This window comes from Tetrao urogallus (genome assembly GCF_951394365.1).
Source record: "Tetrao urogallus genome assembly, chromosome: 2".
In the NCBI taxonomy this organism is placed as follows: domain Eukaryota; kingdom Metazoa; phylum Chordata; class Aves; order Galliformes; family Phasianidae; genus Tetrao; species Tetrao urogallus.
The window spans coordinates 62,795,440-62,867,326 of record NC_136814.1 but is presented as its reverse complement, the minus strand read 5'-3'; the positions used below and the strand labels follow the sequence as shown (position 1 = coordinate 62,867,326).

General features: G+C 39.7%; 6 protein-coding genes across 6 annotated transcripts; 4 read left to right on the top strand and 2 right to left on the bottom strand.

Moving 5' to 3' along the window:
* Nucleotides 1-13,320: 13,320 nt before the first annotated feature.
* Nucleotides 13,321-15,477, top strand: CALHM6 (calcium homeostasis modulator family member 6; the record flags this gene model as incomplete). Its single annotated transcript, XM_079550061.1, has 2 exons — nt 13,321-13,887; nt 15,061-15,477. The coding sequence occupies 2 exons, from the start codon at nt 13,321-13,323 to the stop codon at nt 15,475-15,477; spliced, it is 984 nt and encodes a 327-aa protein (XP_079406187.1).
* A 2,371-nt stretch (nt 15,478-17,848) lies between these two features.
* On the bottom strand, nt 17,849-37,458 carry TRAPPC3L (trafficking protein particle complex subunit 3L; the record flags this gene model as incomplete). The annotated part of the gene is made up of 5 exons (XM_079532487.1): nt 17,849-17,965; nt 18,972-19,157; nt 30,270-30,369; nt 33,040-33,137; nt 37,417-37,458. 5 exons carry the CDS (start codon nt 37,456-37,458, stop codon nt 17,849-17,851), a joined length of 543 nt encoding a protein of 180 aa, XP_079388613.1.
* Nucleotides 19,927-21,766, top strand: CALHM5 (calcium homeostasis modulator family member 5; the record flags this gene model as incomplete). Its single annotated transcript, XM_079532486.1, has 2 exons — nt 19,927-20,466; nt 21,377-21,766. 2 exons carry the CDS (start codon nt 19,927-19,929, stop codon nt 21,764-21,766), a joined length of 930 nt encoding a protein of 309 aa, XP_079388612.1.
* Nucleotides 37,459-42,763: 5,305 nt separating the features above from the next.
* CALHM4 (calcium homeostasis modulator family member 4) lies at nt 42,764-44,509 on the top strand (the record flags this gene model as incomplete). The annotated part of the gene is made up of 2 exons (XM_079532485.1): nt 42,764-43,321; nt 44,123-44,509. 2 exons carry the CDS (start codon nt 42,764-42,766, stop codon nt 44,507-44,509), a joined length of 945 nt encoding a protein of 314 aa, XP_079388611.1.
* Nucleotides 44,510-47,206: 2,697 nt separating this feature from the next.
* Nucleotides 47,207-55,527, top strand: RWDD1 (RWD domain containing 1; the record flags this gene model as incomplete). Its single annotated transcript, XM_079532732.1, has 7 exons — nt 47,207-47,279; nt 48,616-48,681; nt 49,518-49,648; nt 50,640-50,783; nt 51,783-51,915; nt 53,774-53,836; nt 55,191-55,527. The coding sequence occupies 7 exons, from the start codon at nt 47,207-47,209 to the stop codon at nt 55,301-55,303; spliced, it is 723 nt and encodes a 240-aa protein (XP_079388858.1). The 3' UTR covers nt 55,304-55,527.
* A 6,205-nt stretch (nt 55,528-61,732) lies between these two features.
* On the bottom strand, nt 61,733-66,140 carry LOC306958763 (amine sulfotransferase-like; the record flags this gene model as incomplete). Its single annotated transcript, XM_079550352.1, has 6 exons — nt 61,733-61,857; nt 62,741-62,921; nt 63,293-63,387; nt 63,851-63,977; nt 64,776-64,984; nt 66,002-66,140. The coding sequence occupies 6 exons, from the start codon at nt 66,138-66,140 to the stop codon at nt 61,733-61,735; spliced, it is 876 nt and encodes a 291-aa protein (XP_079406478.1).
* Nucleotides 66,141-71,887: the final 5,747 nt, after the last annotated feature.

Here is a 71,887-nt window from a genome sequence, read left to right as displayed (position 1 = left end):
GCAAACATATCCTTGATGTCTGAAATTAGCACCTTAGGCCATGGGCCAGAAGTGTCTGTGTTAAAAGCCAGGAATAAATAATTCAAGCCTTCAGATGGCAACACACCCTGAAGAATCTGCCTAGGTTTTCCTAGGAGGTGCAGTGAGGAAGAGCAAGAACATGACATCAGCCCAGCTAGCTCTAGTGGCTGATTGGAGTCCTTAATGCCTGTTGGCATAAGAGAGGATACTGTTCTTGGCTTTGGGTCATTAGTTCAAAATAAAGAGCAGCAATCACAGTACCATGTGTGTCTATGGCAGAGGCACACCAGTTTTATCTCATCTGGGTATACTGAACCACAAAATGTCATTATATGATATCCATTAACAAAGTTATCTTTAGTCTTCTATTTAAAATGGAGTCACCCTACAAAGTGTTTCTGGCAAATGCCTCTGATCCTATTCTTAGTCTGCCTCTTTCTGATTTCTGAAAATGTTCATGTTCTGCATCTCTAGCCACAGGAAAATATTCTACAATTGGCTTCTCTCAACTTCTGTTCAGAACTTGATTTTTTTTCATGCAAATTTCTTTCAGGGCTGCAGTCTAAATTAAGCTGAACTTAGTTCAGTGCATTCTGAGCAGAGTCATTGGGAATTCAACTCATTGGTAGCTGTGTGAATGTTTGAAGGTGGAATCTGGTTCTTAGATTTGTAAGTGATTTTTGAGATTATCTAAAAACTCAGTGTGTATGTTATATACATCATTATGACTGAGGGAAGCCAAGGGAATGGAGTGGATTACCTCATTTCTTAAATCTTCAAAGATTAAAGTTGATTCTGAAATATTGTATGTCTGAAATGTATCAAATTCTTCTGTTACCTACATATTTTCCAGTGATTAATTTTTTTTCTTAGTTTTTGAAAGTATATATTGTCTGGAAAATAGATTTTTGTACCAGGTCATTATGAGCATATTTATTGGGTCTCTGAAAATCTTACTTCTGATCATATACACTTTTGTCTAACTTTAATCCTTTTTGTCTGGCTACTCTGTTATAATTCAGAAGGATAACTTTAAGCTATTAAGTCAGACTCAGCTAATAGAGGCCAGATTTTATTTTCTGTTCTTTCTTTGACGACTCCAGGAGAACTCTGTGGCAGGAGGCCTGTGTGATCCAGTGCTGGATGTATCCATATAGTCCTCAGCGCTCGACCTGTTTTCTAAACAAGTTCAACCTTGAAACAAAACGCTTCAAAGAATATAAAAACTAACATCAGTTTTTCTCCTGATAATAACTAATGAAGATGAGTGATTACTTTAACTTCATTCTTGCCTGGTTTGCTACTCTAATAAACAGCAAAACAATTAATTTCATGAGAATTCAGATTTCATCTTCAATGAAACTGAACATAACTGCAGTAGCCATGAGATAAGGAGTGTGTGAATCCATACAGACAAGACCATATCCTCCCTGCTTTAATTCACATTAACAAAAGTATGAAGGAAACAATGTAAATCAACCAGGTGTAGTAATGGAATTATGCAGCTAATTTCCATAGATGTGATCATTCACATCTCCAAAAGGCAGAAAAAAAGCAGGGGGAGATGCTGTTGTCAGGCATATATCCATGCTCTCTACAAGAATGCCTGCACCAAATACTAGAATTATTGTGGGAACCCTCTGTATACTGACAGACAAATATTTCTTTGGCCTTGGTGCTGAGAAAGTTGTATGTTTCTCAACTGTTCTCAGGTGAGTTCTGACTTATTTTGCTGTAAGGTGACTTCAAATCTCTTCAGCTCATTGTCAAAAGCTCATTGGCTAACTCAGGGTTTTCTGATATGTGGTCTTATCTATCTGGACTATAGATATCCCCCAGTCACAGAAAGAAAAGCACTGTGGGGTCTCTAAGGAGTATAGCCATGAGGAATGGTCTGTCACCACCACCTGGCTGGCTGGTAGCCTGCTGTGTCTGCTTGTGAGAGACCCTAAGGAAAGACATTGGTCCAGCAGGGTTTCTGTGACTCATCACAGTGGTGACAGTCTACATCCACCTTCCCTCTCTAGAAACCTCTTTAACAAGTGTGCAGGCAGCAGTGTATTTATATCTGTGTGCATAGCATATGGGCAGTAAGGTTGGCACCTGTGGCATGTGTCTATCCTACTATGTATGGATTGTGTCACATTCAGTTATTTGACAGGAAAGAACCCAGTACAGATATACTCTAAGACGGATAGTATGCCCCACCCCAAAAGTTGGGCATTGCCACCTTAGCAGAAGCCACTTACTTTTTCTTCATGTATCTATTGTAGGCAATGAACTGTGGCATGACCACATGACTCAGTGAAGACAGAAGCTCCCAAACCACAATGGTTTCACTGGTTTCATTCCTGCCTGACCGTGGAACAATAGAGAGGAAGAATGCCCCTGCTCTGACCCTACAGCTGAATCCTTTTGAATTCTGTTGTCAAGTTGGCTGTAGGGGAATAACCTTGAAGGTGCACACCTCACTTAAATGCCTGTCTCCTGTGACAGTGTAAAAGTTCTCCCAGCAGATGGCATTGCCAACTGAAAAAGCCGCAATTAAGAGCATTACTTCATTTCAAGTGCTTAATGAAAAATCCTATGTTAAAGTCTGAACAAGTTTTTTTGCTGAAGAGGTCTAAAAGGACCTGCAGCTGCTCTTTCCCTCTACACTCCACTCCAAGCTCTCTGTCCCACCAACAGAGATGTGTTTACTAAACAAGCTGTGATTCATCCCTCCTACATTGCATCAGCCTCTTCATTTTTGCTGTCCCTCTGGGAATCAGATCTGAAGTACTGAAACCAGATTATGTGGTAACAAGCCATGCTTGTTGCTGTGAGGACCAGAAAAACAATTACAAAAATTATGACTTAGTTATTCTGAGGTCTTTGTACTTCAGACAATCAAAATGGAGGAAGAAATATATGCAAGAATGGGGTACACTGCAGTCAAACAGAAGTCCATGTCAAGTAAGGAAGTCTTGAACCATGCCTCCTGATGAAAGTCATTCATCTCTGTGTTTCAGAGCCTACTCTCTGATTCTTCCCTAGAAAGGAAAACACAAGTCTTCTACAGAATTACAGTTTCTCAGATGTGAATTCTCCCATGATTGTCACCTTCATGATGTCCTATATGCATATGCCTCTGGTAAGCTCTCCTTGGAAGAAATGTGAATGAAACTTCCATTCCAAGGAAAGCAAGGAATGGATTTATTATTGATGACAGGGATTTTATCCATATTCCAAGATTTATCTCCTATTTCTTTCTTATATCAAGTTCTAATTGGTTCTAACACAAATGTTAAGGAAGCTGATGTTCAGTTGCTAGCTCAAATTTGCCAGAGCTTTCTAGCAGTTTCTTCCATATGAATAGCTGGTTTTCTAGTAGTCTGAACTTATTAAGAAATGACTTGCTTCCCTGAAAAAGAAGATCAAATGCTCTCTTTATGGGAACAGAAGGGGTTGTTCCTCTGTGTATTCTAAAGACCAGATGAGTCTGTTAAACACTTGTTTTCTGCCTTATGAAAGATATGTAGCAATTTCTCAACCCAAAATGCAAAATGCATCTTGCTTTTCAGCTGAGTGGAAAACTACCTCTTCGTCCAAAAAAGCAGCTGTTTACACTAAGCTAATAATAATTTTCTCATGGATAATTCACAGCCCTGCATTCCACATGTCATTCAAAAGTGACATTCTTTCAGATTTGCTCGGTATTCGCTCTAGAAAATACTTAAATTTCCCAGAACTCCCCTTTTACTGGGATGTAGATTTATGTAGATGCTTCTAGATGATGAGGTTTAATTGTGCTTAGAATGGAGATGCTTTAGGGGTGAAGCAATCCAGAAAAATAAACAAACAAGCAACAACAACAACAACAAAATGGTCTAACTCATCTAACTCCTTGCTTTTTTTTTTTTTTTTTTTTTTTTTTTTAAATCCCCTTTAGCCGGGGATTGCTGCATATGTTCAGGAGTGGACACTTTTTTTTCCAGAGTTCAAAAAAAGTTGAAATGTCACCTGATGTACCAGAAAACAGGTAGTTCCCTTAGGAGCAAAGCCAAGCATCTGTCTACAAAGTTGTCAAACTTCGGCCAAAGATCCATTAATACCCAAATCCACTTTAAGTGGAGCACAGTCACTTCTTTCCAAAAGTAAAAGATTCAAAGATTTGATTCCAATTGTCTCTGATGTATGCACATAGCAATCTTGAACAAATGTATGGCAAAAGGCCACATCAGTTGTGCCATTTCTTTTATACTTGCAACTTCTCATAGCTGCAAGCCATTTTGGAAATTTACAGATAGCACAGACCCAAGACTTTCCCTTGTAGATTGTGCCTGAAGTTCAGATCTGTGCAGAGAGACAGAATTGGTGCAAATTTAAACTTTTTAGTTCTGTGTTGAATCCACAGATTTGAAATAGTCAAACAGTAAGTTGCCCAAGTTAGGAATTCAGTTTCCTTTTTTTCATTCATAACCTTCTCACTTGATTTCATGCATTGATTTCTGAACCTACCGGCATAACTAAGACAGACAGGTACATGTGGGAAGCTTTGAAAGGGATAAGGTCTCAGCTCTTACACTGCTTTCCTGTTAGAAAAATGACTCCTTAGGTATCAAAATTCAAACAGCTAAAGAATCTAAGTTGGCAAACTGTAAAGAGTGGAAAAGTGGCATATCCCCACTATCCCAATTAGATAGAATGGTTAATTTGTTCAAGCTTTAAAAAGTGGGAAAGAATTAATGGAGTGAAAAGGTACAGAAGATATTTTAGCATATTAATAGAAGTAGCATATAAAAAGAAAGCATTAGGACACAGACATGGGAGAATAGCATGAAATCTAAGCTATTTGACAATCAAAACAGCAAGATATGGTGTCATAATGTGAAGATAGCCACATTCTTCTGCATTCCCATATATTAAAAAAAAAAAAAAAAAAAAAAAAAAAAAAAAAAAAAAAAGAGAGAGAATATAGAAGCCATTGCACCAGTTTTCTCTTGCTGTTTTTCCCTGCTGCTTTTCACACCAGCAGTAGTGGGCTTCGTGTAACCAAATGGCCTACAGCTGTCAGAGGGCTTTACTGCTCAACCTACATTCAACTATAGTCTATATGTGCTGTAAGGAAGTCTGCATGGTTCTTTAAGCACTGGCTGTGATCTGTGGCATATTTGCAGAGTTTATAAGAAAATATGTGCTATTTTCGTAGGATTAGAGAGGTACAAGTTGTCAGGTTTTATGAAGAAATCAAGAAGTGCTGGTGAGGCAGATAATAGAATTAATTCATCTGTAGTCAAGTAATTCGCCCTGAGCAGCCAATTAGTAACTTCCAAGAAAACAAAGCTCTGTCTTTTTCCTCTAGTATGTGAAATGGTATGGCATTAAAACTTCTTCTGCAGTTATGAGCACATTAAATCCAAAACATCTCTGTAGTGTCATACTGAGGACCAGATCCCACCAGCAGAGCCTCCTTCAGAGCTGTGCTTTGTTTTGATGTTCCGGTTCCTTTCTACCTACTAAAACTGATTTTCATTCTAAACCTAATAAATGTAATGTCTTAAAATGCCATAATAATGTACCCCAATACTTGTAAGCTTGTACAACGCACAGCCACAGTGCTACTTCTCCACCTGCTGCTCTGCTAAGTATTAGTGCTACTAATGATTTACATGGTGCTACCGGGATGTGTGACACTTCACAAACATGTGGGGCTGGTTCAGTCATAAAGCCAGAATAACTTCCTTCGTTTCACAGACTGAGGTAATAGGACTCTGGGGGAGGTCTGTCCACCTGGAGGGAACGTGTGGGTCTGTGTGCAGACAAAGTTCCCACTAGTAAAGCTTTACAGAGACAAAAACTGTTACAAGAATTTTCCTAGGGCAGGAAGACTATTCTTTCTGTCTTTCTTAATTGGGCACTGAAAATACAGCTTACAACTCTTTCACTTGAAGAAACAAGTCCAGTTGTTATAAAAATAAAACCCATTGGCAGCACTGAAGAGCTCAAGATCCATTCTGCCCATGGCTTTTGGGTTAATAAAGTGAAGATGAATTTGAGCTTGATAAAACTAATGACAGAAATTTAAGACACAATGAACTTTCATAGAAACAGCTAGAAAAAGAATGGTTTGCAAAAAATGATGTAACATAAAACAAGATCCTCTCAATATTTACTGACAAATCCTGCAGTGAACATGCACACACACATGCTGCATTCAAGAACAGTATCACACATTTGGTATAACAGTATAACTAGTTGGACTACAGCTATTTCTTCCCAAAAAGTATGCAAGATTCACTCAGCTGCAAAAGAAGGGATAGAATTTAAAACATTAAAGAGAAACTTCTTGAAACTTTGAATAAGTTGATTTGTTTTGAGCTGATTTTTTCACTTCAGTAAAGCATACTTCAAAATAAAAGGATATTTCAAATTAACAAAATCACCTTTTTTTTCTTTTTTTTCTTTTTTTTTTTTTTTTAACTTCTCTCTGTTTTCACCATGGCATTATTTTTATCCCACTTGGAGGGCACAAAAATTTAATGTGAATAAATGCAAAAACACCCATTAAATTGGAATTCTGGTTTCTTTAATAGAGAACCGTTTTTCTGAACACTTCCAGTTAATGCTTTGCAGCTACTGTGGAGACAGAAGTGTTAATTCAATGAGCAGGAGATAACTGCCCTGAGAGAACAATGTACAGAGGTGAATAGGAAGCTCACAGCAGCATGGTCTTGCAGCTCTGCAATTCCTATGCCTTTCCATCTCCAGACCCCTAGTTCTTCAAGGCTGCCCCTCAGCCTAACCCATGGCACAAGCATTCCCCTCCTTCCAGCCAGTGGCCTCTTCTCCTTAACCCACATCTCTAGTATTTACTGAAAATATATTTGCTCAGAGGGGAGGATTAATCCTTTTTCACAGAGAGCTTCCTTCCCTTTTTAGATGTAGCTTTTTCCTGACATCATATATCTTATTAAAGAGAAGTAAAAGAATGCTAAAAGTAGTCTCAGATGAATCACAGAATCATAGAATTATAGGGGTTGGAGAATAGTAGGGGACCTCGAGATCATCAAATTCAACCTGCTAAAGCAGGTTCTGCAGAGTAAGTTGCAGAGAAAAGCATCCAGGTGGGTCTTGAATATCTTCAGGGAAGGAGTCTCTACAACCTCTCTGGGCATCCTGTACCAGTGCTCTGTCACCCTCACAGTGAAGTTTTTCCTCATACTTGTGTGGAATTTCCTGTGTTCCAATTTGTGCCCATTGGTCCTTCTTCTGGCACTGGGCTCCATTGAAAAGAGCCTGGCTCCATCCACCTGACTAATGCTCTTTAGGTGTTTATAAGCATTGATAAAATCTCCCCTCAGTCATCTCTTCTCCAGGCTGAACAGCTCCAGGTCTCTCAGCTATTCCTTACAAGAGAGACTACAGGCCCTTTATCATCTTTGTGGCCCTCCCCTGGACTCTCTCCAGAAGTCCCCTGACTTTTTTAAATTGAGGAGTCCAGAACTGGACACAGTGCTCCAGATGTGGCCTGACCAGGGCAGAGGAGAGAGGGAGGATCACGTCCCTTGACATGCTGGCCGTGCTCTTTTTAATGCACCTCAGTGAAGTTGTGGGGTCCTTGCCTGCTGTCTTTCCACTGTGTGGATATTATCTGCTCCTAGTTATCAGGATCCCTTGTACTGCTGGTGGTTCTCAGACACAGCTTCTGCTTTTTACTTTAAGAAATTCTGTATAAGAAGTGATGAGAGGTACATTTTTGCTGGTAATGTTGTTCAGCTGGCCATCTGTCTGATTACATGTGACTGCGATTTTGTTTTGCTGTGATTAGTGATTAAAGTGATTGCAGATGTGACTTGAGCAGTATAAGCATATCACTTTCAGTGCATGGAGAAGCAAATCCAGAGCTTTCACTATTCTCTTTCATCCCAGCACCGGTCCAGACATGAAGAATTCTAGTTTCAATGTCCAATAATCATTGCCTCCAACTATAAGCATCTACTAAATCGCACATTATCTATGTAGGGACAGACATTATTTCTCATAGTTTGTGTAGAGGATTTTTATCTTGAGTTTGAAAAATAGGGCAGTTCTTCAAATTGGAGAAAAAAGAAAGAACTTATTCTGTGTCATGCTTTCTAAAACTTTGAAACTTCCCCATCCTACTCCTCTTGTCTGATAAGAGGTTGTGAAAAAAAAGCCTGTTTTCTTTTTTTTTTTTGTTGTTGTTTCTTTTCCTAGAAGTTTGAATATTGATATTAATATAAATTGTAAAATGAAAGTATCTAATTCTGGTGTTTGCACTGGGCAAATAGGTAGATATTATATTAAAGAATAAAAACAGTATACACATATATAAATCTGAAGGCAAATTAATCTGACTTGGTTCTAGTTGGGTTTCAAAAAGCATATTTGACAGTTTGTCTTGCAGAATTTAAGAAAGTTAGGAGAGAAAGTCCTTAGGGAGTTTTAAGTTTGCTGAAAATTGGAAAAAGTAGTTAATCTGTACAATGAACAACTGCTTATATCTTTTAAGTGACCTGGAGGGGGCGAAAATCAAAACTGTGATATTTGCTAATTGTATGAATTTATTCTGCATGGTTAAAAACAAACTGCTGATAAAAGAACTATATGTATTTCACTCAACCAGAAAGCAAAATGACAGGTGCAGGCCAAATGATGTTCAGGGTGAAATTCAGTCCTCTCTTCGTACATGAACAGATGTATTGCTCCAATTTATAGGAGGGAGAGGAGGTTCTTTTATTATCTATATACTCAGCATGAGATTAAGAAGCAACGGTTCAAATGTTGGTCCAACCAGTTTATTACAAATCTTAATCAGGGAAATGGGGAAGGGGAGGACGGACACTATTATGATTAGGGTAATGGGGAAGGGAAGGAGGGTGAAAAGATAGAAGAGAAGGAGCAAGGGGTCTTTATAGGCAGCAAGAGGGACATAGTCACCACCATGGATCCAGCGTGGTTCGTAGTTCAGTCTTTGATCTTCAGTAGTGGTGGGTCATCGGGTATTGTTGTTGTATTGACGACGACGACGACCATGGCGATGATGGCCCTTTTTCAATGCTTCAAAGTGGTTGAGTCAGCTGTCTTTGGAGTGACAGCTCAAATCCAAAGTGGTCGAGTCAGCTCTCCTTTGAGTGACAGCTCAAACCCAAGGTGGTTGAGTCAGTTCTTGCTGCGGTGGCAGCTTCTGGCTCTGGGATCTCAGCAGGAAACCTCCTTTGTTCTTATCTTTCTGGCCTTGCCAGCAGATAAGAGGAAGCAGGGAGGCACCAACTTGTATCTTGCCTTCACAGGATACAATGGTATCATCCCCCAGCCTTCCATACTAAGCTGGAGTAGTTTAGTCACAGTCCAGATCTTCCGCTAGTAAACACTCCTGAGCGCTCTCATCTGCTCTTCTACAGAGCAAGCAGCTCTGGAGGAAGGGGCTTTCAAATGTTACCAAAGCGATATCCATTGTCACACAGTTAGCACCCATCACTTGCCTCCTTGGCAAGTCACTCAGAGTCTTATCACAAGAAAACCCTCAGGAAGCAAGCTTTGAGCCAAAAAAAAAAAAAAAAAAAAACAAAGAAGGGTTCTCACAACAGATAAACTCTGAGCTGAAAACGTTGCTTAGAACTTGCGCTAAATTAAACCTTGCTAAAATATCAGCTCTGTGTTTCAAGCATGATAAAAATAGAAAAAAAGCCATTCAAATTCTAGAAAGTGTTACAACAAAATAGAAAATAAAGCATTATGGCACTGTAGAAAACTGACCTGGCTGCACCTCCAGTGTAAGTCTGGTAAACCCCAGCTTCATCCCCTCATGTCAAAACTGGTACTTGAATCCTGGAGAATGGCAGAGGTAGCAATATGGGTTAAAAAGGTATACAGCCCAGCAGACAAGGAACTCCCTAAACTTCCTGGTATAAGGGGTCAATATACCATTGTTTTCTACTTGGCACAAAGGCACAGATTCTTCCTGTTTCCTAGACCATCTGAAGGGCTATGTGCCAGTGAGGGTTAGCAGGCTTAACAACATCGCTACATTTTGTTTCAATCCCTCCTTTTCATTTGAAGATTGTAGCTATCACGCTGTGACCTTTACTGTATCCATTTATTATAACTCCAACAACAATCAGAGCAATTGCAGCCCTGTATCATTACAATTGCAATTATACATACAGCAATTAAAACAAACAAACAAACAAAAAAAAACAAAACAAAAAAAAACAAAACAAAACAAAAAACCACAGTTATCAATAAACTTTTTCTTCAACCAAGACCAATCAGGTAACCATGGGGTCAGCTTATCTCAGATTTCCTCAAAACCCCATGCAGTGTCATCAAGGGATATTTCATGGTCTAGCTTTTGTTAGCTCTTTACATGTTGTGCAAGTAAATGGTACATAAATGGATAAAAGGAAAGAAACCAAACAATCTTTTCAGCAATCCAAGTCCGTACTTATAAAAACTAGTTATTCCTTAGTTTTATGTTCTCTTTCAGGAGCCAACCACGATGGGAGCTTTAGTGGCTAGATGAAAAGAAACACCACCATGGATCAAGAGAATCCAACCAGGAAAACAAACAAACAAACAAACAAAAAAACCATACAATTTTCAGAGAAAGAAGTTTCTTTTTGAAGAAGGATATGTTTTTTGTATGTTAAGGGAAAGTAATATATGTGATAGCTTACTTAGATGGCCAAGTATGTCACTAATCTGTGAAAAGCAAATGCCATACTAGCATCTTTAGCTAAGTCTTAAAGAAGTTACCTGTTCATCATGGAGCTCACCAGAATCTGTCATCATTTTATATACTCCATTTTATACTATTACTGTTTTCCTTCTTTTAAACATAACATGAGAATGGATATTGTCTATTTGCAGTCACAGAAATATTGTAGCAAGAGTAACAACCCAAAATGCCCTGTGCTACTTTATCACTTAGCTTTTGAGGACCATCTCTCAAACCATAAAACAGAAGACTTTGGAAGGTTACAGCCACCGCCACATCACACCTGGTGAATTTTCTTGAAATAGTCTTTATGAAAATCTAGTTGGGCTGTGAGTGCACACCCTGGGGTTTGTGGTTAACCTACGTGCTGTGATAATGCCCACTAAGAAACAGTGCAGTGTAGATAACAGCATTCAGATTCTATTCAGAATGAATTCATCACACTGGCACAAAAATAGCTTAGAAGGTTCCCGGTTCATGTGAGAGCAGAAAAATTTGAACCAAAAATCCTGGGTAAATGGTTGTGGCAGAAAGATGACAGTGAACACAACTGAAAGTGGTTTTCTCACATTTGGTTAATACTGATGCCTCATACAAAAGCTTCCCTGAGAAGAATATGAAACTTAAGCCACTGCTAGTTATAAAGGACAAATATAAGCTATTATCTTGGAGAAAAGGACATTTCCCCTCTCTCTGACCTGGTAATCTCGGCCGGGGAGCACACTAACCCCCCTGCGATTCTGAAAGAAACAGTCAGAGACCTACTGCTCCAGCTGGACTGTCACAAGTCGATGGGGCCAGATGAGATCCACCCGAGAGTGCTGAGGGAACTGGCGGAGGTGATAGCCGAGCCGCTTTCCATCATCTGTCAGCGCTCCTTGTTGACTGGTGAGGTCCCAGATGACTGGAGGCTTGCCAATGTGACTCGCATTTATAAGAAAGGTCGTAAGGAGGATCCGGGGAACTACAGGCCTGTCAGCCTGACCTCGGTGCCAGGGAAGGTTATGGAGCAGATCGTCTTGAGGGAGATCATGCGGCATGTGCAGGGTGACCGGGGGATCAGGCCTAGCCAGCATGGGTTCATGAAGGGCAGGTCCTGTTTGACCAACCTGATCTCCTTCTATGATCTAGTGACCCATCTGGTGGATGAAGGAAAGGCTGTTGATGTGGTCTACCTAGACTTCAGCAAAGCCTTTGACACTGTCTCCCACAGCATTCTCCTGCAGAAGCTGGCAGTCAGAGGCTTGGATGGGTACACTCTTGGCTGGGTAAGGAGCTGGCTGGAGGGCCGGGCGCAGAGAGTGGTGGTGAATGGAGTCAAATCCAGCTGGCGACCGGTCGTGAGTGGTGTTCCGCAGGGGTCGGTGCTGGGGCCTGTCCTCTTCAATATCTTTATAGATGACCTCGATGAGGGCATCGAGTGCACCCTCAGTAAATTCGCAGATGACACCAAATTGGCTGGAAGCGTGGATCTGCCTGGGGGTAGCGACGCCCTACAGAGGGATCTGGACAGGCTGGAGAGCTGGGCTGGAGCCAATGGGATGAGTTTCAACAAGGCCAAATGCCGGGTCCTGCACTTCGGCCACAACAACCCCAGGCGACGCTACAGGCTTGGGGCGGTGTGGCTGGAGGACTGCGTAGAGGAAATGGACCTGGGGGTATTGATTGATGCTCGGCTGAACATGAGCCGACAGTGTGCCCAGGTGGCCACGAAGGCCAATGGCATCCTGGCTTGCATCAGAAACAGTGTTGCAAGCAGGAGCAGAGAGGTGATTGTTCCCCTATATTCAGCACTCGTCAGGCCGCACCTCGAGTACTGTGTCCAGTTTTGGGCCCCTCACTGCAAGAAAGATATTGAAGCCCTGGAGCGTGTTCAAAGAAGGGCAACGAAGCTGGTGAGGGGTCTGGAGCACAGGCCATATGAGGAGAGGCTGAAGGAGCTGGGAATGTTCAGCCTGGAGAAGAGGAGGCTCAGGGGAGACCTTATTGCTCTCTATAACTTCCTGAAGGGAGGTTGTAGTGAGCTGGGGGTCGGCCTCTTCTCTCGTGTCATTAGTGATAGGACCAGGGGGAATGGTTTCAAGCTACGCCAGGGGAAATTCAGGCTGGACATGAGGAAGTATTACTTTTCAGAAAGGGTGGTCAGGCACTGGAATGGACTGCCCAGGGAGGTGGTGGAATCACCGACCCTGGGGGTGTTCAAGGAAAGACTGGATGTTGCGTTGAGGGACATGGTTTAGTAGGAGCTATTGGGAATAGGTGAACGGTTGGACTGGGTGATCTTTTAGGTCTTTTCCAACCTTAGTGATTCTATGATTCTATGATTCTATGATTTCAGTGCTGTTCTGGTGCTGATCTCCACTGTGGTGAGTTTGCACTTGACTGTTACACAGTGCAGTGAGTTCATGCACTTCTATGCTTCCTGTAAGGAACTGCTTCAAAATTGCTAACGGAAAGTGAAAGCTCTATGAAAGTCTTTAAAAGCTGTGGGCTTTAGGGAACTACTTTTCTTCTTTTCTTTTACTGACTGCGCTGCCCTCAAAACACAGTGAGGCCACTGGAGCCTTCAGCAGAAAATGGAAAAACTGCGCACAGCAATGAATTTTTGTATCCGCTACCAAAAGACTCTGGGTTACAGCATCGTGTCCCTGCTGACAATTGCCAGCGAGCAAGTCTTTTCCTTGGTGGCCTTCAGGTGTCCCTGCAACTCTTGGAATACTCTGTATGGCTGTGTCTTCCTTCTAGTGCCAGCCATCCTTCTCTTTCTGCTTGGCTACCTGGTGAATGCCAGGACTTGGCTCCTGCTTACAGGCAGCTGCCCTCGGGAGAAGAAACACTGCTGTGGCTCTTGGGGAAAAGGTTGCTTCTACCTGAAAGTGCTGGCACCAGTGACAGCCAGCATCTTGGTGGCCCCCCTCACCTGGATTTCAGTGGCCCTGCTCAGTGCAAGCTTCTACGAGTGTGCAGCCAGCGGGAGCAGCTTCATCAGGAACCAGATGTGCAGGGATATGGACAAGCCTGAAGCATGCTGGGAGCTGCTGGAGAAAATACCCTGTGATGAGAACGTTGTCAAACAACTGAATGAACTGAATAAGAATTTAACTTCTAAAGGTGGACTTGTCAGCTTTCGAGCACAGTCTCAGGTAAGACCTCTATGCTCTGCTCTTCCCCCAAGGATTCCTGCCTTGCCTGCTTCACACACACTCGTACCTGCTAGCAAAAGCACATGGTTAGCAAAAAATTATTTGGTCAAAAAACTAACATAGAAAGGCAACAAGTGGCTAATTTGTGCTAGCTTCTCTTTTTGGTGTTTGCATAGTAATCTCTTGGCACTGGCAATGGCAAAGTGTTTGTCAGTGCTGGGCAGTAGACCAGCCTATATATCACCACTTTCCACTGCAGCTTTTCTTCTTGTTCAGATTATGCCTGGCGCAAGCTTTTGTCTGTTACCCTTCCAAAGATCTGAGACTTATGTAAGTATGCATTAGCTGAGAGGAAGCTGAAGTCATTAGCATAGGGGAAGCCAACACCTCACTGCAAAAGGGTGAGCTAACAAGTGAAACAAAGAAGGACAACTTGTTTGACCATGAACCTAAAAGCTTGACTCTATTATTAATTTCACACTTATAGTGTAGGTGAACAGTTAGAATATATGTGCATCTTGTTACAGTTTCCTTCTTGTGATGAAGGCAAACTGCGTAATAAAAAAATAGCTCTTTTGAGTAGGTTTTTTCCATTTGGAGTGAAACGAAACCAAAGTGATTTGGCAGCACTCCAGTTTTGTTTCTGTGCTTGTTCCCCTTGACTCCAGAAGAAAGTTAATTTATTATCAGTTCTTCAGGAAAACATTAATACTGATTAATGTAGTTAAGTTTGCAGGAGATAATAATTACGCACACAAAGTGTTTAAATTTGTTAGATATTTAGCATGTGGCTTCTTCAAGAAAAAGCTGAAAAAGTGCAGATTCTATAACATTGAATTCTGACAGAGTAAGAAAGGAGCAAAATTGAGGAAGGTTGACTGTTATTGATTTTTCAGTGAAATCGGAAAGAAACAGACTGATCAAACACAAATGGAAGACATATGAGATCATATACTTCATTTCTTGTATCTGACCTACTTTCAGCAAAATTAGGAGCCAAAAAGTGGTGTGGATGACAACATTCTATACAAAATAGGAAAGATTTCTTATTTGATAGCCAAATCCTTGTTCTGCCTACAAAGCATTGCTTCCATGTCTGATTCAGTGTTTTGTTCTATACTCTCGCACAGGGCCATGTGAAAACACTAGTAACACATTTATTTATTTTTCAAGATTCTAGGATGGTTGCTGATAGTCGCTGTCATTACTGTGGCACTCATTTCAACATGTATCAGCCACTGTTGCTCCCCAGTTAGCTATTTTCAGCTAAAGTTCTGGAAAATTTATTTGGAAAAGGAACGAGAGCACTTCGAAACCAAGGCCAAAGAACATGCAGCTCAGCTGGCTGAAAGAAACATAAATTGCTTTTTTGAAGCCACCAACCCACCGCCATTTCAGACTCCCAGCAATGAAGACTGGCAGAAGATTTCACTCCCATATGCATTCAGTAAGAATGATCAGTATTACAGCATGATACACAAATACATTAATGCAGACAGAGGCAAAATCAGTACACGCAGTGAAGGAGATCAAATTTCCTGTGTTTTAGGGTTTGTAGATGAAGCACATATAAATGAGCAAGGGTTTTAGTAAAAAAAAAAAAAAAAAAAAAAAAAAAAAAAAACCAAACAGTTTGTAACAGTGGTAATCATTTAACCTTACTGATCTAAAGGAAGCTTTATTCTGTGCTCTTACTGAAATCAATGAGAATTGTATGTTAAAGGCTGATACTGTAAACCCCGGGAGACTTTTTAAAAATAAACTTCATAATTTTGCTTAAGTACATTTAAATAAGCGTGTGGTTCATAATGGGATTATTTCTTTTTTATGTCAGTGATCATTAAGAAAAAGTCATATGTGAAACAGTAAGCATCCACAACAAAGATGTCAGCCAGTACTATGTGATTACATATAATAAGTAATAACATTTAACTGACTGATATCATTTTAACTGAATAAACATTTATCTGCTTGGTATCATTTCACTTTCATGTACTCAAAAGGTATCCCAAACCTTGCAACAACTGTGTTTCCCAGGGTAGTTTGGAGTTGGGTCGTGACAGTAACAAGTGTTCAATTTGTTATTTGTACCTCCAGGAAGCACAATTATGCTTAAAATGTTTCAGTTCACCTCTCCTATTAAAGAACTCAATTGTTCACTGACATCTAGGAGGCAATAAATCTGCTCTGGAGTATTGTAAATTGGAAGGTAACAATGGCCCTGAAATTAGCAGCAAGATGTTTCTTGACTCGGTGGAGCCAGGCTTTGCCATAGAGACACAGTAAAATTGTTCAGGGTAAACTGAAAGCATCTGGAGAAAGGTTATGCCTTTTTTCTACCCCTGATGAGAAAGTCCAGTGAAAATGCTGTCTGGAATTGTGTTCATCCTCTCAGTTTTACCAGTTGGGCTTTTGCCATTTTCTACTCCCAAACACATCTGTAGGATGATGCCACTGCCCTCTTTTGTGCACAAAATTGCATCATCACTTTGTTGATCACTTCCCTCCTCTTCAGCAGCAACCTCAGAACTTCCCCACATCTAAAAGAGAGATGTCTAAAAGCTGTTGCCGTGAGATTGTACCTGTCTGTCAATCAAAGGAAAATCTGACACTGACATCTCTGAGCTCACTTGAGCACTTGACACTCACACAAGGCACTCCAGCTCAGCTGGAACACTTCTAAACAACCTTCACTACCAATGCAGCCTGGGGGATTAAAGGATTGAGCACAGTCCTGCCAAAAAGACCTGAGAGTACATGTGGATGGCAAGCTGGACATGAACCAGGAATGTGCCCTCACAGCCCAGAAAGCCAATTGTATCCCAGGCTGCATCCGTGGCCAGCAGGTCCTGCTCCTCTACTCTGTGCTGGTGAGGCCCCACCTGGAGTACTGCATCCAGATATGGGGTTCTCAGTATGGGAGAGTCGTAGACCTGTTGGAGCACATCCAGAGGAGGGCCACAAAAATGGTCCAAGGGATGGAACACCTTTCCTATGAGGACAGACTGAGAGAGTTGGGGGTGTTTAGCCAGGAGAAGAGAAGGCTGTGAGGTGACCTGATAGTGGCCTTTCAGTATCTAAAGAGGAGATACAGGAAAGAAGGGGACAGACTCTTTAGCAGAGTCTGTGGTGACAGAACAAGGGGAAATGGCTTCAAGCATAAAGAGGGTAGATTTAGGTTGGATATAAGGAAAAGATCTTTTACTTTTACTTTAGGTGAGGGTGGTGAGGCACTGGAACAGGTTGCCCAGAGATGTGGTTGATGTCCCATCCCTGGTGACTTTCAAGGAGAGGCTGGATCAGGCCCTGGGCAACCTGATCTAGCTGTGGTGTCCTTGTTCATTGCTGTGGATTTGTGACCTTGAAAGGTTCTTTCCAACTCTAAGGATTCTAGGATTCTATGGTTCTGTGATTCAATGAAAGGCAGAAGGATGTCCAGTGTAAAGGACAGTGAGTGAGCGGCAAACCATTGCATACCAAAGCAGACACCTCACAGTGAGAAACTGCATATTGTAGGATTTATTATTCTTAACTACAATCAGACAGGGAAATAAAGCATATCTTACCAATCATGCTTTTAAACATCGCCCCCCCCCCCCCCATAAAAAAAAAAGGAAAAGCAAAGTCATGTTCACCTGAAAACACTGAAAACATTAGGTGTCTGAATGAATATTTTGCACCCAGCATGCACTGAATACTGAAATAAAGCATCCATTTTGTTCAAGAGTATAGTTATGTGAAAAGCAAGAACAAAGACATGTTGATCTCTTGTACTCATACCTGTGCCATGAGGATTAAGATTTTTACTCTGACCTCAGCTCTGCTTTCTAGATTTCTTCACCCTACCAACATCTGAGTGGTGCAGGTGACTCAAGGAAACATTTCTACCCTGCATTTCATCTTCAGAAACAAAAGGTCTAGAACATCACATAACAAAGGTTTATCTCAATATTTCTTTCATTTATTTCTTTTTTGCTTTCTTGTCTTCAGCCCTCCTTAAAAACGTAATTCCTATTTCTGTCACAGCATCACCCTTCAGCCTGTCTTGCAGAAAGGTCACTTCTGCTGCCAAGTGAACCTAGGAAGAAGCAAAGAAGCACTCAGTTCGTCTCCTTCCTCTGGTTAACAGTATTCTTATCTCTCTCTTACCACAAGGGGATCCCCTTTTACAAGTTTTGTAAAAAACAGATTTCCACATTTTAAAAAATATATTTCCAAACCAAATTAATAGAAAGAAAGCCTACATACTAGAAATAGCATATGTTAATCATCAGTCTAGTGCTTTGCTTTGCTCCGAGAACTGAAGATGTGTACTTGATTTTGTGATCACAAAATTTCCTGATCACATACTTGAGTTATTAACATTCTTGTTAATTGGTCAGATATCATATATATATCACACATTATGGTTCTGAGACTGATTTATAGAAATAATACTTACACAACTTTTACTTTCTTGAAACGTAAGACATATGACAAATCAGATACTCATTAAAAAAACAATGCAGCCCAAATGTTATCTTCCAGAAAGTGAGACAGAAGCTCTACAGCTCAGTGACATTCAGATTATGGCCTTTGTGTGTTCTTTTGTAAAAGCCTTAAATGATTTGGAATGTCATCCAGTATAGTTCTGATTATTTGGTTTTTAAGTTCTCTGCATCCACATTCTCTCTTTCGCATGATGCTGCAGTTGTATTGCTGTGACATGAGAAAATTTTATTGATCCTCGTACATCAAGGATGGAAAGAATCAGGGATGCTTTTAACAATAAAATCTATGCAGAAAAAATGAAATAGGATTAAGGAGCAGATGACAAGCCCAGAACAGGACCTTGGCTCCCCCTGTTCTTTGTCAGCTGGGTCCTTTTCCCACAAGCCCTCAAAGGAGCCCAGTTGAGACTGTGCTTAGCGAGCCAGCCTGTCTGCTTCTTTATCTCAGGATCAGCCTGACCCTTTCAATTACAGTTTAGACATTAAATCTGAAAGAAATTTAGTACTAGTAAGCTTCCTTGAGCAAGATGTGTAGCATTCCTGCACCTCTGCACATGAACAAAAAATGGAGAAAATGGATGTGTTCTTCCTTACCATTTCCAAGGCACCTCGAATCACTCCACAGAGGAGGTTGCAATAGCAAAGGGATGCTCGTTCCACTGGCAGCTCCTCCACAAAGTCCACTAATGGGTTTTTGTCCAGGATTAAGGAGAATTCATTTCCTGCAGCACTACTGCAGTTCACACTGGGGGTGACCCCCAAGTACATTTTGAAAGCCACCTGCAAAAGGAGGATAGTCAGCCACTTGAATCTGATGGGCACAAACCAGAGCAGAAACTTTAGGATGCAACATCCTACATACTAATTTTGCTCCAGGAAAGTAGGGGTAAGGAACAAGTAGTCTTGAGATCATACTAGATTTGTCTCTTTTGTGTTCCATTGTATTCACAAATTTGGAGCTATGTGATACTCCAGAGAAGTACACTGTAAGGCTGCTTGTTCTCTCTTTGATGTTCCTGCATTTACAGCCCCATAAAAAAACAGTTGTATTGTAATCCCTCATGCTTTCACTCAGTGTCGTTATGCTCTTCTGGGGCCATTAGCTCTATACTGGCCTCTGTGTTGCCCTACATTGCCAGCAACTTTGATAATCACTGCTCAGGAACTCCTGCAACTTGTGAGTGCGTTTACTCAGTTCTCCATGGGCAGCCAAAACAAACGAACAAACAAATAAATAAACAAAGCTACAACTGAAACAAAAGAAGAAAGAGTACAACTAGTGGGATGTATTTGATAACAGGGCGGGGTTTGCTTCTCTGCCTCTACTGGTTAGTATTACTTTAAATATGCAGCATCTGCTCTGCTGGTGGAGAGGTCCCATATGCATGCATTTTTAGTGAGATCACTGTGCGAACCAGGCGGTGCTGAGGCACCAGGTTCACAATAGTTGTTCTGTCTGTGGAGAGCTCTCCCGTAACACACAGCCACAAGCTGCTCCAGTTGGAGATAAGTGTTGTTGTTTTTTTTACCTCTTTGGTGAGTATCGGACATGGAAGGTTTCCGAACAATCCTGAAATTCTTTATAAACCGAAGAACTGCTATTGGCTACAGCGTTATGGCTCTGCTGACACTGGGAAGTGAACGTGCATTTTCTCTTGTTGCTTTCAGATGCCCCTGCAGCAATGAAAACTTCAAGTATGGTTTGGTTTTTCTTTTCTCCCCAGCTTTTGTTTTACTTGTTTTTGGATATTTCCTGAATAATAAGACCTGGAAGCTCTTCACAGGCTGCTGGGTGAACCCCAGAAAAATATTCCCCAAAGGGAATATCTGTCATTTCTTCATTATCTTTGGACAAATCACATTAAATGCCCTGGTAGCCCCAGTGATGTGGCTTTCTGTGGCTTTGCTCAACGGGACTTTTTATGAATGTGCCATGAGTGGCTTGAGAAATCCTGCCTACTTAGATGCAATTTGCCACAACAAATCTGTGAAGTGCTTTGAGGAGCTGCACAAGGTGTCCTGTGGCAAAAGCACCATGCCCTTTTCAGAGAGTGAGGAACTCAAGCTAACACTGCAGGCCCACTCCCAGGTAAGAAAAACAAGTGGGAGGATATTAAAGTTTGTAATACTGCTGCGAATCATCTATGGAAGGTGCTAAAATAAAACCATTGGCTTAACATAAAGTTTTCTTATGATGCAGCCCTGTCAAATTCAGTAATCGATATTATTTTAATTCAGTTTGAATGATGACCTGTCTTGAGGTGGGGGGAGGATTCCACTGTAATAAGGATTAGTAAAGTCAGATAGTTTAAAGCTGTCTTTCTGAAAGAAGAGAGCTCTGAAGAAAAAAACCCAGCACTGGTCTGTTTAGGAAGCCAAATCAACAGATGTCACCCTATCTGATGGGTTTTTTACACTGTAAATCCATATAACAATCATCTCCTATTTTTATATTATCATATATACCATAAGGAAATCTAGATCGTTAGCAGTACGAAAATACCGAAAAATTAGATTTGTGACTCACTGTCTAGATAACTTGTTTCTGTTTGCATTTCTCAAGTTTATGATGGCAGATGAAAGCATGTTTTTGTCCTGCTTGGAAGAAGAAAGAAACACTAAAATAAAACCAGAGAATGCAAGGCTGAGATTACATTCTGCTATACTTGTGCATTACAGTTGTTTTCATTGTCTTGTAATGTAAAGAAACATGAGTTGAGTTTTACCTCAAGAGCAACTTCCATTCACTCTCTTGAGGAAGAGACATCAAAACGAACAGTACAGAGAAGCCTTGGTCCTGTCTTTTGCTTCCTTTTCATTCAGATGTGGCAGCTCCATTAACACTAACGTCAGTCAACAAATGAAGATTACAAAGAGATGTCTGTGGTAGTTTCCCTAGAAGAGCAGCAGGCCCACTATACAAAGCACAATCACTCTGACAAACATTCTTAAATAGTGTTTTCACTTTAACCTGAGGTCTGTTTCTTTTGTTTTCCCAGATTTTAGGTTGGTGTGTGATAGTGGCTATGGCTCTTTTCTCCCTGCTAACCACTTGCTGTGCCAGCTGCCAGTCGAAAATCAGCCATCTCCAGCTGATGTTCTGGAAGGTGTATGCTGAGAAGGAGAAGGAGCAACTGGAGCAGACCTTCCAGCTGTATGCCACCAAGCTGAGCGAGCGAAACCTGAAGTGTTTCTTTGAGAAAAGAAAGCCAGAAGTTATGCCCCTGCCAGCTTTTCAGGCATGGGAAGATGCTTCCCAGCTCTACACTTTCAGCAGTAGCAAACAGCATTATAGCACAATTCACAGGCTAGTTGAAGAATGGCAGAAAGAAGTCAGTGAGGAAAGAGAGACAACATATGACCTCGTAGACAGAAGGGAAATACCATAGATCACATATATCTTCAGTCTTTCTCTGCTGTGCTAATATAGCATACTTCTAGCTTCTTTTATCTGTATTTTTTTTCACAGTGGCCCTTTTATTCATGATCACATTCCCTCTCAGTTTCATACTTGCATTTTTTTGTTTTATGAAATGAAATTACTTTTCTACAACAGTGAAAAGACTGCAGTATTCACTAGCACTTCAGGCTCGTGCCATGCTGATATCATTGGCTTTGGATCAAGTAACAACAGCAAAAAGGATTGCCTAATGACTTTTGAGAGTGTTTGGACATATCCTATGTAAAAGGTGCTATAGCACAACTGTCCTTTATAAATCAGAAGGGTATTATAAAGCAATGCAATTTGAAATGGTTGTGTAATATAATAGAAGTGTGTTGCTTTCTGACAGTCCACTGAAAGTAAAAGTTTTGCTACCAGATCATCTCCAGTTACAGGAGGTTTTGAGGCACAGAGACATTTGGCTACTTGGGGCATCTCACTATCTTTGGTCTCCTGTTACACATAGAACACCACAGATGGTCTCCTTGATAACTGGTCCTCCTTATCCCTGGGATGTCTGTGGGGAACATAGAGTAGTGATTTCACTTAACAGTGAGATGCCAGGTAATTACTGGGACAAATCTTACAGTCAAAATTTTAGGTACCAATAATTTTGAAGGGCATTTCTGATGCTGCATAGAACCATCAATGAATACTAGACCTGCAGCCAGCATGTGGCAGAGGGCTTAGAAGAAAGTTCCATGTTTTAAGATGAGAAAATACTTTTGCAGAGGGCTGATTTTTATATTTTTTGACATCATAGGAAATGTAGAATGTATCTGGAACCAAAGATGCAAGCAGGCCTGGCAGGTGGGGCACAGTCCCTCCTGTGGATAAGGCCTCTCACTCCACCGACTTTTGCTTCATCTCACATATGTGTAATTGTACAACATGTACAACGTAGGGTGTCTGAGCCTTTGCAGATGCTATATAAAGGAAGCATCACTTTTCTGCCAAGCTCCTCTCCCTGGAATGACTGGGTGGGCTTTTATGCACAATTTTACTGCCAGTCTCCTGAGTCTGCAAAGAATCATAGTTCTGCACAGCTCTAATCAGGCTCTTATAATCAAAACAATATATACCACCCAGCTCTTCACATACACACTGTGTTTCTTAAGAAGAAAATAAAAATCTATCTGCATTTACAGATCATTATTTTTTAATGTAGATAATTCCACTATCTGCTTAGATTTTTTTCTGCATATTCAGAAGATCTTGTGGTCATTGAGAAAAAGTTTTACTGTTTTTTTTTTCATCCCAGCTGCCACACTTTGCAGCAGACTTAGACCATGTTACTCACCTCGGTGTATGTGCTACAGCTAAAAGCCTAGAGGCAAGCCTGCCAAAATAAAAGTCACAATAGCAGGCACGGCTGGCAAGAGTAAGACAGACCTGCAGCTTGTCACAGAATCACAGCCTTTCACTTCAGTAAATTAATGACAGGAAACAACCACAGTATGAACGAAGCTCTGAGTATGTAATGGAATGTGTGATTACAGCAGACAGGAAGGATGCTGTTTGTACAAACCCATATCATAGGTCTTCTGATCTCACTCAGAAAACTGTTCACAAACTAAGCTTTATTTGTGTAATGGAAGGGGGTTGGAACTAGATGATCTTTAAGATCCCTTCTAACGTAAGCTATTCTATGATTCTATGATTCCCTTTGATTTGTTCTCTTTACTTATTTTCTTCTGACATTCATGCAATCAGTCTCCTACTGATCCTGTAGGATTTATATCCTGCAGAAGATGAAGGTCTTTATTATACGCAGTTTAAAAGGAGAGACAAAACTTCTTTCAGTCCTTCCAAAAGAATCAAATGCAGGCTTCTACTTCACGCCTACTGAATGAAAAATTATTTCTACTGTTCTGCTAAATTTCACTTCCCAAAGCTGTCTGTTCACCTCACCAACACCACAGAAACCCAGAGCAAGCAAGGAAGAAACTGGGAGTGCACTAAGTAGATTAATGAACTGATACGTGAATATAAGAAACAAGTTGGGTTGACATAACAATGAGTTCTCTACTGTTCAGTAAGATCTGGGACACAAAAGTTAAAGCATGTGCGGAAGAGGAGGGAAAGGTAAGAGGACCAAGTGGTCCCACCTCCAGTTTGGACAATCTTTTCTTCCACAGGAGGTGGAAGCAGAGCGCTTTGATGCATGCTCATAGGTGATTGGTATTAAGAGTGTGAGGAGATGCTGGCTGCAGCTCTCAGTCCTCTATCCTGGTCTGCTGAGAACAGGCTGCACTTAACAGCCCTATGACATGAAAGATCTGGTGGTTTTGGCCAGCCAGCTGCAGGGGTCTGCTTCTTCTGCATTCCCTTTTTTCTCTGTGCCTCATAGCATGGTCTCTACCTTGGAAGTACATCTGCTGAATCCTCAGTACTACGACATATGCCTGGTTGGAGCCTCAATACCTCACTGAACTTTGTTTCCAGGGCTGTGTTATTCTAGCTCTGCTGTATTTCCAAAATGTCTCTGATTTAATGCAATTGCCATGTGGTTCTTGGAATACTTCTATCAAAACAGACAAAAATAAAATACAGTTTGACCTATTTTTCCAGCTAGAATCTGATTTTGGCAAATTTAACTCCATTCCTAAATCAGCTATTACAAAAAGCTGTTTTATATCAACACTGTCACCGAATTAAAGTTCAGCAGCCATCACAGATCATTTTCAATATTATCAAAAAAAGTGACAAAAAAAAAAAAAAATTGACATTTTCTCTCAGAAAACTTAGATTTTGCATTAAGTCTGATGCCACAAATGAGTCCACAAATAAACAGACAGCATCTGGTCTTTTTCTATTCCACATTCTGTACCTCAACTTACTCACTTCTTCCCATCAGTGAGAACCCACTTTTCTCAATTCATTTGTCTTACCTCTTTTTCTGCTATCTGCTGCTCAAATTCTAAGTCTTGCTTACACCAGAAGAACAAGAACAAGACTAGTTGAATGTGCTAGGCCCTCACATGCTTTTGATTTAGTTTCACCTGGGCTTTGAGTTAAGGTATGACAAATCTTTCAAAATTCTATTGTTATAATTTCTGGTATAAAAGACAACTTACATGGAAACTGTGCAAATCCAGTGGCTGGTTTGCAGTGCAATAGAGCACAAAATTAAGGCAAAATTGAAAACTATATAGTGCAAATTTTTTAAATGTCTCAGTAGTACAAGTAATTTATGTGCATACATAAGTAATTCAAGAAATATATAGGAAATTAGGTGGGTTTTTTGTTTATTTTGTTCTTTGTTTTTGGTGGGTTTCTTTGAAGCCAGGCTCTGACTGGAGAGAAGTTCCTTTAAAACTACCATGTGCAGCTTCCCTTGTGGTAGAACAAAGGCCTCTCAGTCTTTCTTTGGGACTCCAAAATTGAGTGAAGTGAAATAAATAAACCATTTCAAGAACTACATTTATAAATTTGCCTCATTACCATCTGTATGAAATGAAATAAAATAAAAAAGAATACATGTTTAGATGAATATATCGGCTCCTCATCTATGAGCCTATATGTTCATCATCACTGAACCCATATGAAGAAAAACAAGCAGAACTGTCTTTTGAAAATGTGACTCTTTGGGCTTACATGTTACTGAACATTAAACAAGGAATTTATGCAGTCAGCATTTAAAGCGTACCCCAACCTTTTTTCAGATTCTCATACTGCAGCCCATCTTTCTTCAGCGGCACGGCTAAAGCTCAGTCAAATTTTGATAGTGCACAGAAGCAGTGTAGAGCTATGAAAAGCAGTTAGGAGGCCACTAACTGCCCTGCTCCTGATACTATTAGAGACTCCTCCCTACAACTCTACAAAGCCTTGTATGCATAAGTAGTGTTGCGAAGTAAGTGATAACACACTCTTAAAAACCAAAACCATAAAATCAGATGACATATCAAAAAGATTAATCAAGAACATTAATTGATCTACTTAGAAGGGAAAAGACAGCCAAAGTAACTTTTTGCTGGCATAGTGCAAAGTGCAAGGTATTGCACTTGGATTGCAACTTGGATCCTTGTTATGTGTGCAAACTGTGAGATCTCATTGAGAGCAGGACTTGGGGATCCTGATAGATGAAAAGCTGGACATAAGTCATTAGTATGCTCTTGAAGCCTGAAAAAAGCAATGGTATCTTGGGCTGAGGAGACTTCATTGAGGCCTTCCGGTACTTAAAGTGAGCTTATAATCAGGAGGGAGACTGACTTTTTACCATATATAAAAGTGACGGGAGAAGGGGGAATGTCTTTAAACTAAAAGAGAGAAGATTTAGGTTAAATGTGAGGTTGGTGAGGTACTGGCACAGGCTGCCCAGAGAAGCTGTGGATGGTCTGTCCCTGGAGGTGTTCAAGACCAGATTGGATGGGGGCCTGGGCAGCCTGATCTGGTGGCTGGCAGCCGTGCCCATGGCAATGGGATTGCAGGGGACTAAAACTACATGATCTTTCATAACTCTTTCAATCCAAGTTGTTCTGCTATTCATTTGCCAATATAGAGTGGTCTTGTGCAGCAGGACTCCAGTGGGAAAGGGAATCTCATCTATTTCCCTACAGTTCTGGCTTTGGAGGATGACATGGTTGGAGTCCCAGTCCTGGTGGCCCTGTGCCATAGAAGGTGACATAATTCCTAGATCAGATCTGAACATTGAGTTCTTTACTCGTCACATCTTGTTTCAAAGACATCAATGATGCTAGAGTTCTGGGGAAGGATGAGGCAAACTTCATATGATTATAGAGAAAAATTATCATCCCTGTTTCAATAGCTACCCTCACTTATACTTAGACACAAATTCTGAATCCAGTGTTAGATGTTACATCTTCAGCTGAGCTTTGCTCTTAGTATTATTCCTCAATTCCAATTTGCCAGTGAGCATAAAGACTGGCTTTAGGTGGCCTGTTTGGTTTATGCAAAGTCACAGCATCAATACAAGGAGCCAATGAGGACCATGTGAGTTCATGTGGAAAGACTTAGTTTGGTTGACTGCCAACCCATGTTGGCCTTCCTCCAGTCCTGCATAAAATAACACTAAATCCCAGATTCTGCAGTCTGAATCACTGTACAAAGCTTCAAGCCCCTAGTCACAGAAAATGAATGCTTTAGGTGTACCTTTCCTTCACTATTTATTGACTAGTATGGCAGGCTGGCTTTGTATTCCTCACTGTATGCCTTCTCTTTTGTTTCATCTCTTGAAAACTTTATGCAGTGAATACCCATGACGTGACCTTACAGACTTCTTTTTTCTTCAAAGGACTGCAGGATAGCAGCTATGTTTACAAAAGTTTGGTTTTAAGTACTTTAGCTGCTTAACCTTACTTTAACCTTTTAACTGTTTTTACCCTACATATTCATTCTCAAGAATTAGTGGAGTTAAATATTTCAGCATTTTTTTCTTTGCCATTACTGAAGACTTAAAGAGAACATGTAAAAAGCTATGCAATTTTAAACCAGCAACTTTAACGGTTATTTTCTGGATCACTTGCAAGTGCTTTGCTGGAATGTGTGTCAGACAAATGCACTTGAATGTTGGTTCAAAAATGTTTTGCCAAATAAATGTGTATTTTCCATCTCCTCTTTTGCCTCAGAAGGGATATACTCTTTCCACAGAACTCCTCTTTCAGTTTGCTAAAAATAAATTTTCAGGAGACTTTGAGCTTTAAAGTTTGTTCTGAATTTTTCTGAGCAAAACAAGCATCCTTTGAAGTACCAAAAGGGTAACAGTGTATTTTTCCTTAATTTCTCATCATATTTTGTTTCTGAATCTCCTGTACTGGGCAATGATGATTCAGTTATACTACAGCAATTTACAAAAGGAAGCAATAAGGAAATGCAAGAATCAGCAAACCAGATATCTACCATGTATATGAACACGCAGAGGCAACAAAGAACATACTCCAAATAAAGAAAGAAATAAAAGTGAACAAAAATGTGATTTCGCAGGCTGGCATCATTCTTCTAATGACAGCATGTTTTGGCATTATGATTGTAATGTTGCTTGCCTTACATTTTTCATTCAACCTCCAACGAATCCTCTACTCTGACTCAGCTTTGCCTAGAAATGATCTTTGTTGTATATCATCTTCATTTGAGACTCCAAGACACACTTTACTTCAGGACAAAATTTAGTGTCCCCTAAATTCCACTAGGTAACTGGATCTGACTAGCTTTTAGTAATGTCACCTGCTTTTGCTTTAAACTTTGGCACATCTGGTGTGTGTGTATGTTGCGCATGTGTGCATGTACAGTGAACTAATTTTTCAGTCATATTAGAACAGCAGAGGTGTCCTGTATTTCTGTCGTAGCTGTCAGTTCCCATAAAACAAGCATTCTGGAATGATAATACAAATTCTCTCCCTCCATTACAGAGGTAACTTAGGTATTTCTGACATGTTGTGTCATGGTTTCACACGAATGTGAGCAGAATCACATACCCCCTAGTACTACCCAAATGCACTTTGATATAAGAAACGTCTAAGCTACTAGCATGCACATGTTCACTGTGTAGACAGCCTGGTGTTTCACAGCTCTGCAGACAACATCACATTTAGCTGATGGTAACATTCAATTATTCTCAACAAGTATGTCAGACATACTTCCATCTCCCAAAACAAGTCCGTGGAAATGAATCTCAGTTCAATTAGTTCATGCTCTCCCCACTTCAGCAAATGACCACTGAGCTAACAGTTCTTCATTATAAAGGGGGATTAATTTTTCTGACTGGGAAAGCTCAAGCATATCTTCACTGACAACACTGAAAATCATTAAAGGCAAAAGGAACCATGACCAGTGATCTGAGCATGTTTAGGTCTGAGCCAACTCCATTTCTGTGAACTACCACCTCCTTTGCAGTGACTCTGCATTATAGGAGGGCAAGACATCCTACGGCTTTCTCTTCAAGCTTCCCCAGGACTTACCCTAGTGTCAAAGCTGTATCTTAAGAAACCTCCCTATAACTACGCAGTTTTCTCCTAGATCTTCTTGTCTGCCAGTAGTGTGAAAGGTTACTCAATAAGAGGGAAATTTCTATCAGAGGATAGAAGTACCTATACTGGTTTGTTTGTTTGCTTGTTTTATCATTAGATCTGTGACTCTCCTGCCATTGAGTCTTTATTTTGCAGAAAATTCATCAGCTTCTTCATAATATTACCATTCTATGGTTAAAAAACATCTGAGCAAGCTATGGATATGCTGAGCGGTTCATGTGGCAAGAATAAGAATACCAAATTTTAAGAAGTGTTATGAGTTGATCGACCCATGTAAGTTCCTAGAAAATAAAAATTGAAGGAAATATACAGTTTGAAGCTAGTAAAACTGATTTTTTTGTTGTTGCTCATCAGATTCTGTGGAAAGAGCAGAAGAAATCAGCTTAAGCAGCAGCAAACAAAAGAAAACATTACACTGTTCTAATGGAAAATACCTCATAGGCTAGTAGAAAAGATTGGATTCATAGAAGGACTTAAGCTTCTAAACTTATATAAGCTTATATTAAGCTATTGCTTAATGAATGATTTTAAGTTCAGTTAAGGTTAGGGATCAGCAACCTCTCACAGCTTGTATCCCACAGTCTCTGATACCAAAGACAATTTAGTTGGTACGTAAAGAACAGAAAGGATAGGCTTCCTTTGTGTAAAACTTTGTAGCAGACAAGATAAGTGTGCCTAAACAAGAAAAGATAAGAGAGTCTGGGCAAGGACAGGATAAAAGGGTTTAGAGAGTCTGTTGTGCATGCTACAAAATAATGTGGGTAACAATAAGCAGAATGCTTATTTACACCCTGGCTTTGCTGGCTGGGATAAACACTATCTGCTGACTGAAGTACTGAAACCAGATGTTGCAAGTTTTTGCAATGTATTAACACATGTATCGGAATTCTTGGAATGGGTGGGATCTTCATGGCAAGTGTCTGAATACTGATATGTTGAATGTATGTAATAAGTGTGCTTTAGCTCCTGTGTACACATGCCAGAAAAGAGATCCCCCAGGTACCCAGAGCTGCAATAAAGCAATGTCAGCTTTCTAAACTATCACTTGGTTTTGAGAGCTTTGTATCTGGATTTTGGTGACATCTCTGTCCTCAACTCAGATACAGTGCTACTACCGACATGAATCAGTTCAGTAGTTCTGATGACCCAGTAGCAAACTTACCATTATCATAACTAACTGCAAAATTCTTATCTCATTCAGCATCACAATTTTTGTGCTATGTTTTGGTGCTTTGGGGACTGCTATCTTCTCTCAAGAAGAAACTCTGTGAGCTACTAGCTGAAGTGAAATTGTAGATAAAAGCTATATTTCACTCAAGTGAAGCATGGGTTTGACTGTAGAGATAATACAATTCTCATATAGCAGAAAATGTAAGTAACATTGTTCTGGAGCGAACTGGTGGAGAAGGAAAAGCTAAGACAACTGAGGATAACAAAGCTCTAAAGAACATAAGTCTTAATTACCTGTGCAATCATGTCTGCTGTTTCAGAATAACTGCGACACCGTTTTACATCTGAGTGAGCTAAAAAATCATCTATCAGCCTTATGCCAATGCCGTATCCCCTAAGAAGAGAACAAAGAGAGTTAACATTCAAAACGGGATAGCTTTCCCACCTATCATCCTCTGAATATGTTTCATGTGTTTTCTCCATTAGAAAAATAATAATAATAATAAAGCATACTTCTAAATAAATGGCTTTAAAGACATCAGATTTTGTAGTCTGGATTCTTCTTTCTGCCGTATTTTACAGCACAGTAGGATGTAGTTCATGTAGTTGTATGAGGAACTATGCTCCTTTAAGCATGATATCCCCAGCAAGCAAAGCATAATGTGAATGTTGTCTACATATTCATGCATATATGTGTGTTTACATATATAAGAAACTGTATATGTGAGTGTAATATATATAAATACATAAATAATATGCAAATGAAGGCTGATTTTTGTCACTAAAGGATAACATAGGACAGGATTTCTCCATTCCTGCACAATCCTCAGAGTTCATCTCACAGCACCCCTATGAAGAAGAACAAAGCAATTGCCCCTTTCAGTCACAGTTCTTGTGCCTGCATTGGCATGGACTTCAGCAAATATCTACTTCCTTTATCCTCTCATCCTTTAATCTCTGTCTTCATTCTTCCTTCACAATCCCCTTTTTTTCTCTAACATGTTTTCTCTCTTCATCTAATAATTGCAGAATTAACCCAGAAGTGGATATTCAGTATACAGTTTCAGTGCACCCTATCTTTATTTTGTATTTAAAATACTGCAAGTTCAGAGAAACTAAGTAAAAAAGGACAGAAGTTAATGAAATTTTCCATTAAAAAAATATTCATTTCTAGCTCTTACATGTTAACAGAAGTCAGTAGTTACACAGAGTGAATAATAAATATTATCACTTCAATCATTTTTTGGAACAAAACCAAAAGTTTATGCAATTGACAAAAATGTTACCAAAAAATCTGAACAAACTCAGAAATGATCTTAGGGGTATTCACATGTTCATGCATGTGGATATTTTCAGTTTCTTCCTATATGCCGGAGACCTTACACCTTCAACAAGGCAGGCTGCAGTCAGTGGAGCTTCTTACTAGTTTTGTAACACATCTTTGACAAGAAGCCAAAGAGTAATCTGATGTTCAATGTGATGACAAGACAGAATGTGGATTTGGCAGCATGAGGTTCAAAATTGCAGTATGTTATGCATCAGAAAATGATGAAATTTTTATCACTTAAGTATCAATATCAATAAAGTTGGTAAATAAGTAATCAGCAGTTAGCAAGGTGTACATTAGTGATGCACAAGCCTATTTTCAAATTTTATGCATTAGCTTTGGAAAGTTACAAGCATAATAAATTCACAAGCAGCTACTTGGCAACTATACACTGAAAAACCTTCATCTCACTACAGATTGTGTATGTGCATTTATACAGAGGGAGAGATCAGAATACTTTTCCCATCTGTTACGGATTTGCTGTTCTACAATATTTCTTCCCAAAGCGGGGCTGTTTCTACTGTCACAGTAGTAAAAGTGCTCATATTGCAGCAATGAAACCTGTCAATATTTTATCAAGTCTTTCCGTTTAATGAGAAAAACAAAAAGATTTTATAGAAATAGGTGTAAGAACAAAACCACGAGGAGCGATACATATCTCTGCATCTTTCAAAAATACCCTTTCCTAATTTCTACTATAGCATCAGAAATAAGTCTGCTTTTGTGGTTTTGTTTCTTTGCTTGTTTATTCTTCTTTTTTTAATGTATGATTTCTGTTAGAGCTGAATGAGGGATTAAAGTCAAATTACGATTTGAGGGATGCTGTCTCTTCTGTCTGTGAATAAATTCCTTTTCTTTATCAGATCAATGATTTTTTGCTAACTTCCATGGACAACTATTGGACTAAAGCCTCGTTGTAAGCTTTTAGATTATGAGTAAAGCATTCATAATCTAATAGAGCACACAACTGAGAGATCTGAATTATACCCTCGAAGAAGGGTATAATGACTAAAGAAGGAGGCTGTCTATTGACTTGAAACACATTTCTAACACCTTGCTGTATGACTACTTTTTAGTGTCCAAGCCGGAAAACCACAGTGCAGCCTAGGTAAGGGGAAGCCAAAGGAAGGTTGTATGAACCGTGGATACATAAATGCATTGTTTAACAGGCTGCCAGAGACTTGCTGATGTCTCACCCCTGGATGTGTTCAAGGCTGGGTTGGATGAGGATCTGGACAACCTGATCTGGTGCCTGATTTAGTGGCTAACAGCCCTGTCAGCAGGGGATTGAAACTAAATGATCTTTTAGATTTCTTCCAATTCAAGCCTATGATTCTATGTTAACTTGGAAACACGTGTGAAAAGCTTGAGTAGTTTGAAATGATGTGGATGTGAAGGAGTAGAAAAGAAGAGTTAATATGGAAGTTGAAAATTAGTACATGGAAATAGATGAAATTTAGAAGTCTGTTTCATTAATTAGCTATCAAAGAGTTAACAAAGGACACGTAAACAATCAAAAAAATCCTCACGCTTTTCTTCTGAAATTTAAAGATAATTTCTCACCATAATTCACAAATAAATTATTCCTATTGTCAGAATACTTAACCTTACCCCCACGTTGTCCATAATCCATGACAGTGCTGGAACCCACAAGACAGAAGACATATAGCTGAATGATAATATACAGGTCGTCAAATTGCCTTATCAATGAGGCTGAAAATTTAACGCACTACTTACATTTTGTCTAAACAGCTGTTGACATCTTCATCTTTTTCATAGTCCTTACACAGCTGGGCTACCAAAGCCCCATATGTGAGAACAAAAAGTTCTCTGCTCTGCAAGATAAAGTTAGAAATTGAAAATGAAACAAATTATGATCAAATTCCTCACTTTTTTTTTCTTTTTTCTCTATTAAAAGCAAGCAAAAATACAATTTACATTAATAAAGAAGCTTCTATCCACTGACATGTAATCACAGATATCTGTGATTTAAGCGCGGCAGAGCCTGACTTGATCATCACTTGAGCCTGTACAGGGATTTTGTTCGTCAGAAAAAGCGTTTGTTGGGATATAGCTAATTTCATCAGATACATTTTTTCTAATTTCATCAGATACATTTTTGCATTCTGCGGCACATATAAATGTTGGATTGATAAATGTTGTCAAATGCCATTCAAACATAACAACAAGCATTTAATTGCAGGAAGAATATACAAGGAATTGAGATATTAGTCCTTTTATAATTAAAATTGTGTACAGTAAATTGCAGTTCTTCCACAAAAATATAATTGGTCTGACTCAGATCATCAGCTGATTTCTTTGCAAAAAATAAGCAAATACAAAAAGTATAATAGGGTAATGGATAATGGAAAATTTCTATAATTCAGCACAAGTATAAAGCATAACAATAAACAAAAGAGAAAAGAATCAGTACTGTTGACATTTCTTCTTCTTTACAAGTCTTTACATGTAATCATAGAACACCCGAAGTTGGAAGGGATCCACAAGGACGACAGAATGCAACTTCTGACTCCACACAGAGCCACTTTAACTTATTCTCAATACCAGCTCTCCAAATACCCAGACAGATTCATTGTGATGATATTCCATCACATATAAGCAAGCAAATAGGCATCGCTGCTAATGCGGCCTGCTTTTGAAGTTTCATATCCTGTTAAACAGAGGATAAAAGCCTATAATTTCTGAAAAAGACTTGATTACCTAGATTTGGAAACAGTGATTTCTTTTAGAGGATTTATCTGCATTAGGAAATGTAATATCAGTTATCTAACATCATAACTAAATTAATTTCAACCTATATTTGATACATATACAGATTTATGTTTTCCCCTTCATTTAACAAGTTAGCCCCCTTTTCCAAAGTAGACTTAGGCAATCTTTTCTGGCCCAGATTTATGGCCATCATTTTCTTATGCAGTTTCTCTGCAGGCAGATATGGTTGGCATGGGTGTGCTGGCTGGAATGGTGTGTCCGGTTCTGGGCTCCCCAGTACAAAAAAGAGAGGAATCTCTTGGAAAAAGTCCAGCAAAGGGCCACAAAGATGATAAAGAGCCTGGAACACGTCTCTCACAAGAAAGGCTGAGAGACCTGGGTCTGTTCAGCCTTGAGAAAAGAAGACTGAGAGAGATCTGATCAATGTCTATAAATATTTAAGATGCAGGAGGCAAAGGGATGAGGCCAGACTTGTTTCAGCATTGTGTGGTGATAGGACAAGGGGAAATGGCCACAAAGCATAGAAATTTCCTCGCAAATATGTGTAGGAACTTCTTCACAGTAAGAGTGATAGAGCACTGGAGCAGGCTGCCTAGAATGGCTGTGGAGTCTCCTTCTCTGGAGATATTCAAGACCCACTTGGACACCTACCTGTACAACCTAGTCTAGGGAGCCTGCTTTTGCAATGGGGTTGGACTAGATGATCTCTAGAGGTCCCTTCCAGCCCCTACAATTCTGTGATTCTGTGACTGGTCAGAGTGACTAAACATACTGTCATCAAAATTATCTGAATTGTTTCCAACACACTGCTGGACATTACTTACAGTTGATGTTAACAGCAGAACAATTACATCACCTGCTCCATCACTTAGCTGCTACCAGAAAATTGTGACTTTTTTTTTTTTTTTTTTTTTCAAATGAACAGCAAAATGAAGGAAAAACAATGTGATGCTCTGAAAAGTAAATGCAATTTAAAGGAAAATATAAATCACATTGGCAGGAGTGAGTTTCACAGCCAAGTCAGATGAAATATTGGCCTATAGCTTGCTTTCCTCAGTACTGCCATGCCAAATATTCTCTTTTTGAAGTGGCTCCACAGGGTAACTGAGTATATTGGATTGACATCTGGTTTACCTGTCTCCTCACAACATTCCTCTCCTTAATTTGCAATGAGAGAGTAGGCAGTTGAAAGCAGTCACCTAAAATTTAGTTGGCTAACATTAAACAAAACAAATCCTGTGCTTTGTGTGAATGATTTAGCAAGATTGGCTAAAGCACGGGTAACCATTATGAAAAGACAGCGTCTGAGTTTCTCACTACAGAAGATGTAGATGGTATGGCTCTGTCTCGTGAGCAAGACCATGGAGATGGACAAGGATTCCAGTCACCTACCAAAGGATTATAGAAAGCATTGGAAGCACTGGGATCCTTAGCTTTTCACGGATCTGGAATAAAGTTATCTTCCCTTCTCCCCTAGGTCATGATCCTACAGGATCACATCTATAGCACACTGCTGAACTGACTGTATCTAGTTGGAGTAGTAGTTGGTCTGTAGGCCTGAGAGATTAGGTTGATTGTAATTAAATTCTTGGACAGAAATTAATCCATAAAGGTGCCGCAAGCCTGTGGCATGTGGGCATATAAGAAGTGCTTTTTATTTATAGCCAGTGGAAAAAATAATAGTAAATGCCATTGAAAACAATGGAACAGGAAGAATTGCTTGGCAGAAAAACCTTTTCCTGCTCCCACTGCATCAACAACTTGAAGTTTAATAAATGTTTCCATTTCACTTGTCAAAATGTCAAGTAGTGTGGAACCATATCTTAAGGTCACCTTGGTGATAACTCCTGTTTACAATAGCATTACACAATTTGGCAAATTCTCATGAACAATGTTTTAATGCATTAAGTGGACATTATACAGATTCTGTATTGTTCTAGTCTCAACAGGTCAGTGTTGCAATAAGACATATGCCTTAGAGAATCATAAGCACAGCACAACATCATAATTGACATCATTGGCCACTCTTTCAGTCTACTGAATAAATAATCTTTTTATTTGACTTTTTTTTCCATGAACTAATGTTTTTTGTTTTGTTTTGTTTTGTTTTGTTTTTTTAATTTATTTATTTTTTTTCCCAGTGGAGACCTTTATCATCACCGTCTGCTAATTCTTCTCTTTTCAGGAATAGCTACAATAATCCCTTGGAGGCTTCTGGAATTTTTCCACTGCCCTAATACATCAAAACTCATCATTAACCACCCAGAAAACCCTGAGGCTCTAGGTTCCTGAAGAAAGATGTGGGTAGAATTGAACATTCAAACACAAAACAGATTTCATTTTGCACTTAATTTAATGACTATGTAAACACAGAGGCACATAAACTCATCTGACATTTCTATTTTTGACTGATGCTCTCTAAAGTACTTAGTCTTCTGCTTCTGAATATACTCCAGATGGCAGAAACTTTGTGTCCATGTTTTTCTAAGCCTATTTAGATCTTCAGTATTAAGGATCTTTTTTTTTTTTTTAAAAAAAAAAAAAAAGAAGAAAAGTCAAGTGCTAAGTAAGACAGTAACTTTGTAAAAAATTACATATCAGCAACCTCATCTCTTTAGTTTGTCATACAGGTGTGTCACAATAACACCTCTAGGCACATTTTCTCTTCAAGACACAAAACTGTTATTTATGCATTGCTTTGTTGTTGGTTTTTGTTCTTGCTGGTTTTGTTTGTTTGTTGGCTGGGTGGGCAAAGGGTCTGAAGGATTATTTGTGGTGAAATATTTCTAAATAGTTATAAATTTTCAACAATAGAAATTCTGAGGAAACTTAGTGCTAGCAGTCTTTAACAACCACAAGCCCCTAAGTTCACCACAAGAATTATTTTCTTTCTACACACACTCCTAGGACATAGGATTTCCTAACTGACTGCCTGATCTATAGCAAAAGTAAGCCTCACCTTACGTAATATCTGCTATAACGAATCCATAGGACATTTAGATCAACTGTTCCTGATGTGGAGACACATTCTGATTGTAATCTAAGGTATAGAAAGCCTCATCTGAGAGCTTGGAGGATCAGCTCACTTTTGGCAAATGCTGTGGCTAGAAGCAATTAAGAATATGAGGGATGTCTGGCAAGGACTCCCTAGACTTACTGTCTCCAGTGAGGTACAAAAGGACCACCCTTCTGATCCTAGCAACAAGAACAGTACATTGTATTTCAGGCAGCAAGCCTCTGCTCTAATACTGGAAAACTCATCCCCATCCTTTCTGTACTTTCAAGCTGTTCAGAAATAGCCTGTACAAAACACATCAATACAATAATAGCTCATTCCTTCTCCATGCACAATTGCAGTTGCACACAGCAAAAACATCTTACTATTTTGTGGCTGTCCTGCTTTCTTCCCGGAGGCCGTGACATGTTGCTTGTGTAAAGCTTGATGTATGTGTCAGGTTATACTGTTTCTTCCTCAAACAGCATTTTCTTGTTCCCTCTCCTAAACGTCCCTCTTTTCTTCTCTTCTGCCTTTTGCATGAGATATGCTCACTGCAGTCTGTAGTGCTTCTGATGCTCCTCCTATTCTCCCTCCCTTAGGGAGGAATGAGTCTGGCAGACCCTGTACACAATATAAACTGCTCCATCTGTGAGAATGGATTGTCATCAAATACACAGCAAACAGCTACAGGAAGACAAACTGGGCGGCCCCAAGAGATGTGTAGGTCTTATTTTTTTTTAGGTTTCAGTTCATCCTGTCACTTGTGACAGGTTTTGGTGTTTGGAGAGCTAAGAAACATTCCCTCTTCCCTCAAAGAGTAAAATCATAATTATATGATAAACAAGGTAATTAAAAATTCATCATTTTCAACTTCAGGAACAATAGTCCTCTACCAGCTGTGACATCTTTAGTCTAGTGAGTTAATGTCTGCCTAGGCAGGAGTGATACAGGTTACAAGTGATACTGTCACTGTGGTTCTGAGGATGCAGAGCTGGTGGGGTGGAGCTAGAGCACCCAGATTTGCAAAGGAGTAAGCTGAATACATGCAACAGCTGCCAGTTTTGGCAAATGGCACTTTCATTACCAATGTTTCTAGTGGATTTTATATCATTCTTAGCTTGCTATTACCTCCGCATGTAAACATCTCCATTACAAGCATCCAGGATGGTTTGGCTTTCTTCTCCTTTTTTCACCTAAGGTAAATTTCTCCTTTTTTTGTTAGTTTGGGTTTGGCACATATCCACTCTACAGTCACTAGTGAATTTAGAAATTAATCTGGTAAAGATATGCAGCCTGATCTGAATGTCATGCAGTTATGAGATTCTAATTCACTTGTAGATGTAGAGCTAGGGTAAAATTGCAGGTATGTATTACTCCAGATGCACAGAAAGCTCATTTGGGGTAAATGGGATTAATTCTTTTTTTTTTTTTTTTTTTTAATGGTAGTTTAAAATAATGACATAAGCCAACAACAAAAATTAGGACAAATATAAGCCATTTTTTAGCCTCTCCTTTGAAACACAGCCATTCTAACAGCTTTCATTTTACCCAGAACAAGATGGTGTTGACAACTGTATGTACCATTTTTTCTAGGCACTTTTCTGACCCTGTAAAAGCTGACTCCATTTTCTAAGTGAAAATATTGTAGGTACTTTCCATATCTAATTGTAAGTAAATTATAAAAGTCAGCATTAAAATTCTCTAGATAATCACTTGCATTTCTAAATGGAGTCTGAGATGGATTTGTTTCCCAGATTGTCTCCAACTGGCCACAAGCATCGAGCACATCTCTTATTGCAAGAGATGTTCCACATTCTGTAGGAAAATGTACTGCATAGCGTTTAAAAAAACAGCCCTAAAAGATTATCATTAGCATAAATTATCTGCAGTGAAACCATCACAAAGCACTTAAGGCTGCCCATAACTGAACACCATTTTATTTATCCAGTTCTGAGTATAAGGATGAATTATTTTAGCCTACATTATTAATACTAAAATCATGAAGGAACACTGCAGAGCAGAAAGTGAAATATGTGATACATGCATACAGGTACATCTGTAACTTCTCACAGATAATGAGATGTATTAGAGAGCATGTGTTATGTTTTGAAAGGTTGCACACACTACAGAAAATGAAGCTCAATGCTGTGTCCGAATAAACTTGAAATTAAATTATTCCAGAGAGTTGAGTCAATGGTGGATTGAAAACATGTCTTCAGAATCTGGAGAAAACTACCTCACGATTTTTAACTGCTGTCTAATTTTGCATCCCCATGTAAAGTATAGAGACTGGCACATACCTGGCAGCTGTTTTTTTAAGACTTAGCATAGACTTATCAGAATATATCCTAGGTAATTTGAATAGTGAGGAAGTCAGTATGATCCTCTACCTCCCTTTTGCATTTGTCAGGAGAGGATTTTTGCCTTCCGCCCCAAGAACTTGGTGTGAGGCACATTGCTTGAGTGCCATAACAGTTCCCTCCCTTCCCATTTAACTGAAAATAAATACACACAAACTCCTGAAGTTCAAATGCGTGCATAAACATGGGTGCCAGGTCTCTGCCTCATACAGTAGATTGGCTGTTATGGCAAAGCTGAAACCTCTGGAGCTAAGTGTGTGATTTCCTCAATAGTCCAGTGTCTTTCTCCCAGACAGAAATATTCCAGAGTGCAGAGCAGTATAAAGTTCACTGGTGCATTCAGCATCTTAAAAAGTTATTTGAACCAAAATAAGAACACATGTCCCACCAAAGACAGGTCCAAATCTGTGCAATATTGGGCTGGGTTGGGATGTTGTGTTAAATATTTTGCACATAAATTTGATTTCAAACTTTGAGAAGGTAGGTGATGTGGTATGCTATGATTCTATGATTCTATGATTCTATGATTCTATGATTCTATGATTCTATGATTCTATGATTCTATGATTCTATGATTCTATGATTCTATGATTTGGAGCTACATAAAAACAATCAATGCATTTGAGCATGTCTTACTCATCACAAGTGAGTGCTCTTTCTCAAATGCCAGTGTGGCTGCTGCTTCGGCCATGTTTCAGAAGAAAGCAATGCCATTGCTGCCATTTTTCTGTAGTGCCCTATCTGAGAAGAATTTTGAGTATGAGTTGACAGAAATTGCTTCGTTAGCCTACACAGCCCAAGAACAGTTTTCACGTCTTCAGAAGAAGCACCTAATTTTGTTGAGATTCCTGGCAGTGAATTTTAGCTGACAGATAATCCCGCAAAATGACAGGCTAGAACATGACAAAGCTTTGCCCATGTATTGCTACTTGCCTCAGGCATCAGCTTCAAGCATCTCTTTGCCTCAAAGGTGAGCTGGGTGTCACCTGAAGTTGTGGTATCTTGGACTGCATTGAGTCCTAACTCCTCCTGAGAATCAGATGAAGAGACAAGATGTCTACTCAAGACACCAGGTTCCTCTGCAAAGATGACTACTCAAAGATTTGATGTGCCACTCAAACTCAATTGGATCCAACAATGTAATTTGTTCCACAACAGGATGACCCAGCAGGGTTTTTTCCAGCACAACATGAAAGAAAACATTAAAAAAAAAAAAAAAAAAAAAAAAAAAAGTGGCTTTACAAATTTGTTTAATTGATTATATAAATTGCATCACTCAACAGCCTTAGGCTGACTATGAATATTTCAGTATTGTTCACTTCTTCAGTTTCACATCTAATGTTCTTCTGGAGTAAACAAATGTTGTGTGGGAAACCCTGCTTTCCTGTAAATAAAATGTGTTCCAAAAGAGAGTTTAAAGAGAGTTTAGTAGCAATTATTGGAAATTTGAAAATGAACTGATGTAAAATTAAAGAATGTTATAAAACACAACTTCAATATAATTCTGTGAGAACCACACAAGTTTTTTCTACTGGACCTGAAGGGTATAAATTTTGACAAAATAAAATATCACTAATTTAAAAAAAAAAAAAAGTACAGAAACTATTGTGTTTCTGAAAAGAATTCAGAAAGTACTAGAATTTGTTATGGTACTACACTGCCCAAAATGCCAAGAACTTATCAACAGAGTCCAGAAAAGCAGAGGCAAAGTGCTGCTAAATGTTTAATCACATATCTCTATTACTTTAAGTTTTGTGTAATGGCGTCGCACAGTTTTGTGAGCCAAATGTCAGCAAGGGCCTCATTCGTATATTAGATAATCAGATGTCCATCCCAAAAATGCACTAAAGGAATAGGGTCTTGCCTTGAAAACAGGAAATCCATCACTGTGGCAACAAGAGTGTTTCTGTTATTCATGCAGATATCATGGGTGCTAAAACTACATTTTATACTGGAAGTTATTATTAGCAACTCCTCCTCATGGGGATTGAGGAGGCTGTCAGACTCCAGACATGCTGCCAAGCACAAGCAAGCTGCATATGATCATCTGTACAACTTTCCTCATAGCCTGTATGGATCTTCTTCCTGTTCTTGGTCAAAATCTTTGTGTTACAGGCAGTTAGACTTCTCAAAACCTAAATCCCCACAAGTACTTGCATATTCAGTACCAAATTGGACTGGAGTGTACAATGGACAGAACTACCAGACAGCAAGACCCTAGACAAAGTGCAACCTGAAGAAAATCATCACCAGTGACATGTTTTAAATGAATCTGCATTTAAGGCTTGATTTGTAAGAGGTGCTAAGAGCCCAGATCATTCATTTCACTATTTAGAAACCAGCTGTGAAAATGTCTAATTTCTATCTATCTCAGTCCACAGCATGGAATTGATGATACATACATTAATCTGAAAGATGGAAATTGTGAACATACTATATAAATGCTAGCTATTACCACAAGTTCATCTGTAGATGACTTGACAGAGAATAGCAGATTATAGATTGCCAAATAAGATCTTTCTGAAGGAGATAGCATAAAGGATTGTTCAGTACTTCCAGTAAATGAGACATGGTAGCTTCTTGCCCCTGCAAGTGACACGCTAAAATCCTCAAGGTCCAGCAGCTAACCACATCTTGTATACTGGGAAAGAAAATTGAAACACAAGCAGAATTACTATTAAATGTGAACAGAATTGGGATTCTCAACTCTGTGCAGCTTATTGAATATTTTCCATTTTTATTTTAATGTTGAAGCATTTAAAAATATCTCTGCTGCTTTTTCTTTTATCATCAGTCCACTTAGCAGGGCAAAGTTTGTTCGTTTTCTTTTTTTTTAATGCAGAATAGTAGAAAACAATCCTTTTTACCCTTTTTTCAGTATTTCTTTTTTCTAACCTCATGCCATGCTTCTGCTAATTACCATTGATTGGAAAACAGCTGACCAATTTACCCTGGCAGGATAGATATTAATTTGCTGCTGATGGAGAACAGGCAGTGAGAACTGATTGGTAGCTTCAGCCAATTAGCAATCAGCTGGCAGAGCTCACAGTTCCCTAAATGATGAATGTCCTCAAACTGCTGAGAGAAATTTATTGGATCAGCTAAAACACATGACTGAATATCTTCAAGTAGATAAAAGCTAGTAAACAAGGCTATATCTCTTACTGAGCAATCAGGAGCTAATTAGAGAAGAAAGACTAACAGGCTTCCTGTTGTTGTTGTGTTAGAATTTTTTTAGTTGTTTTGTATTTTAAACTATTGGGATTGGCTTGTTTCTGTTCTAGTCTACTATTAATATCAGTTATTTATATCTAAAAGCTAGTAGTGACTTAATGCAAGAGAATCTATCTGGTAAACAGTGAAATCTAAAATGACTTTCCTTCCAAAGTGGCTAACCTTTCTGAAAGGCAAAGAGGTTGTTATTGCTAATGCTATAATTGCAATACTGACAATTGGTGGGCAGCAACTCTTCTCTTTCTTTACGTTCAGTTGTCCTTGTCATGTGGGGCAGAACCTCATCTATGGGTTGGCCTTCCTGGGTGTTCCTGCATTGATTCTTTTGGTTATTGGCTATGCTCTGAACAACCAGACCTGGAGGCTGGTTACAGGCAAGAGGTCTCCTCTTCTAACAGAGAGCACGTGGAATCAGTTACTACAGTGCAAACTGACCTGCTTTGTACTGTGCAGCATCACTGGGAGAGCACTGGTTGCTCCAGTAACATGGCTAGCAGTCACTCTGATAAACGGCTCCTACTATGTGTGTGCTGTGAGTGAATATGTCTCTGTGTACTACTATGGAGATATTCCTAACGTGACTATTAGTGAACGCCAGAGGATTTTGGCTGCATTTCCGTGCAGTCAGCTAGTTCCACCAGAGCTGAGCAGGGCAAGAGATGAAGTGATCCTCCTGCTCCGGTACCAGTCACAGGTGAGTAATCCACTTTGTTTCTGCTGTGAAAGCTGTTGTCTGCAGATTTAGCAATGACACCACTGTTTATTGAGAAGGCAAAGGGTGAGGACAGAACAGGATCAACGTCTTCTGCCTTGAGTGGAGCCCGACTTGTTCCCATAGGTGGAATTGAAAATCCAGTACATACATGTCACTTCTGACCCTTGCTACTGGAAGATGCATGCTTGTGTCTTGAGAAGCATCATCAAGTAAGACAAACGGAAGTTCAAGAGCCACTGAAGGGCAGGAAGCTTCTTGAACTCAAGCACAAGAAATGTGTCTAAGGGGTGCAGACTGTGAGAGCTCCATATAAACCAAAGTCCTGTTGTTGCTGGTTGTTTGTTTTTGTTTGTTTGTCTTGGGCATCAGACTTGAGTCTAGAAGTTAATATTCCAACCAGATAATATTCCAGCTAGAACTAGGGAGAATGTTAACATTATTACTTCAAGGAAAATTGATTGTAAATATGGTAAATAAGGTAACTTGGGCTAGGAATTAGAGGGTTTCTATGTTGCAGATTCACACTAGTAGCTATAGGGCAAACATCCTTAAGTTATTCATCATGTCTTCCTTAAACTTGATGGGAAGAAATGAATTTCAGCTGTCTGCAGTAGTCAGGGACTGGGTGTGATGGCAATAGATACAAGCCATGCTTATCCTCTGCTAGCCTCCTTATTCGGGGAAAAGCAAGAAAGATTGTCTTAGATTTCTATTTTTTATGCCTAGAAAATAGCACTATAGGTTTTTTCAGCTCTGATCTTGTTTGTTTGTTTTTGGAAGGTGGCTGGCTGGCTTCTGATTGCTGTGGTAGTCATCACTGTCTTCCTGTCTTACTGCCTGGCAAGCTGCTTCTCCCCGCTCAGCTTCCTGCACTTCAGGTACTGGACCAGCTATGTCCGTAATGAGCAGGAGCTCTTTGATGAAGCAACAGACCAGCACTCCAAGCTTTATGCCATGAAGCATGTAAAGAAGTTCTTTGGATTTGTCCCAGGAAATGAAAATATAAATGAAATCCGTATCCCATCACTCAGGGAGTGGCAAGCTATCTCTGGACTGGCCTTCCTAAAATTAGTGGATGAGGAGCATTACGACTACAGTCTCCTCCATGACTGGGCACTCAAGGACTCGGCAGACAGAAAATATCTGAAGCTTGATGAAGACCCCTGACCATAACTTAGCTGTTAGGTTCTGAGCCCCTGCCGACACCTTGTGGAAAAATCAGAAGTGTCTACCTCTGCTTTAGACCTGAACTGTGGTGGAGCTTTCTGATACCTTATTACATAAAGGGCATGAATAAATACTTTGTTAATGTAGTCCTTCAGGTACTTATACACTGCTCCTGATGGTGTATGACTCCTGTGGGATGCAGAGGTCAGAGGCCCCATCTGACTGGGGTGGGCTGTTTCAAGCTGCAGCTTCACTTTCTGACAATTCCGCAAAAGGGATGAGTTTCACTGGGAAAGAAAGCTATACTCAAATGCTTTCTCTTCCCTCTTGTTAAAAAATCTTTAATAGTAGATTCTGAGTGATTAGATCCTATGAGCCTGATCCACTCTGTATTAAGTAGAAGCAGATATCTAGCTTTGTCTTAATGACCTCCAGTAGAAATACTTTATTTTTCCTCTTCCACTTTCTCCTATGTGGATAAAACACCTCCTCAACCAAGGCTGAGTCCAGATAAAGTGGTTTGAAAACTTTCAGGGCACTTGATATTTTTAACAGAATTGAGGTGCACAAGAAAAGGAGGGGTGAATCATATAGCAGTTATGGGGAGGAGGGGGTAAGGAAGGGGGGGGGGGAACAACAACAACAAAAAAAAAAAGCAAAAAGGACACTTCACATGTGGAAACTTGAATTTGAGCGCTTCCTGAGTGGAAGCAGTAGCAAGGTCAGTTTCCTGTTCCTATTGTACGTACTTCAAAATGTGTCAGACTTTACAAGTAAGCTGGCCTACTATGTGGGGAAATATCCTTCTGAAGTTAAATTTGCTTTGCCTTTGAAAATGTTAAAATTCAGTCATACTATTGTGCCCACAGTCATTGCTGTCATCATTGCTTCCTGAATTGCCTTGCAGCCTGTGGACTGTGGGCTACCTAACTATGGGCTAGGATATAGGATGCTACCTACGGGGGTTTTGGTTTTGTTTTTTTTTGTCATTTTATTAAAACCAACAACAAAAGAACAGTCTTAAAATAGGAAAAACACATGTAGCACTTTCCCTTAGAAAATACAGGAGTTGAGAGCATGCTAAAAAGCAGGTCTTGTTCAAGTATGTTTGCTCTTCCTTTGAGAAACTTCTAAACATGGACTTGAAAAAGCTGAATATGCTGAGTAACTGGAATAATGTAATTTTCATCACTGAAAATTTTACAAATCTCAAGCCTCACTTCAATCCTAAAGTTTCTATTAATAGAACTGCATGGTATGTATGATCAGCTTAGGAAGCAAAGCATCTGTTAGGGAATACAATCTCTGATTTCACTTTAGATTCATTGGTGTTTGGTTTTGGTTTGAGTTTTTTTTTTTTTTTTTTTGAGGATGGAACACTATGCACAATCAGATACACAAAGCAGTTGTATGTTTTCAGAAAGTTTCTCCTGCCTCTCTGATTGGAGTAACAAAAACTAGCTGCTATCCGTTGTGATTTTTTTTTTGTTTTGTACCTTGTTTCACAGTGCCACTATGAAATGATGCAGAATTTGTAAAAAGACAAATTGAACTATCTCATAATTGTAGTGAAACTAATTTTAAAATGAATCTTCATGTTCTCTAGCTTTGTCCCAATTGCTGTTTTTTCCTCTGTTTTTTAGAGGTTTTTTTTTTTAATCTGAATAACAAACTTTATCTGTCATTGTGAATTCAGCCTGCTAAAATGCATAATATTGTCTTGTTGGGATATGTTAATCCAGAGCATTAAATACAGCTGTAGTATTATGGATTATGGTGCATTTCCCTTCATTTCTCTGCTCCTGAAATATGTCATGGATTGGTAATGAAATAAGGCACTGCCTCCTAAAGAGTTTGAAGCTAGAGAAAAATCCCCAAGGCACTGAACTGCACATGTCTGCTAATACTGGTGTCATCTTACCCAAAATCAGTTTAGGATTGCACTTTGCTCATTCAGACTGAAAATGATTATTTCTACAACAAAAGCTTCCTGTAACCTCAGTGCTGTAAAAATATGAGGGAGAACTGTCAGCGGTGGATGCACCTTAAACAGTGCTATGTAACAAGTGCCAGTTGGTGTCTTGTGCTGATTAACCCTTAAACCCACCCTTGTAGGAAGCCCACACGGGGTGACAGTGTACCTTTGATTTCTCCAGTTCTGTGCTCACGCAACTCTGCCGTCTGTGTGGTGTAACTGGGAAAACCCCTGAGATGTCTGTTGGTGCTTTCTAACTCCAACCTGCGCTACCACCACACCAGAGAAACTTCCAATTTCACTCTGGGATGTCAGTCAGCTGCCCCCAGAGCCCCACCTCGTACTTCCCAGAGCAAGTTGTGAATACTCTTCAGACTGCTGACCCCTATAGGTTTCCAGCTGAAGAACGACATCGACCGAACAGGAGCAATGTCTTTTTAAAGTAGCTCTGCATATGCTGAACTCTCCGGGTGGAGTCCACAGGTGTCCACGCAGCAAAGGCTGAACCGCAGCTCCTCAACTGCTGCCGCTTCTGAGCGCAGCGCAAGGAGAGCGGATTTAAGCTCAACAAGAGACGACTACGACGACCCCCGTGCTGAGCACCGCCCCCAGCCCAAAGCCATCTACTGCCGAGCGAGTCGCGCGGCCGGCGCCAGGCGCTGCCAGCCGATGCCGGCGGGCGGCGCGCATGCGGTGTGCGCGGCCCATGGCCGTTGGCGGCGATGACGGACTATAGCGAGGAGCAGCGCAACGAGCTGGAGGCCCTGGAGTCCATCTACCCGGACTCGTTCACGGGTGAGCCGCGGCGAGGCGATGGAGGCCCGGCCGGCTACGGGGCGCTGCCTGCCGCCCCTTTTCTTATGGCTTTCTCGGGGTGAAGGTTGAGTGGAGCGTGGAGTGTTCGGGGTCCTTAAGCGTGCCGTGCCGGCTGTGGGTGTGGTGCCGGGGTGCCTCAGTTCCAGGATTAGGGCAGTCTGTGTGCAGGATGCGCTCTCGGTGTCCAGCACCCGGCGGGCTGCAATCGAAGGCTTCGTGCGCGAGATTTCTGCACGTTCTCTCCTTCCTACCTGCGCAGTATCTGCTCGCCTCATCTTATCCGCGCTAACTTCGCTCTGCCATTTATCCGCTGCGTTTGTTTATTGCTTTAGTCTGGAAACGCTTCTGGTTCTTCATTTTTACTTTAAAGCAACGTGGACCGGTGTCCTGTAGCTGAGGATGCTGAGTCAGTGACTAATACGCTTTCGTGTAGTCGAGTGTTTATTCTGATTTGTTGTTTGCCCGAGTAATAATGCACTCATACCCATAGAGAAGAGGGAGCACAAAAGGCTGTAGTGGTGGTACGTTAGCAGTTGGGCAAAATTCAGTTAACAGTGTCAGATCACATATACTAGATTGGTTATAGCTTACAGCAGTGGTACAGAACAGTCCTTAATCAGGGATTTCACTTGTAGCTCATGCTTGAGCAGGGAGGTAAAACCATCCAGTCCATGACAGCAGAACATGGATTTACCATTTTTTTTGGTCTATTAGGAGCCACTGTCTGTCTTTTAGCTGCCTCCTTCACAGGTGGGCAGTAAACAAAGCCTTACTTTGTTTTTGCGGGTGAGTATGGTTGCTCATGGATTTAATTTTTTGTATTGACTATTTAAAATTCACCCCCCTTTTCTAGGTTATTTCCAGAACTCTTGAAGGAAAGCATCATCCATCTCTTTTTTTTTTTAAGAATCATTTTCCACTTCCATCCTAAATACAGTGATAGGAATAAATATACTGTAAAGATGTCTAGGGTCAGAAATGGACTGGGCACCCATTGTACCTATCTAGCACAATAAAGTGAACTGGCTTTGGGACCTTTCTGCTTATATTTGCTTTACTAGTTCAAGTCACTCAGTGGTAGGTATGTCTGTACTCTTGCTAATTTCTCGCTATTGCTGTCATTCAGCAAGAACTTCAAACATCACATCACATGGAAAACAGCAGTTAACTGGAAAGCACCTTTTCATGAATTTTAAAGGCTTAAACACTGTATCAAGAGGCCTGTTTACCTTACTAGTCCTAGAGAAATTCAGTTTTAATTATGTAAAGCAGTTGTCTGATTTAACGTATATCTTTTTTTCTCTTTTTTTAACAGTGTTGTCAGAAAAGCCAACAACTTTCACAATTACTGTGACATCAGAAGCAGGTGAAAATGATGAAAGTAAGTTCATTATGTCTTAAATAGACTAATCTCCCTTCCTGTATATTAACTTTCAAGTTTATATATATATTTGTTATTCTGTGTTCATGAGTTAGAGGAAAGAAACTGCTGCCACCTCCTTCTGTTTTAAAGGAGTAAGCCCTGTGTGGAGCAAGTGTGTGTTAAAGGGAGAATTGGGCTGCCAGAACTGTGAGTCATGAACTGAAGGGGAAGGTTCCTCCCTGGTATTCTGTCAAGATGCATGAAAGGAAGGAATGTAGCTCTTTCTGGCCTTATTTCCTTGCAGGGCTAGCTCTCAGTAACATCAGATTGAGTGTGTGTTCCTTAGGCAGTTTTCCTCTTTGCTTATTAATGTCTAATGGGCATTTATGTTTTTGTCATATGCTGTGTGTGGAGCTGTTAACTACCACACTGGTTGTTGCTCCAACCAGGTATGCAGAATTTAAAGCAGTAATATGCTGAGATTCTCTCTAGGTTTGGTTGTTAGGACTCTTGCTTCATTTTCTCCAGCATTAAGTGGGATGTCAGGGAAAAGAGGTCACCACTCTGATACCCACTGTACCACAGAAAAATTTCCAGTCTTTCTAAAGTCTTCTCAGACATAAATAGTCTGGAATAGCTTATATAAGGGTTAACTTCAGTCTTAGTTAGTGGTATTATATTGCATTATATTTAAATTTGTTTTGTAAGATGTAATGTGTGTGTAAGATGACTGTTCCTTTAAGACAAGTGCTTTTCCTATCTTAAGATATTTAAGCTGTTGATGCAATAGAAAAATGTGCAATTATAATTCCGTAAGATAATCACTGTAATGTGTATTTTTTTTTGTTTTGTAGATGTCCAAACAACCCTTAAGTTTACCTACAGAGAAAAATACCCTGATGAAACTCCCCTTTATGAAATTGTCTCTCAGGAGAATCTTGAAGATAATGATGTCACAGGCATAATAAACCTTTTGGAACAGCAGGTAAGTAAAATGGAATATCTCAATTTATCTTGATATCGCTTGATTTAGTCAGAATTTATTCCTCAATTCGGTTGTTTTCTGAAAGATGACCTACTGATTTGAAATAACTTCCATACTTTAAGGGCTGACTTTGAGATTTGAATTTGGTAAATGGTATTAGTGATATAAATGATGTTAATGTAAAATACAGAGCTAATTCAGTGTGCACATGTAGAATAAGAAAGTGGAAGGGTTCTACAGCTTCCCCTCTTAGCATTTCTATCTCAAGATGAATTCATTTAACTGTGTATAAATAGTATTTGTGAAGCTAATTCAGTTCAGTTTTATTTGGAAACAAACAAACAAAAAAAAGGCTACATTTCAATAGCATAACTATTTTGGATCAAGAAAAAATACTCTTTGACCCTTGGTGTCAGTGACAGTGCACTGTAAAGGTATGAAGAAGTCTTGTTGACTTAAATATTTCTTGACCAATCTTATCTGCCTTAAATGGCTGTAGAGTGTTCTTCAGTCATTCTCTTTTTAGTTTACATTTTACACCTTTATTCCAGCAGCTGGTGATTTTTGATTTTGTCCCACCTGGAAGGAACATATGTAAGGGAGTAAGGGATTAAGGAATTAGGTGGAACGCAGTTTCTGAGTGTCTCTTGGTTTCTTAAAATCTAAATTTTATAAACTTGTACTTTTTACAAACTACTGTAGTTTTTTTTTTTTATCCATGAAGAAATTCCCCTGGTGTCTAAAATATGTTGATGACATATTATTATCATCATCAATGTTTAGCTGCTTACCCATTCATTTGAGAGTGACTTTAACTTGTTTATCTGGCCAATTGACTTGGATTTTACAGTGAACTTTGAAATGAATGTAGAGTGCTTCAGCTGTGTTATCTGTGTGTATGTACACAATTCTGCTTTCTGAAAAGATGTATGTATTGAGCTTCTGAAGATATAGGGTTCTTCTGCTTGAGTCTGCCTTCTTTGTGTTGTAGGCAGAAGAAAATTTGGGAATGGTAATGATCTTCACTCTAGTGTCTGCAGTACAGGAGAAATTAAATGAAATAGTGGATCAAATAAAAACACGAAGAGAGGAGGAAAAGAAACAGAAAGAAAGAGAAGCCGAAGAAGAGGAAAAAGTATGTAAAATATTTTTTCTAACTAAAGATTTAACTTTTCTTGATGCATGGGCTTGATGCAAGAGCAACTCTGAGCTGTAGTAGAAGAGTAACATCTAGCCCGAAGTTGATGTAGTTAATTCTTAAAGTCCACCAGGTAGTTCATTGCACTTCAAAGGTCTTTATTTATTTTTCCCCTCACTTTCTAAAGCAATCTTTTAACATATGTGTTGCGTGTTCACACCCCCCTCCAGCATTACTTCCTAAGACTGGGGCAGGGATACTTTTCCCAAGTGAAAACAAAGTCTCTGTAGTCAGTTTCTTATTTGAAGCAGGAAGTAAAAAAGGATAGAGTATGTAGTGCTGTGCACAGACTGCTCTTGTTCTGAAGAAGTCTGTCTTCCTTGGTGGAGCAGAAGCAGTAAGGACTAGTCTTCAGGATGTGGTTTGTCCTCCCTGCACAGATACTTTTCATCAATCAGCATGGAATAATTTTTCTATCCATGGGACATGCTGCATTAACTACTGATCGTGTGCTTTCTTGAGTAGCTAGAGGGTGATGAAACATGAAATATTTGGTATTTCTGAAATAGTAGGGAAAAAAAATCCCTGCCAACCCTTTTTGTCTGTCAGTAACAGAGAACAGTTAATGTATTTTTTTATAGAAAGTTTCAGTCTAGATTGCATGTAGGAGTTGATAAGTGCTGCTATTTAAGCATAACCTTTATTATTGATATGTTACAAGCTTTTGCACAGTAGGTTCAAATGTATTACTTGGTGTTTTTCTATAATTTCCACCTCTCTGCAGCTCTCTGAAGGGAGAGACCCATGGGGAGAATAGAAACAAGCAAGAATGTGTTCTTTGTATGTGCTTGGGGTTAGAGTTAATTTCTGAGAATGCCTCACAGCAAGCAAATGCTTCTGAGATGCTGCAATGTAAGTAAGGAAGAGAATGCTCATCTTCACTCCTAGTTTTGCTAATTGATCATATTTGTTTTCTGTTGTTTGTTTATTTTTCAGCAACGCTTTCATGGCACTCCTGTTACAATCGAGAATTTCCTGAACTGGAAAGCAAAGTTTGATGCGGAACTCTTAGAAATAAAAAGAAAAAAGATGAAAGAAGAAGAACAAGCGGGCAAAAATAAATTAAGTGGTATGATTTAAAACTGTACCTGAAGCTTTTGCAGTGTTCTCAGATTATCATGATAAGCCTTAAAAATAATTCTTACTTTGAAAGATAATAATGGTAAACAGATTTTAATGCAATATTAAATTATTGTTGTTCATGTTTCTCCAAGTCTTCTTGAGCTCTTTGGTGGGCTAAATAGAAAGCTGAATGAGTCAAGATTTCAAGTGAAGTCATAAAGGTTCCTAAGCTGTGTATTCAAGCTTTTGGTTTTATGCCAGGCAGTCTATTGCTTTGAGCTCCAGCTGATGAGCATTGCTCTAGCATAAGTAGCTGGGGATTATTAAACAACAGAAAGAATCTACACTGAGCAGTGTGGTGATTTGGCCTTATTTTTATTGGATCATGCCATGACATAAAATTATTCGAAGGCATGTAGGAGTTTGGGATGTTGCAGATGAACTGAAGCAACACAGTGGCTGTCTAGGGGATGCAACAAGCTTATGATGCTTAGTGAGAATGATAGTTTTCCTATAGTATTTTGGAGAAAAGCTATTGTAATTATAGTTCTAGGATGTGTTGTCTGTAGATCCCAATCCAGCAGAATCCAAACTCTATCCACTGGAAAAAAAATGTAGAAGAAATTATTTTAAGAGAGCCTGTATGCAAAAATAAGTCTTAAATAGCATTCTCCAGACACTACAGCTTAACTTTGGTTCTCCTGTGATGATAAATCCACTTTTTAACCTGGTTACATCAGAAAACAAAACTGATACGATTGTGTGGTATCGCTGAATGGCGAAGGGAGGCTATTCACAGTATGTATACAGTACCTTCTAATGGGATACAAGCACTACAGAGCAATAGCAGGGAACAAAGAACAAAAATTGGCTCATCCCTGTCAACAAACAGTGATGGCTTGAGGAGTGCAGTCTCTAACCAGAGAGATGCTGCTCACTTGGCTGCTAATGAGGATGAGGAGGGATGGATCCGGGCTCCGCCTTTTCATTCAGGTGTGTTGCTTGCAAGCAACATGAGCTCCCTGGGTTTGCCACATCTTCTTACCTGGTGCTCAACTACTGATTCAGGCTGTGACATGACAGTTCCACTGTATTTGCTGTTACCTCCCTCTTCTGTTCTGAAGGCTTTTGAAACCTTTGGCTGGTTTTGATCAAACTTGATAGAAGTCTTAATGGTAGTAAGTCCAGTGAAATCTGTACAGAGTACTTGATTTCCTTATGATTGGAATGTGTTTGGGCATCTGAAAAGAGTAAGTAGAAATCAGACTTCTAGCTTTTTTGTTCTTGAAATTGTTAGCATGCTGTTTTTCTCCTTAATAGTCTAGTTTATACATATGTATGTAACTAGATGTATATACATATATGTAAGTTTACACCTTACAAAAGTAAAAAAGGCTTATTTTCAGATTTTATGGGGTACTCCAGTAGAAGAAAAAGATGTCTTTGAATGTTTTACCCAAAGTGTCAAACAGTCTTTCTGATAGAAGATTAAAAAAACCAATGCAAATGCAGATGGAAAGGCTTGTGGAATGTCTTGAACTTTCCTTTCCCCACCTCCCAGTTAGAAAGACTTTACTTTGCATTGTGTGGTGTTTCCTTCACAGTAGGAGCTGGTGACTGGTTTGTACATACAACTTGATTTTTCATATGAAGGAGATAGCTTAATCTGTCCAGTTCCCAAAGATTTATTGTAGAATACAAGAGGAGGGCTGAATAAAGACTGTGAAACTGACGGTGTAAATTTTCCCAGCCACATTTCAAACATACTATAATCTGTATAGCCTAAGATAGCCTGCTAACTATTGTTGCCTTAGCTTGTTACATAGCCAAACAGCATTTTGAAATATATACTTTTTAACTTCTAGGGAAACAGCTGTTTGAAATGGATCACAACCTTGATACATCTGACATCCAGTTCTTGGAGGAAGGTAAATTTCTGTTTCTGCATCTGAAAGAAGTGGCTTAAAACATGTAAACGTTCCTAAGCAAAGTCAGTATTTTAATTCTGACTAAAATCTTATGTCAGTATCACTTTTAATTGGAAAGCATTTCTGAAAAGTACAATTTTGGAGATTGAACAAAAGCAATTTTATTCTCCCTAGAAAAAAAAGTTCCTTTCCATTTAAAGTTTTTGAAGTTCTGTTTTCTTCTCCCTGAAGATCAACATCAATAACAAACATCTTGTGCATCAAATTAAACATTACTTGCCTTTGTGCAATGCAGTTCCTTTTTATGGTTTTGTACAGATTAGTTTATTTACTGAAAAAATTCCCTGATCGTAGCTGAAAATTTTGTAAGCCTGTGCCAAAAGCTGTTAAACTGTTAGAGATAAATAAATCCACTCACGGTCACATATTATTTATTTTATTTCTATACCTCCTTTTTTGTCCTAGCTCAAAAGACTGATTGTGAGTTAAGGCAATTTTTTACTGTAGCAACATTATCTCATAGTATTGCAGAAACCACACATGCAGAAGAATGATGAAGTTGTGAGCATCAGTGAATATAAACTTGAAATGGCAGTCATGAAGAAGTTGTTTCTTCTAGTTAGAGGACATGCTTAATTTTTCCTTCCTCTGAAAGTGCTTAAAGTGAAGATGGGTTTTTCTTCCTCAAAAGAAGAGTAGCCTCCATGTTTGTATTTGGGCTCTATTCCTAAATTATGGGAACATAACTTTTAGTGCTAACTTTTAATCCCGTCGCTGTCTATTATTTAAAAACTCCTGCACAGATTAGTGTTGTAATTTTAAATTGAAGTTGTTATTAAATAACTCTAATTTTTGCAGCTGCTACAGTCTAATGATGTTGTGTAGATGGAAGCAGTTTAAAAAGGTCTCCTTCAAAGGCAATGAAAAACAGAACCTTGTTCAGTGGCCAGAAGATGTCGCTATTGATACATGCAAATAAAGTAGTAGTGGTTCTGAAGTTTTACTCCTAAGCTTCATCTTTTTTAGAAGAAAGTGTGACAGCATAGAAGGCTTCAGCTTGCTTTTCAAATTTAAATCTAAATTTATTATTTTTTTTTTTTTTAACATATCGGTGCCTCTCTGAATTAGTTGTCTGCCTTTCAGTTTTCCTCATGGAGAAAATTTAAAGGATAATTTTATATGATCTGATGTTCTTTATTGCAAGTGTGCGTGGTGTGTATATATATATGTATATATATATATATATATATAAAATGTGCATATACACGCTTTGTACTCTTTGTGTTAAGAGACTGTATTTTGTTGTTCAGGTACCTTTTTTCTCTTCTTGTAATACTTCTTTTCTTTTTTGTAGCTGGAAACAGTGTGGAGGTTGATGAATCTTTATTCCAAGAAATGGATGATTTAGAGTTGGAGGATGAAGAAGATGACCCTGACTACAACCCTGTTAATTTAGATAGTGATTAGACTTTTTTTTGAACTGGCTCTGTCATCAGTATGGACTTATGTAAGGAGAGAGAGGCAGAAAAACCACAGCATCTGTGGTTGTAGTAATGTGTATTGATTTTCCTTTTTTCAAAGAAGAAAAAGTATTTTACATCTAGGAGTATGGTCTTCTGATGACTGTCATAAATAAATTGACTTATATTTCACATTAAAAACCTGAGGCATACTTTCTGATTTTTATTTTTTTTTTCCTCCACTTCTTTAAGCATCCTCTGAAGAGAAGTGAGAGCAAGCAAGAAGGAAAAGATGGCATGGTGATTGTTAAACACACCTGCATGCAGAAGCTGAGTTCTGCTATCTTCTTTGTAGGATATGCGTGGGAAAGTTTCTTGAGTAGAACAGTTTACATGCTGTGCAGGATTTTTTCTTTGAAATTTTATAATGCAATAAATAATGGTCCCTTCTGATACCCCAAATTATTAGCTGAACAACTATAGATAGGCAGCACTAGTCATTTTTAATAAGGCATATACTTTTTAATGTTGAATGAAAACCACTTACATGTTAGAGTGAAATTTTGTTTGCCACAGCTTCAAAATGAAATGGTTGATTTCAAAATGGTTGATGTGTTTAGAAAGCTTTTTTTTTTTTTTTTTTTTTTTTTAAAGTTCTTATGAATCAGTGAACTTCCATGACAGAAAAAATAATTTGCTTTTGGCAACAGTGAATGTGAGAACACTGTCAGAGCGCAGAATGCAGTAACAGTGTTTTATAGTGTGCTTACATTTACAGTTGCTGAGAGTTCTTTAGGAGGAGACTGTTGGCAGTCTGTGGAAGTCTTAACATATGGTAAAGTTAACATCTGTGAGTTGCTGGGTAGCATGTTTTCCCATCTGAAGAGTTCCTTGTGGAGCTACTAGCTTTGTGTTAGGCTCCATCTCCCTTCACACCTCCAAAAAGCCTGGAACACTGAAGTAATGTGTATAAAGTGTTCGGTATTGTGTCAGGTGGAAGGATGGTGTGGATGAAGGTTTCAAGAAACAGCTCTCTGAACAAATAACTGCCAGGCACCTTGATGATTAGAAGCTGCGTGCTGGGTTTTAAAACACTTATGGTTGGTTGCCTTAACTGCTCCAGCTTCAACCTTTTAAAAGAGGATTGTACTAAAGTATCTATGCTTAGAAGATTAATGGATTTATGAACTTTAATATTAGGAAATTTCTTGCTCAAGATGAGAAATTTGATTCCAGAAATAATTTAATGATATGTAAGATCCTCTGCTCATGTCATTTGAGAACAGCTGTTCAGGATGATCTTGTATAGCATTTCAGTAGTCTTGTCTTTTTGTACTCAAGAGGAATAAATATGAGTTCCCAGTAGATAGAAATAAATATTTGAGTACCCTATAAATGTTTTTATAAACGAACCATATGCTTTTGTTTCTACCATCTTCTATTTGCTATTTTTAATTTTGGCACCTAAGAACTTGAGATAAGCATCTAAGTTTCAATTATAACATTGTGTGTTTCAAAGCAATAAGGAGGATCTGTGTACCAGCAGGTATTACCAAATGTATTTAAAAAGTTGTAAGCTAATATGATATTTAAAGTCTGACTTTTCCAAATATGCAGTTGGGTTGAAAGGTTTGTAATTACTGTGTCCAGTTTCCTGTGTATCTGCTAGCACACTTTAAAATGCTGTTCAACACAGAAGTTAATTTTCTTCTATGTCTCATCAGCTATATGAAAGCTTTGCAAGGTTGCTTTCAATTGTCAATTGTTTGTCTAAAATGAGCGTACTTTTCATAAAAGCAATGAGGAAGTTCTCTTCAAATCTGGACTGAATCCAAGAATACTGTATAGTCTGTGCAAAATGTGATAATCTGAGAAAGTTTTCTAAGTGGGATACTGATGATTCAAGAATCACATAAATGTGAAAAAGAGTTTCATAATAATTTCTAGATTAACGGGGTTTTCTGTTTTGTTTTGTTTTTACACTAACGTTTATTGGTTTTTATGCAAAGATTGTGTGGCTTCAAGAAGTTATAACTGTAAAGTTAAAGTTATATTTTCATTGCTACTTTCTTTTTTTTTTTTTTCAAAACAGAGGAAATAACGGTTGAAGTGACAAAAAAATATTTCATCAAGTCCAATTCTCCAAGTCTTTGAAACAAGCTTCAGTGACTCAGTCTAAAGTTCTGATTTGTTTGTTAGCAATTAGCATTTGTGAAATAAAAGGTAATTTTACTGAGTGGACTTGGATGCATCTGTACGACTTAGTTTCCAGAGATGGAGGTAGATCTTTTGTTTTATTTTTTGATGAAGAAGTTCAGATTAAGTATTTAAAACTTTGGATTAGACTGAAGTCGAATCTGTGTTAGTCTAATGAAATTCTGTCAGTTAACTTTGAATGGATTTTAGTAATTCCAAGTTGTCGTACTGAGAACAGCACTGATAGCCTTGCTTGTAATTAGTCACTCTGAAAGTAGTGCCTCCTATTTCTTTTTGTAGAAACTACAGCAGGTAGGAAGAGCACAGCAACGCTGTTTTGTAGCTGAAATTTTGCTCTAACAAACACTTTTTTGACATAGTTGAAACACGACAGTGATGAGCAAGAGCCTGCCTGCCACGCTTATAAAAATCTACACCAGTGGGGGTGACCCACTGTCTCCACTGCTAAAATGCACCACCCAGTGCCTGACTTCAGTCTTTCTACTAGGAAACCTTTAACCATCAGGCTGTGATGTAGAATCGTAAAATCATAGAATCACAAGGTTGGAAAGGACCTACAAGATCATCTTAGTCCAATTGTCCTCCCATTACCATTGCTACCACAAGCCACTAAATCATGTCTCATAGCTCCTCATCCAGATGTCTCTTGAACACTGCCAGGGACAGCAACTTAACCACCTCCCTGGGCAGCCATTCCAGTACCTGACCACTGTCTGAGAAAACGTTTTTCTTAATGTCTAATCCAATCCCCCTCTGTGCCTAAGTATCTTCAGTTTTAACTGCATGGTTGCTGAAATAAAGTAAAAGTTTGTTGGACGAGACAGAAAACTATACCTGTATCCAGTGTGCTGATATCCTGCATTCTGAGAGAAAGAGCTGTAAGGTAAGTTGCAGAATCAGATATTTCATTTCTGTTTGTTTTTTTTTTTTTTTTTCCCTAAATCAGTCCTTTAGTGCATTGCAACTTGGCTCCAATTTGGAGAGGAATTTTTCAGTTCTTTGGTGTAATTGCATTTATTGCAAGGAACTTGATTTTCATTTCTGTACTGAATGCTGGTAAAATCTGCAGCTGCAAGAGTTAACTGGTATCAGTAGGCTGTGTCTTGAGTGTTAGGTGGATTTTTATTACTGTGATGGGACTCGATGTCTACCATTGAAGAAAAAAAACAGTAAAAGATCAAGGTCCAAATTGTAATCAAGTTTTTTTCGTACTTAAGGCAAACTCAGCAAAAGACCTGAATTATTATTCTGAACTAGTTTTATCTTTTCTGTGCCCAGGGTAAATATGTAGAGGTGGAAAAAAACAACATTCTGCTTGTCTGAAGTTCAGGGTCATGTGTCAGGGGGTGTGGGGGTTACGTAAATCACAGATGCTTTGTGTAACTTACTTTCTTGTTATTGAGGACATGAAGTTCTAGAATGAAAGATGATCTGGCTGTACTGTTGGGGGTACAAAAGGCCCATTCTTGTTGTAGGCTAATGATATGGTTGGCTTTGTCTAAATAAAGCACCTTACAATTTCCTCTGTATGAGGAAATTCCTTGGGTGCAGCAAAAAGTAAGTAGAACCCATCAGAAGGTGAAAACAGCTGGATTGAAAAATGAAAATATTGATCTTTGGGACAGGTAAGGGAAAAAAAACAAAATGTATTTTACTTTTTTTTTTTTTTTAAAGCAGTTTGTTGGAAAGCTAAGTTAGATGCTTCTTGTCAAGGTAAGTGACGGTTTGGAATGTTTCGGAGTTCAGAAGCTATGTCCTGCTGTGGCTAGTTGTTAGGATGTTGATTCACTATCAACCAAAAGCAGTCATCATAATTTGATTCTGTAAATGTTGTAACAAAGAGTGAATGAGGGTTCAAACCCACTAGAGAGTGCAGATGGTGTCTGAGAAAATGTTGGAACAAAATGTTTCCTCCTTACATGATGATCTTCCCTCTTGATTGAGGCTGTACTGAAGGAAGCAGAAGATTATTAGAACAAATAAATGCTGGAGACATATCAGAGACCTGTTAATGTGTGTGTGGGGAGATAGGAGTTCAAGTTTTAGCTCAGTATGATTGCAGTGGATAGAGTTTATAAATGTGGAAGAGATGCACTTCCCTTTATAAGCAGCATGTCAACTGACACATGAGGTGCCAGTAGGTTGACTCTACGGACTCTGAAAGTGGGGTTCTTTTCCTGACATTTGGAGTACTTGTTAGAATGCAACAAACTTAATGGAATTTATTGTGAGCCTGACATCCAGTCGAGTGGAAAGAGGGGATTCTGTCTCATGGGGTCTGTTGCTATCCAGGTGGTGTCAGGAATTGTAGTTGCAGAACCCTCGAAGAGGATCAGGTGAGAGTCACCACTCTTCTGCTCGCTTATAAGCCTCTTTGGTCCTACATAACTACCTTAATCCATCACTATCACAGAATGGCCCAGGTTGGAAGGGACCTCAAGGATCATGAATCTCCAAATCCTCTGCCACAGGCAGGGCCACCAACCTCCCCATTTAATACTAGACCAGGCTGCCCAGGGCCCCATCCAACCTGGCCTTGAACACCTCCAGGGATGGGGCATCGACAACCTCTCTGGGCAGCCTGTTCCAGCACCTCACCACTCTCTCTGTAAAGAACTTCCCCCTGGCATCCAACCTAAATGAGGTCACCCTGCAGCCTTCTTTTCTCCAGGCTGAACAGGCCCAGCTCCCTCAGCCTGTCTTTATAGGGAAGGTGCTCCAGTCCCCTGATCATCTTCGTGGCTCTCGCTATCCATTCCTTTAAGCAAAGGACGTTTCCTTACTCTTACATACATACAAAAGATTGTCTCAAGTGATTGTTTTTGTATCTGCAGGAGCAGTTTCAAAAGTATCTTGTCTCAGTATTGTTGGCCAGTTCTGCAGTGAGATCTTCTTGGGGGGTGCTTTCTAAGTTTCCTACATGGGGATCTGATGCACAGGTAAGGCCAAGGCTTTGTAGTGCAGGTGCTGGGAGTTCAGCCTGCACCTTCTCTTGAGGTGATCCATTATTTTAGATTAGCCCTGTATCTCATAGCCATTGGCAGACCAGGAATTAAAGACTTAAGCGCTGTGGGTATGCATGAGGTATGGGTCTGTGCGCCAGATACATCAGGATACCCTGGTACCCAGTATTTATAACTCAGCTGCCACAGTTCCTGATGCAGCTGAGGACCTCTGTCAGATGTGAGGACACAGAACTCTTTGGAACAGGAAGTGAGAAGATATTTGTGAATATTTTGGGATGGGGTGTCAGCAGCTGACCAGACTCATCCCAAGTTGCAAGCCTGCTGAGGAATGCTTTGCGTATGTGATGGGCTTCATTTTCCCATCCTCAAAGCAAGATCAGAGAGACCTGGAGTTACCAGTACCATGTCAGTGGGGTTCTATCAGCAATGCAGAGAGGTTGGGTTGGAGGTGTGGGTGCATTGTTGCTTTTGATATTTTTGGCATCTGAGACAAGACATGGAGCCCAGCAGGCAGACAGCCATGCTTCTGTCAGTAAGCAAAGTGAGAGATACTCAAGTACACACCTGTTGTTAGCTGCAGAGGTAATAATAGTTTTGTCTTACAGATTCTCGCACAAGTTAGAGGTGTGTCATTTGGCCCCACAGATTTAATGAATTGTCATGTAATCATGTTTTGATTTGTTTGTTTGTTAAAATCATGAACATATCACGGGAATCGTGGACAAATTAAATGCCAAATAGTGAGTCAATGTCTGTATGGGTCACAGATTGCTGGTAGCTTCCTACCACAACAGCTCTAGCAAGTCAATCGGAATGATAGAGTGAGCATTCACTGAAAAACTGCTATGACTATGATGTGTTTTTTCTCAAATTGTCAAATATGGCCTGAAGAACTGTAATGGACAGTGTAGTGAAGTTTTTCAGTCAGTAGACAGCATCAGAACATGCAACATTAGGGCTAGTTCATTTGGCTGTCTATAACTGGGGTGTTATTAAGGCCAGCGAATGCAAATGCAATCCTGAAGAATGGAACTTGTGGTTTACTATGAAAATTAACTACAATAATTCATAAAATTACAAACAGGAAACTGATGGAATTGAATAGCTCCTTCAGATAACTCGCATTTTCTGAATGAGTTCTTCTATTTATTATCTCTACAACACAGTTGAAAATCATCATATTATGTTCTTCCATAAGGTCAAGTGTGTCCATCCATGACGAACGCCAAAGAGTGACAAACCTCAAAGCCAGGCTACACTTCGCTGTCTATCTCCCAGGTGAACTTGAGAGGCAGGGTCCGTATTTTTTCTTTAAGAACTTCATCAAACCTTTCACTCTGAGCTACTGTCATCATGTTTTTCCAGTCTCCAATGGTGCCTGAGGAAAGAGGCAGCAAAGGGAGGTGAGAAGAAGGCACTTATCTGAAGCTGGCCTTTCTCCAGAAAGATCTACTCTCAGGAAGCCATTCCAGGCTTCCTTGGCATCTCTGTGTTGCTGGACTTCCAAGCAGGGCTTTGTGTGCTCTTTGGAGAACACTTATCTAAATGTGAGTGCACCTCCCCCTTTAATCCCTAGGGATTTCGTCCTGCTCTGCACTTCAGAACGCTTTAGCATTGCCAAGGAGCCCAAGGATGCATTGTATTGACCTTCAGAGTAGTTGGCTGAGGTGGCCTGTGCTCACACAATGTAGCTGGTTGTTGCCTTGAAAAGGAAGAGTAAGCATAGGTGGAGGAGACTGGCAAGACAGCACCTTTTTCAGCCTTAAACTGTGTCTCCTGATTGAACAACGTTTGAACACTGACTGTGTTCAAATCAAATTTGCTGCCGTGCCCAAATAGTAAGCCCCTTGGTGGCCTTAAAACATTGTTTTTCTCTGTTTGAGAGAGGTTTTTCTCCCCTATCTGCCAGTGAAAGCCACCTATGCGTTTAGCCAATTGCTCATAATCATACTGATACTCCAGTAAGAGAGCAGTATGTTACACCTGGTTCAGAAGTACAACCTTCAAGATCTTCTGTAATGTCCAGCAGGCCATTTGCCACTTTTGTTATCATCAGTGAAACATGACATTTTATTATCTTTAAGGAAATGTGATAAAAACAGCAACAGAAGGGCTATAAAACAACTCTGACAGTTAATTCCATTTAATCTGAGCTCCCCTTTTGAGACTGGGGCAATCCTGATAAGTCCATAAACCCTATGTTCATTTTACACCAAGAGGAGGAATTAAGTGGTTGTCGCAGTGGACTGCTTCTGTTTTACCTTTCCGTAGAAATCTGCCCTTCCCCTTGATCGCAATGTCATCTGGCATGTTCTCATAGTTTGCCCTGGGGTCCTTCTGCATGTTCTCAAATGTAGCCTGTCTCACAACACTTTCTATTTCCTCTTCACTCAGCTTCTTGCCTATGAAGTTGCAGATTTTCAGCACAGCACTTCTGAGATCCTGCAATAAAGTAAACTTGAAGCATTTTGATGATGTGAAAACTAAATGCATAAAGCAGTGGAATACGGGATTGTTAAGGACATCACTAAGTTTGAGTCCAAAGCTGTCCATCATTTTTTATGATACCATAGTCTGGCTTCTTTGGGGAAGATGACTCTCATTATGCAGGAAGTTGATTTATGTAATAATTCTTCCTAAGGCCTTGCACAAATGGGAAAAAAATGACGTGACGCCCTTAGAAGTCTCAATTTGTTTGTTCTCCATGAGGACTGAGTGTACTCCATGATAATGGATAAATCTAAAGACCTACCTGAAAATGCATTCAATATAGGAAGAAAATATCTGGAAGACGGTGATACAATGGACCTCACCTTTTTCATCTCCTCATAGGTCAGGAAGAGTATATTGAAATCCTTTGCATGGTTGTACCAGCCTGAAACGTGGTCAAACCAGGCACTGCCAAGCACTTAAGGAAAAACAAAAAATAAAAAGTGGAGTGTGAGGGAGATCTGCTATTTACAGCCATCAGCAAATTAAAGCAGTAGAATTATCAGCCTTGTTCTACCACCTCTATTACTTTCAGGGACAGGACTGTATTCTTCCCTCTCTTCTGTTTCTGCATTTCCCCAAGGCTCAGAGGGGGGCCCACAGGGGCCCAATTCGGTTGGCTTTTTGGCTTTTTAGAGCGTGGATGGTCATATGATCACAGTACCTGTGTGACGCTTTTTTATGTTATGTGGCATTTGACCCCTGACTTCTTGTAATCTGCACTGAAAGTAGGGCCCAGCTCAGACAGTCACTCCAGCATTGGTTGCAGGCTAGGACAGCTGAGGATTCTGGGTGACTGATGTTTATTACTACAATTAATCCTTGTTCTGTTTGAGGCCATGGAGTAGGGTTTAGGCTCCTTAGTAAGAAAAATATCCTACCTTTTCCAGCTAAAAATCTCTCCATGAAAATGTTAAAATCCGGTATTTTCTCTAGTGTTCGGATGAATTTGGAGAAGTGATAATAAGAAACCAACACGTCCTTAGGGTTCCTGGCGACATAAATAACCTGCAGTACAACAAGAGGATGGCTCTCAGAGAGATCAAAGGGCTCCATTACTCCATTACCAATATAGGCAGCAGTATTCCCTTTGTGGTTGTTCTGAGCCCACCGATATCTCTTCTTGGGACAGAGTGTTAGAGTCTACACTGATACCATTCAGTAGTGCAAGATAGACAGGTTGTAACATCCGCCTTACAAAATCATTTTCAACGTCCCGGTTGATTCAGCATCACATTGCTGCAGTTCTCATGAGGAAATCTACAACCATCTCTGGTAAGCCACAGTTCTGGCACGGTGTTGGTGATGTCAGAACTCTGTGAGCTCAGCTCTGGCCTTTGAAGAGGCCATGTTGTTTTCTGCATGTGAGTTGTCTCCGCTCTACACTACACCTGCATCCATGAAGAAATGACGATTCACAACAGGGCATTCTATTCACAATACTGATCAATAAGAAAATACTCCCTCTTTATCTACTATAATTTTGTGTGGGAGGCCTTTTCTAGACTCATTATTTCACTGGAACTTGATCTTTTCAGAAGGGTGACATCAGTCCAAGATTTTTTCCCTGGCTCATCCCACTGAGTTGCATTTCTGCACCATCCCTATTTCTAGCAGCAAGGGCTGCAAAAAAATCAAGAGGAAATTGAATAAGCAATTTCTAGATCTCCTCACTTTTGTTCAAGTCATGATATTTGTACCAAGATGTGCAAAACTAAAAGAAGGAAATGACAGGATTTGAACCAAATCTCTGAGGCAAATTGTCAGGGTTGGATTTAACTGAATGTTGGAAATAACTTCACTTACATGTCCCTTTTTGTTTCTCAGGTCTTTTGGAGTTAAGTAGTAAGGCAGGTGAGTGGCAAAAACTCGAGGCAAAGGAAGACTGCCATAATCCATATTTTTAATATTATATTCCACCCAGGGGATTCTGTCCAGCATCTCCATATTTTCTGTTCCATTACGATGGCCTTCATGGAGTATTAAGCTCAAAATATTCTGAGTCCACACAGTTCCTAAGAAGAAATTTTTAAAATTTGAACTTTGCTTTTATCATAATTATTATTAAAATTGATGGCAGGGAACATCTGATTTCTGGGCTTCTTTTCCTTTTTATGCTGTTTGCACGAAGGAAAGCACACCTGAGAGAATTCAGATTAATGCAGAAAGGCAGCAAACTATTACTGCTGCCTCACCTGTACAAGCTCAGAGAATGGAAGGCATCCGAAAGCAAAGCCTAGTTCTTAAGACCTCACCTGGGAAGGAAGGTGTTGGTTCTGGAGATTAGACTGTATGTGTGCTATAGATTTAAATCCACAGAACAAGATAAAGAAATAATTTTCAGAACCAGAGAAGCAATAACTTAGCAAGTGCCCTTCCCCAGTAATTCCCCAGTTCAGCTCGGGATGCTGAGCTTGGCTTCATCAACCTGGACGATTTTGCACGGAGATGGAGCATACCCTAGATAACTGGTAAGGAAGAAAACGGATAGTGGAGTAGGACAGAGGGAAGAATGTAAGTGGGAACAAGATGACATTGCGTGCAATTCATAAATCCAAATTGTCTTCCACCTCCTTCCTTTCTCTGGGCAGCCCATCCCTTTGCAACACAAATCTTCCACTTCCAAAGAAGTTTTCATCTCATTTTGTTAGCATTTAGACCTCTTAAATCTTTCCTCCTCATGCTGCCTCTCTGCCTGACTTGGACTGCTTCCTCCAGCCCTGCCTGACAATGAACTAGCATCACCTGGGCTCCCTATGTTCATCTCAGTGCCTTATCATTTTCACCTGTCTTGCCTTCTTCTGAGCACACCTGCCAGACTAAATACAAGAGCCACATAGATCAGCTCAGCAGGACACAAGCAGGAACCTTTTGTGTGGTTTTTCAGGCTGTGGCTATTCAGGTTTGTACCTAATGCTGCACTGCATATACTCAGAGATGGTTCAGATCTATAAAGCAATGCTAACAATCTTTGGCATGCAGTGTGAGTAAAAGCAGATTTATTTCCCCATTGGAATCAATTCAATTCTTACCTGATTTTGGATAAGTAGCTATAAATATGTCACTGTCCTTGATTTCAAAATTCTCCAGGGAAGCTACATACTCAGGTGTAGTATTTACAGCAAAATAAAACCCTTTGTAATTGAATACAAACTCTTTTGATGGTTCCATCATTAATCTGTTGTTGCTTATGGGTGTATAAGCTGCAATAAGAAAAAATAAAATTATAGATTTTAGTTTTGCTGTTATCTCTCAGAAAATCAAACAAAACAAAACAAAAAAACGTGTTTTGTAACAATTCACTGAAATTCAGCCTTGAAATTTTCATAAACATCAGGTTATAAAATGAAATAAAAAGGCTAATACCCTGATTGTTTATTCATATTTGTGTACGTTAACTGCATCTAAAAGATGATGTAAATAATGGCACTCTGTAAATAATTATTTCTCAAAGTTCCTCTAGGATTTCAATGTCTAATGTTTTCTTTGGTTGTCACCTCTTCTTATCTCTTAAATAGATCTTGCTTAATTAAGCTTTCATGAACACTGTTATTACTCACCAGTTTAGGCTTACCTGTCCTTTTGCCTTCTCACCGCTAGAGCTGCACTGACCTCACGCTTACCCAGCAGTGCCCTTTTTTGATGAGGGGTGTGGTGGAAACAAGGAAGGGCCATGACCTTGTGTCCTTGGATGCATCCATGGGCTGCCAGGGACCTGCCTACACGAGGCACATGCACGTGGACATCGCCTATGAGACCTGTGCTTCCTTCAACCCGCAGGTTGCTGTCCCATGATGAGGCAGTTCCAAAACAGGGCAGTATTGGGCCTGCATGCAGCTCAGGTGGGCAGCCTCCTCCCATGGCATGGCCACAGGATGCACGGGCATCTCTCAGGCTGGCTCTGCAGCCAGGCTGGGCCTGCTGCTCCCCACAGCCAGCCACTCAGAAATATCAGAGAAATGACCAAGCAAAAAGGTTCAGGATAAGCTTATTTTGATATGACTGAAGTTCTCTCACTGAGCTGGGTTGAATAAATGAGGAGTCACTCATCACATCAGAAACACTGGTAGGAGTAATCCCAATCGTAAAAGCAAAAACAGATTTCAAGTCATGATAAGAAAACTGGTGGCACAAAGGACATAAAAATATGGTGAATGAGTGAATATTTTTAGAGTTACAAAGGAAGAGTGAAGAATTTGTAAGATATAAAATGAAGACACATTAAATACGCAGTGCACAGAAATCCTTTTTGATTTGATTCTGCCAAAATCTGAGCTTTCATATCACTTTCAGACAAAGGTTATTAAACTGGTTCTTTCTTATGGGCAGGGGATTATACTATGAGGAAATATATCAGGCAAGAAAAGCCATGCCACCTTGGCTAGGAAACATTCACAGTCTAGAGTATCTGATGGAAGAAGAAATAAGCATTCCAATACGCTCTAATCAGCCAGAAATGCATTTGAAAAGTGCTTCTGAAAATCTGCGTCCAGTTGCGGACACAAGGGCGTCCGTCTGTTCCTCTCCTACATGTGTGGGGATCTGACCCTTCTGCTTTGCTCAGGGAGCGACCTCACAGCCACAACTCCAACCCCTTGCTGAGCAGTACAGAAAAATGGGTGTCAAACTCAGCTTCCAACACCAGCTGTCTGAGCCCAGCTGTATGGCCGTCCTCCCCTCAGCACTCACTCGGCTTCTTCTCTGGCCGCACTTCTCAAAGCGTTTGACAGAACAGTTCCACGCACAGTTCTTACTCATCTTACCAGAAGGGCAATCAGCACAGCATTGTTTAACTCACCAACACACAGCTCCAATAATGTCAGGCATCCTTACCTTCTGTCTTCTCTTCCAGGGCCCACGGAGATGTATGTTACGACTACGAACGTGAATAGTTTGACAGAGGCGTGAGCAGTCACGTTTCCTTTTTAACAGTCCTGTTTGGCTGTTGTTCAATATTTGCTTATCTGTAGCACAGCTAGAGATTAGAGAACTGACACTGACATAACCCCTTAGAAGGTTAAAGCACTCCAGAGAGATTCAGGAAATTATTTTAAGGCAACTTTAATTTTTGTTCCTCCAATTTATCAAGAGCATTGTTGAGGAAGAGCGAGAGTGAAGAGGAGCAGAAGTGACTGCAAGATTCCTTTTCATTTCTTTTTCTTTCTTTCTTTCTTTCTTTCTTTCTTTCTTTCTTTCTTTCTTTCTTTCTTTCTTTCTTTCTTTCTTTCTTTCTTTCTTTCTTTCTTTCTTTCTTTCTTTCTTTCTTTCTTTCTTTGTGTATGTGTGTGTATGTGCGTGTGTTTCTTACTCAGCTCCCACAAAATTTTTGCCCACACTTGTTATACCTGCACACTGTATGTGGCAGCAGTCTGAATGAACAGTCTGAGTGTACCACCCTATTGGAGTGCAGTGAAACCAGTCAGACCTGACCTCAGCCAAGACCTTCTAGGAGTGAGTTCTTTGCTTCCCTGTGTAAGAGTGTGAACACGTTATGTTTTTCTACAAGCACCTATAAGTGACATAAAATCTTGCCTGAGACCTTTCTCACTGAAACTTGCACACCAACCATGTTACGCAAAAAAGAAAATTTTGTCCCCCAGCCCTATGCCTTTTTTTGTGTAGAGTTACTTTTTAACCTGGATCAGTTCCCCAGGTAGTCCTCAAACTTGCACAACAGATCCATCAGGTAGGGGACAAGCCAGAATGAGAAGTAGGGCTAAATTCTTTTTTGCAACACAGGGTAGTTTTAAGCCCAAAGATTAAGCCTGCACTGCTTTGCTTTCTGCTCCAGTCAGGCGTGCCCAGTGTTTTGTAACTGCAATTTCTAGTCAAGGAGTTTAGTATGAATGGAAGATGGCAGCTTTTGATCCTAAAGCAAGGCACAGAGATCATCCATTAGAGGTTTGAAGAGGCCCAAAGAGCAACATCTGCTGTCTGTCATCAGATCTGTGTTCTAGCCAGGGCACCAAAAGCTTTGACTTAGGGAGAGACATAGTGTTTTCCAAGAAAAACAAATAGACTGTAAAGCTATTTGGCCCTCACACAGATGGTGAATTGATAGAATATACAAATCTCAACAATACTGTACAATGACAGCATCAGGAAGTTATGATCTGCCCCTGATTGTCAGTAGTGTTGAATTACAGTCTATCAGCAGCTAATTGAACATAGTTTCCATGTATTCAACTCTATTACCTGCTTTGGGATAAATCGTTCTGTACAGTGTTAATAATTAACCTCAAGATCCAAATTCCTAACATATACTTAAACTGCAGGTGAAGTTGCACAAAGTCCAGTTTGTTGAGGAAAGAATATTTGTGGTTTATTGTATGGCTTAATGCCTATGTTTCCAGTGCTGTTCATTTCTACCCCTCGTGTTCTTCCCTTGTTGTTTCCTCTGGTACTTTCACACAACATATTCCCGTCCATACAGGCTGTGGCTTTCCTTTCAGAAGTGCCTACAGCACTGGGAAACTGAGAGTCCTAAAATAAGCCTCCAAGTTCCCTGGGTAGATAACAGACAAAGACAGGCTTCCCACCAATCTACCCTGTGAAATTAAAGAGAGAAGTAAATGCCTTACTTAGGCACGTGGAATCTCAATGTAAGTTTTATACATCAGTACAAAACGTATTCAACAGATCATTGCAGTCACACCAAACTCACTTAAACCATTTGATCCTCATTCTTGTTACGTACATAGGAATAGATAGTAGCTCCACTAACTGTGAAAAAGGTTTGCAATACATTCCTTTCCTTTAAACAATCCTCTGGTACACCTATGCTCCATTAGTATTGCCTGTTACTGCACAAAATCCATGCCAAAGACATATGATGCCTGAGTTACTAGGGACCTTTCTCAGTAGTTGTACCTTAGTATTACCTACATGGCAATCAGTGGCAGGATAATTGTCTGCTCATTCCTCTGGGATTTCTGTCAGTGGCATACTCTTTCTCCCTCTTTCTTCCACTCCATTGTGAGAGACAGAAAAGAGGGGCAGGATGTCAAAATGCTGTCTAACATGGAAGTGTGTGTGATTCAGGATGCAGAAGATGGCAGATGGTGATAGCATGACTGTGGAGATTGAACCTTCTGGCCAAAATTCCATTAAATTTTCTTGTTTTAGAACAGATGGCAGCTGTTGTTTACAGTAACCTGCTTTTTACATTTCTAATTTTCTCCATTTATCATGATTCAACTTCTGATGGAACACCATTACACTCTTGTACACCTTTTGAATAAAAACCTTTCTTCTCCCATTTCCTCATTTGCCTTGGGACAATTTTTCACATCTTCAAACATAACCTATTCTCATTCTGATTTAATTTTAACACAGTTCTATTTTATTTCAGAGCTGCAGATTTTCTGCACAGCATCTTTGAGATCATGCAAAAGGCAGAGTTCAGAGCAGTGTCCCATCCAAATCGCATGATAATCCGTTGAGAACAGGTTTGTCAGAGCAGTTTGACATTTTATCTCTCAGCGTAATAATAAATACAAGTTCCTTGATAAAAGGAACTCATTGTCTCTGGATTAGAATAAATTAATGCAAAACCAAAACAACAACAAGAAAACATTAATAAATCTGCTTATTCTGTGTGCTTTTAGATTATTCTTCTCAAACTGAGACACCAGGCAGTCACCAACTGTGGGACACGTGGCTGGTGAAAGGCTCAATTGGAAGGGACCTGGTTTTGCTGGTGACAGTAGCTCAGCAGGAGCCAGCAGTACACTCTGGTAGACAAGGGGCAAGCCACATTCTTAAATGCATTAAACACAGAATAGCCAGAAGGTCAAAAAGAGGTGCTTCTCCAGCTATATTTACTGCTGGCACAGACGCACTTTGCATACTGTGTGCAGTTCTGGCCTCCAAAATATAAAAAGGATGTAAAGGACTGTGAAAATGTCCAGAAGAAGGCAACAAGGCTGATAACGGGTCTGGAAGGCATGTCCTGTGAGATGAGGCAGAGATTTTCCAGTGTACAGGAGGCCAAGAAGTAACCCCTCTGCTCTCTGCACTCCTTGTGAGAGGGAAATGGTGGTGCCAAGCTCTGCTCTTGAATGGCAAGATGGGAACAGCAGAAAGCTGAGCCACAGTAAGTTTAGAGTGGGTATTAGGAAACACTTTGTTACTGTAAGGGTGCCAAACACTGTAACAGGCTTGGTAGAGAGCTGGCTGATACCCCATTCTTGTCTTGTTCAGGACAACACCTTCCATAATACAATGTAAATTTTGGTTAGTCCTGAAGTCTGGCAGTTTGACTTGGTTATCCTCATAGGTCCCTTCTACCTTCTTCTCTCCTCTCCCTCTCAATCACAATTTCTGATTAACCTGATTGAAATAAATAAATAAATAAAAATGAAACATTTTTTGTAAAAAAGAAATACATATACATTTTGAATTGACAGAAAGTTTTAACATTGCTTTGAAGGAGAAATAAACACATCTTCTCTCCCTTTCTTCTGAATCTCAGTTCCTGATTAATCTGAGAGATAGTCACCTGAAGCTTTTCTGAGAGTTAGATAATGGCACATAAAAAATAAGCTGCTTCAGCACTCAGTGTGGAGTGTATCTAGGAGAACATTCAGTAACCAAGTTGCGTTGTGTAAGTTCACAGATATTCCTCCATTGCTTTCCTCAGCAATATACTGTGCAACTGAACATGAGTGGCCACGATATCCATAAAGGATGAACTTGTGGCCTTTACCTCTGGTTGTAGAACTGTACTGCTCTTTCTATTATCCTACTGTCTATGAGATCAAAATAGATCAAAGTCATTTGTGGCTGTAGCAAAAATGCTAAGTCATGACCTGAAACAGTGATAGAGCACCTGGTAGGAAGGCAGGACCAACCCAGGGGAGCTCAGGTGTATGCTCCACCAGAAGGGGTGGATCCTGGCTCCACCCCTTCCCAGACTC